Consider the following 72,089-nt stretch of genomic DNA (forward strand, 5'->3'; position numbering starts at 1 on the left):
TTTGCACAATACTCGTTGAGTTGTGCTACATCCCAATTGTAAGTGCATTTTGATCTTTTAAGATCAGTTTATTGAGGATACTGCACCATCCTGGTTTATGCTTGTTTTTACAGAATACTACATACAGTTTTAGAAGCTTGACATTTGATGAGCCTGCTTTGTCCAGTCCTTTTGTTAGTGGAACTTACACATTATAAATATACACCTCTTTAACAATATTACACTATTGTATTTGTTTTTGTTTTCTTCCCCTATGTATATGCGCTCCATCATTCCTGGTTTGCACCAAGACAGAGAGAATGAATGCTGCAGTATAAACATTTTCAACAGTTTTCACAAAAATGGGTAATATTCAATAAGAGGTCCTGTAACCCTGTCGTACCTGCTGCAAAGACCATAGGGGTGTTGCGCGATTTGAGGCAAAGTTATGTGCTGCCAGCTAATGTCGTATCTCCATACTTGGCAACAACCATGAAGGAGGAATTGCCATACTTGGGAACTCTCCGGGTTTGACCCGGAGATTGCTCGGTGAGGGTTGCTCCTCGGATTCTCCAGGTCAAGACCCGAATCCTCTGGGTCGCGGGGTCTTGACATACCCCACTCCCTGCCCATTATTTCCTGACATCAGCAGGAATGCCCACCGACGTCAGTGGGACCGCCCACCAACGTCAGCGGGACCACACGCCCCGCTCCTCGCCATTTTTTCCTTCAAATAGGGATGTTTCCCGTTGCCGTCACCAAGAACTCCCCCGACGCCAGGGGGACCGCCCACCGACATCAGCTGGAACTCCCCCGACGTCAGCGGGACCGCCCACCTTCAGTGACACCATGCGTTATTGCACCGGGTGACACCAACCCTAGTGACGCCACTGCATACCTGCCAACTGCCCTAATTCACAGTCTCCCTTTTTTCATGGGATGCTCTTGCTTTGGGTTGGTTGGGGAGATCCATTGATTCTGATGAGGTCTGTACTGTCGGGAAGTAATCACCATAGCAACCACTTGCTTCTAAGCAGACCATTCCAAGACTAATTGTCAAATTTGTACCATAGGGATCTTTTACATATAACCTTCATTGTTTGTCTAACCTTATTCATCGCAATATATTAGCTTATCTACATCAATATATCTAAATCTATATATATATATATATATATATATATATATATATAACTATATCTGTCTATCCATGTTTCTATCTTTCTATCTATTCATATCACTCATTTCAGACATATGCAGCTCTTCTAACAATATCATTGTGTTATTTGGGAAATATTCACCTACAATTATCAAACCTATATATATGTGACCTATACACACTTATGTATATATGAATATATGAATTATTATTTTTTTTTTATCAATCTCAGATTTGTACTCCTTAGTAGTTATTAAAATAAAGAAAATATGTTTAAATCTTAGTTAAATTAATACGTGTGTTATCCATATTTAAAAGACATAAGCAGCCTCTCTTGTTGTGTGCAGGCTGCTCATATCGCACTTTGATTCCAGGTTTCCCTTGGAAGAGTACATTAACAATTAGTTCCATCATTTCCCACGATCTATGAGAGGTGAGCTGTACAAGCTGCAGGAATATTGGTCCTCTGAGGACACCGTAAAGTCACAAGCAGTAGGAGGAACAGACGCTGCATCCCAGACAACAGATCATGTGACCTACAGGAAGCATGGAGAGTGGAGTCATGTGACAGAAAGAGCTCTGTTATTGTACTGATGCTGTAAGTCTCCTCTGCTTGTGATTGTAGTGTATTTATTGCAGCCATGTCTCCATCTGAAGGCTGCTTTAACCAACGAGCTGGTTAACCGTGTAGCTGCAGGAAGAACAGTATTTTTTTTTAACAAAGAACTGCACACCAGCAAGCATTTCAAATAGGAGATACCTTTGTTTCAAGGGGTGTGGTTAGAAGTTTGGTAAAGGCTTTATTGAGACTTTGTAACTTTGTAAATGCCTTGTATATAATAGATGAAGAATGTGCTTTATTTAAACAAATCAATTTCTAAATGCATTGTGTTGTTTCTATATACGTTATTGTGACATCAGGATCTGTAGAAAACGGTGCAAGACCAACATTGCTCATAGTGTACATTTACTTGTGCTCTTGAGGGACAACAAGGCTAGAACGAGGAACAAATGGGTTATGGTCCCAAAGAGCGACTGCCCCTCCTAAACAGGGACACTTGGGAGTTAAGGAAACATTTGTATTTTACAGTTATCGAAAGCAATTATGTCACTTGGTATTCGTATGAGTGATTATGCTTATTTTGTATTGTCTAAAGGTAAATACGTTTCCCACTGTTTGTTCTAGTGGTCTCGGTGTAGCAGGAAGGTCGACCTTGGTTAGTGTAACTCGCAATGGCCACTGGAAAAACAAAGTCTATGGAACCTGATGTTACCTTCTGCAAAACATCTGGCGAGCGAGCCATCCACTCTCCTGGACTTTTCAGTCTCGCTGTATTCACGTGTGTTTCTGCAGTATATCTTAAAACATTGCATCCATCCGTACCTGGTGGGGACTCAGGTAAATGAACAAGTAGCATGGCTTTATTGAAAGGTTTTATTGCATAGTTAAAGATGTTGGTGGGAATGGGGTTCTGTCTGGGGGGAAGGAGGGGCATGCCTTATTTCAGTAAGCTCAACGTGAATCCTTTATAACACAAGTTCATACAGCATAAAGAAGAATTGAAATGTCTCTTCAATAAAAATAAGAGTTTTCTCCTGGTGCCCAAACCAAGGAAATTCTTCCAAAATTAAATAAAAAAACTAAAAAATTAAGCACTTACCTCACACGGAAGTTGTAGCCATGCTGCAAAAGCTGTCCTCTGCTTCCATGATATGACATTTGTTGTTGCTGCTTGAAACTGCCAATCAGTGGCAGGAAAGTATTCCCATTGTAATGAGTAGAAGCACTTTCCTGCCACTGATTGACAGCTTCAAGCTGCTAATCAGTGACAGGACGTTCTCCCATTCCAATCAATGGGAGGACTTTACACCTGCTCACTGAACAGACTCCAGTATGCAGCCTTCATTAGAGCCCGTGCTGGAGTTGACTAGAGGTGAGTTCATCACATGCGGGGACTTGTTTGTTGGCCGAACACATCTTCTGCAGGACATTTTGCTGGGGTGGTTCTCTGTGGCCAACAGAGCCACAAACTCTACAGCATGCGGCCAACGGCTGGTTATGCACAGCTGCACGTTTTTTATGGTCACCTAGCATACAGTCAGGCCTATCCAGCCACTGGCCACTCAGAGTGGTTTTGTAAGCTGGCGCTCCTTTGCCATTTGCCCAGTGTGCCCGATGGCTAGTCAGGGCCTGCCATTACTCTTCTGTCAAGAACTTTCAACCTATCAAATGCTGGATGTGAACAATCAATATAAACCATTGTTTTTTCTGGAAATATCTTGTCCATCTTAATGGCATTTAATGGTTCAAAATATTAATGCATTTGCGTATGGAATATTGCAGTGGGGTATTCAGTGTTCCACTAAGCTTGGCTAATGAATATGAACTCAACGCTGAGATGTTGCAAATCTATGGATCTTGTACATTGAAAAATAGCCTCTACACGATAATAATAAGCTAATAAATATTTATAGATCTATCATTAGATTCTTTTCTATTTAATCACATAAAAACCACACAAGCTTTTTTAGTTTCTACAGCAACAACCTATGAGTGCATGCTTCTGTGTCACAGGCCTGGATCCTCCTCTCTGGCAGCCGGTGAATGGCTGCGCGATGTGCAGACAACCTCCACTTCTGCCCGGCACTTCCACTGGGGCTTCTATGACCGAGCGCCGGCGTGACATGACCTTATGGTGCTCTGTCATAGAAGCCCCAGCGGAAGCGTCTGGCAGCAGCAGAGGTTGTCTACACGCATCGCGCAGGCGTTCACCGGCTGCCAGAGAGGAGGACCCAGGTCCCCTGCAGCGCTGCGGAGAATCATCCTCTCTGGCATTTTAGGTATTCGTCTTATATTTGAGCAAAATACGGTATATATGTTAAAGGGACACTTTACTGTGGCAGCAAAGCGATCCCATTGAATGCAATGGCAGGGCTTTCCACACTTGCACAGGGGCGTCTGAACAGTATGCTGAAAAATGAATTTTTCTCAATCATAGTTTTATTAAAAAATAATAACAGTTAACATGTGAATTAATATTTACTAGTAAAACTTTCTTCCTATAGGGTAATCTTATATTCAGGCTTTTTCTTTTTTCCTAAATATTCAAATTGGGGGGGGGGTTCTTCTTATAACCGAGCAAATACAGTATATGTTATACGTATGCGTAACGTGTGTGTGTATGTATAAAAAATATATAAAAAAAACATAGTTTTCAATGCTAAAGGGAGCTTGTAATTAAAAAAAATGTAATTACAATATTTAATTATATATGTTTATTTATATATATATCATGTATTAGATTTTTTTTTTTTATAAATCCACTCTTAAAAGTAAAAAAGTGAAATTTCTCTTATGCTTTGTGTGTTATAATAATTGCCTATTAAACTGTGACTGTTAAGTACCAGCGGAGACATTTTAAAAGAACACGTTCCCTGACCAGTGGGACAATTCAAAGAACGTTGAGTCTCCTCACAGACTGTAATAAGATTTAAATACCAAATGTTACTTTTATCTCAAAAGCAATATCCAGTGACTTCACATGGAGTTTATGAACTTCCCGTTCACTTTCCTCTTCTTCGGACGGAGCTTTGTTGTATACAGCGTGACTGATTTGCAGCAAATGACAGTGAATATAACAGCTTTAATATTGTAAAAAAATATTACTGTATGTCAATATTCACCGAGTATAAAAGGCTGAGACACCTTTGTGTTTTCAGTGGTAATGATTAACATTACATTTATTTCAATAATTCATAATTACCATTGCCTGGAAATACGTTACCTGGAAAGAGCCCTCAGAGAAAATTGTTGCCGGTGCATTGTTTGCTTACATTAAGAGTCTGGTGTTGCTGCAGTTACCTCCCAGGCTTATGGGTAATTAGTGCCTGCGCTACTGTTCTGTCTGTACAACAGGTTCAAATCACGATGTTCTCAGCAATCACTCCATGAGCTGTAATTTGCTTTGTAATGCTCCAATATCACAACTAAATGTAAGCTCATAAGGTTTGGACCGCCTTAAAAAAAAAAGTATATATTTACGCAGAGCACCTTGTTTTCTTGTTGTTCCTCTTGCACACAATGTTTTGTCACATTGTAATTAGTTGATTGCCCTTTATCCCTTCCATCATTAAAGCTTTATAAAATATATATATAAATATACACGAGTATGTATGTGTTTAAGCTGGCGAGGACCCTCTCTACCTAATGTATCGGCTTGTCTTAGTCTGTCGATTTTAGTTTCATCATACCCTTTAAATATATGTAGTGTAAGAAGTGCTGCGTAAATTGTTGGCGCTGTATTAATAAAATATAATATAAGTGTGTGTATATTTGGAGAAGTAGCTGCGTACATTTTGGGGCATTTGTATCTGATTAGAAATTAGGGGGGAAAAACAGGCATATTAAACATTTGCCAAAAATAGCTGAAATAACAATAGCCATGTGAGATATTCCTGTATTCGGGGCAAGTAAACAAGTAGCAGCTACAATTATTGTATACAAAAACAAACATTGGCATTCAATTTTTATTATTATTATTTTTTACATACAGAATTGTGGGTTGTATACATGAATATTACAATTAAAAGAAAGCTGCATAGAATACAAAAAGATGTATAATTTGGGTGAGCACAATTGAAGGATTACATGGTTATAAATTACCTTAATATGTAAACTGCTTTATTTTTTTGTTTTTTTTTGTGTCTGAGTTAAAAATAGCTAAATATCCAAGTGAAATAAAATAAGTTTAATATTTAAATTATGTATTTATTAAAATTAACAGCATTAGGAATCATGCACAAGATTATTCTACATTTATATAAATGTACAGTATTTTTCTATAAAATAGAATGTGATGAATATACTATTTTATTTTTTTTCCTGGAAAAAAGGATATATCAATATATATAAATATAAGTATAAATAACCAATCTATACTTTATCTCGCAGGTATTATTTGTGTGTTTGTTAGTGTATATGTATAAACCGAGAATCTTGGCTTTTTCTTGCCGTTTTACATTTTCTTCAGTGGAAATGTAAATAAAATACACCTTATTTTTAATAATTACTTTGCTAAATGAAATCTGAAGTGGGCGGACTTTCTTTGAGAATTTCATGCTGCTAAATCTCAGTAGATTTATTTTTATCGAGTGAAATTAATGCAAAATCCCAGTGCAAGCCTTTTGAATTTGGAAAACTTTGGAGGAGGGTCATTCCCTAATGGTAATTATTGGTTTTACATTATTTTTTCACAGGGGAGCTGATCACAGCCGCCTATGAGCTTGGAGTAAGTATTCATTTTATTGTTTAATCAATGCTCTCATTAACAGTTTTAGGAATTAGGCAAGTTTAATTAAGCATGGAGCAAAGTAGATTAATTTATTTTCAAACCTCAGTTTTACTAACTTATAAGTACAGTATGTGACAATTTACTTTAAATTTTAAATCCAATTAAACCAAATTATAAAGCAGAGCATTTACTGTACATAAAGTGGAATGTCTTATTATGAACCTTTTTTTTTTTTTAGTCTAAGCTTGGGAGAATGAAATAAATCGTGTTAACAGTTTTTAACAAGTTTTATTTAATAAACTTTATTATGGTGGCATGATCCGTTTAGCTAAATCGACAAGGCTGCTTGCGCAGCGCTAATCTGAAGGCAGTGTGGTCTTCACATTACTCAATATTGGTTTGTAGACAATGGGCCTTTTCAGTAAACTAGATTTTTACAAACTTTTATAAAGATGGAACGAGGACTCTAGTTTTTAAAGTCTCCAAAGTTCAAAAATTCAGAAGCTCTTCACGCCAACATAGGCTGTTCAGCTATTTTTAAAAAAACAACCCGTAAATGTAAGCAAATTACATGTTGTTTATAAGAATTACTTTTCTGTATGATATACCACAATGCTTTGAATATATATCTTGATGTTTGATCATTAATCACCTGAAGTCCATCTAAAGCCCACCTTTCATCCCACGTTCTAGTAGGAGGCTGATACCGTAGCCTCCTCTTCCTCCTGTGATGCCGTCAACACAGACAATATATATCGGGAGATTATTTTTATCTAATAGAGCTGTAAAGGTGTTGACAATTAATGCCAGTGTTTACTAGCTAATACAGGAGACTCCTAGACAGCTAGACAAGATGAAACATTGACCAGCCCACCCAATGTTGAATGTATGAACTATCCAACTTTTTATTGTATTACAAAATATTGCATCATCGCCCTTGTTGTAACTTGATGGTTCTTTTTATCCTTTTTTGCTAGGTTGCCCACCCTCCTGGTTACCCTCTGTTTACCTTGCTGGCCAAATTGGTCATGATATTTGTACCATGGGGTAGTATCGCCTACCGTGTGAATCTTCTGTGTGGTCTTTTTGGAGCAATTGCATCATCTCTCTTGTTTCACACAACATCCAGGTAGCTTTCTTTTACTTCATCTTGTATTGTTTGCGGTTGATTTCCATGTATGGTTTTATGATGCGTTTAGTTCATGATAAGGAAATCTCACACGCACTACAGCGGTAACGGGCTGCCCGAGCATCCATGCATACTGGTCGATGCAGTTACAGCCAAGTACTACAAAAGTTACACGCCAGGAGCAATGTATTGAGAGCCATAGCTCTTTGGCAATAGGGTTTGTCCAGCACTCCAGATGCAAGCATATAATACAAGTATGTGTGTTTGCATCTGTGATTGCCGGAAAAATCCTAGTTGCCAGAACAAAATGAAAAAGTTTTGTTTCTCATTGTGGCTGCTAAAAACCAACTCAATGTAAGCCCTGAAATGACTAAATGACAAAAACATTGTAAAATGTAAGTTATAGGAACAGTCATATATATTTGTTTCTAGCTCTGACTGTTCCTTTGGATTCATTCTATCCATCGTCTTCCTCTGTATATTATTTTTGGGTGAAACTCTATCAAGCTACTCTGCTCCTGGCTTGGTGGCACGTTAGCAATATTTGCCTCACTGACGATGCCTGCAAAAAAATGTAATTACTTTTCCTTAAAACCTATATTTTCTTCACATGGTTTTGTGGCCCAAACATACGTTCTTTTTCGAGTAAATACCTTCATAAAGTATAATTATGTTTAATTGTTGATGTTTTCGCCCCTGCAAACCGAGTACATAATGAGGTTTAATAAATTAGTCTCATTTCAAAGACTAATATTCTGCTATATGACTCAGTTGTATTTATATTGTTGTACGAAGACAGATTAGACTTCTGCATGCTGCTATGTATGCATAATTTGACTCCCACACATTTCCATATACTGCAGAACCGAACAAAAAAAATACAATTGCCACATCTAGTTAAAAAAATTATGAAATGAAGATGAAGATGCTCTTTCGGCTACATCAGCCAAGCTTTATAATTGAGATTTTGGCTTTGATGGTATCAACTTTTTTGCAGAGCAGACCTGTGAGCTAAGGTGACTGCTTTTTCATGGTCTTTTTGATGTGTACCGTTTCTGACCCATGAAAGTAGATCTCTGTGAACTTTTGTTTTAAACTTCATCTGAACCTGACCACCCAGTAAAATAAGAATGCCTTCTACTGATGGATAACTAAAAAGCGCACCAGAAATTTTCATCAACCGAAATGCGTACTTCTCCAAATAAATATTTTGTAAATTTGGCTGCTATTGAACCATAAAAGTCATTTTATTAGATGTTATTTAGAGAGTTCATCTCTGTTAACCATGTAAATATAAATAAAATGTTAAAAAGGTGTCTAGCCTAACACTAGAAGGCTGGTAGAGGTTTACAGTGTTGCAGATTAGAATTTGTGCAGACAACTGTGTTCTTCATGTACACAGTTTTGGGGTTTGTCCTTTGGCATTAAACATTACTCATCTGTATAACACTATATTGGCCCAATAGAATTTTAGTACATTCAGTATAGACGACATCCTATCACTGGTCCTTAAATTGAAAATACACCCAGTTTTTACTTAGCCATTTTCTGTTGGTCATATCAAACTGTCTCAGAAGAGTTCTGTTGACTGATGATGCTCCTTGCTACCATCACAAGCTTCACATGCGTAATAGAAACCCATTTGTCTTTAGCGTCTATATTCCATCAGTGCTATATGTATGTTGGGCATCGTAAAAGCAATAGCTGTTGGGTGGGCTTGGGGAGCCATGGAAGACGTGCAAGTTCCTTTAAAAAAAGAAGGCATGAAAGTGAAAAAATATAGAGAAATTGAAAAAGAGGAAAGGAAATGTGGGCTGTGGGATTGGAAAAGGAGTATAGAAAATGAGGAGAGGCAAGAGGTGATAAAATAGTAGCTGAATACTCGGAATGGGTAACTTAATATGGAAAGAGCGGGATGACTTTTTTTTTATTGAAAAAACCCAAATTTATATGTGCTTCCTGTATTTCCTGTGATCTGTGATTCCTTAGCTATATAAAAATGTAAGGTACGCCAGCTTTAATTTACTGTTTTTAGCTAGACAGGGGAAGGATTTTTTGGTCTGAACCTGTTCACCTGGGCTCTTCCTGAGCAGAGGGGCCACAGCTGGTAGTAATGAGTGCAATAAACTGACCCACCCCACAGTCCTGTAGATTAAAAAAAAAACATGACACAAGGGGTCATAGTGATAAGATTTGGGAATTATCAATATGTGTCTATACACATCATCCCATTACATGTAAAACTTTGTAGGTAAACAATTATAATGTTAATAGGGTGGATTTAATTGAATCCAACGTTCAGTGTCGGAGAGCTGTAGGGTTTTCATTATGTTCAGGGAGTGACGGATTTATGGATTTATGAAGGCAATGATAAAATATTTTTCTGTTTTTGTGTTTGTATTTTGTTTGTGTACTGGTATATCTCAAGCTATGTTTGTGCAATGTCCTTCGAGAAAGTTGTGTGTCACAGGAATGTCAGTCGAGGTGTAGGCCATCATCGACTTCCGTCAAACAGGGCTGGTGCACTTTCTACAAGCAAAAGTACATATTTTATCCCCCCCCTTTTTTTTCTTGATCGCTAACCATCACAAAAAGAAAACAACTTGAATCACATGTTCCTGGGATTTTGTTAACCTTGCTTTGCTTTGATGTGAACATTTTTTCAGACTCCTAACCTTCGTCTGACCCGTATTTGAGAGGATTATTGTGCAAGATACAAACAATTTCTAATTCCTTCACGCTGCACAAAGTAGGGCATAGCTTATATCAAAATGTGTACCGCATAAGTGCTATATCAGATGTATTCATTTCAGAATAATATATTGGGGTGATCCTCCTGATATACATACTGGTGTTATGCGTTTATATGTAAACGCTGTGTACAATATAAATACTTTTTTTGTGTATAATAAACGCTATTGAAATTATACAGAAAAACACATTTCTGAATATACCATCATGTCTCGGTAAAGAAAAAATCACAAGCTTTATATTTTCTTGCAACCATAGAAATATTTGTGTGAAACTGAAATTGCTCTTAAGCGTTCTGTTCAAATCTGCGGTAATTTGCCAAATCTGAAAGCCCTTCTTTTGTCTAATCTACCAACAATTGAGCACGCTATGTAGCCCGCAGATTTAAATATGAAAATGTTTTAATATGCAGAATACAAATAATTGATGAAGTACATGTCCTTAGGGAACATCACAGTTCAAGTGGCAAATCAGTCTTGTCAAACAAAACACAGCCCTCGGTAAAGAACAAGCCATCTCTATGGTAATAGTGCTAACGGTGCCCTATTGATTGAGTGGAAGAAGACATTATACAATGTCAGCTGAGTTGTTACAATTTAATTTGTCTTGTGACCTGAACTTAACCCCTGGAACCTTTTTTACTGTGAACATAAATGCACCAGTGGGCACGTTTGCTTTAGACCTTACAGTGAAGGATTATAAAAAAATTGTTTTATCATATGGTACGGCAACCGGCTTCTAACAGATGTTTGTTGCTTCACCGTAGCAAAATAGGTATCTATCCTACAGTTTTGTAGCCTTTAAAGGGTTGTTTGCATCAAACAGATAATCCTTCTGTATATATATATTATAAGCAACAGTTTTTTATTGTTAATTTTATATATTTGATACTGTCTATATTAGGTTAATCCTTAATGTTACAATCAGTGGCAAAGGTTTAATATTTCAAAGTGTTACATTTAAATGCATTAATATACAAGGCAATATATTTCACCTAGAAACATATTATCAAGTATCACTATTTTTTAATCTAGTTGATTGGCATTTCTTGATTTGATCTTTATTTTTTACTGTTTACATATAGCATAATATTTTTTCTTGATTGGAAAACAAACCAAAAAAAAAAATGTGTTCTATGGAGCAGTCCTAATAAATATTGTATAATAATGTTGATTTTTTTTAAAATTAAACACATTTTTACTATTTTCTACGTGTTTCTCTCGTAATCCTATATAATAGTATTTGTAGGGGATAAACAGAAAAACTTACATTCATTTTATCAACAATAAACTTAAAGTAATGAACTCCAGTAAAAGCAATGTGAAAAAGAGTGGTTTTTCTTTTGAGAATATGTAGTTGCTAACATCAACCTGTGTTTCTCTTAAATAACAATGTTATTGGTGGTTTTATTGGCGCGTATGAATATTAATTGGATTTATAATATAGGTCTTAATTAAGGGTGCTGTTCCATTTACACAAAACATTAATTGCACTCTGTAGTATGTATGTAGGCAAATAAACGTTAGCATATCTGTCATTCTGTTCTTTCTATGAGCCTTCAATTACAAAAATAGCATATAAATCAAGGTTTTTCACATGGCATCAAGATAAATTATAAATCAATAACAAAATTGACTTAATTAAGGAATCATTTCTAGTGAAGGATTTGGGCATTCGACAATACTAAGAATGATGTTTCAAATGCTACATTTAGTTATAAAATTATTAAATTCAGCAGATTAGGGACAATTGCACCTTTAGTTTGGCATACGACATAAAATAAGTTAATGTTTTGTTTTTTTTAATAAAACACCTCTTAATAATAACAGGTTAATAGCAGTAACATATTTGCAGAAATTATGCTTATAAATAATAACTTGTTAAGAAGAATATCTTCAGTTTCAATGTGACTAATCATTTTTATCCTGTCTGTATTAAGTTTGCAATTATTCTTTTGAATGCATTAAAAGCTTGGTTCATTTGCATAATATTTTAAATTCAACTCTGCATGCTGATAGCAAGACTTCACTTTGACAAATGAAAAAAAAAATAGTATACAAACTCTTTAGAAATAGGAAGTCTTTTTTGACAGCTAGCTGGAGTTAAAATTAGTTCAAGAAAATGTTAATAAAGCAGTGCCTAGCCTAATCCCTTTGATATCACCAGGTATCCTCCTGCTCATGGGTTAATTGCTTTAAAAGGAAAGGCAATATTCCGAGCGGTGGGCCGCTTCACCTTTTCACAGCTGTTACCATTGAGTGACAACTAAATCCCATGTGTAAGATGAGGAAGAGCTCAGTCTCCAATTGGGAGAAAATTTATGTAAACCGCAATCCCTTCAGAATGTGCGGAAGTCATAGACTTTCTTGATTTACTCTGCTTTTCCCGAAAAGCTCCATTGTTCGGTTTCCTAAGTCCCATCAACCCTTTGTAGCAGAATATCACAGTGGATGCAGATAGCTGAAATGTATAAATGCTATCATGGCCGTGATTAATAGCAGTGCTTATGAGTCAAGTCTGATAACGGCACAGCTCTCCACTCAATTTCAGATACTGCTAATGGAATCTGTCTTCTCCAATTGTAATATGAGAGGGCCTAATTTGCTATGGAGCTTGGAGCTGTCATCAGTAGGGGATTGTAGGGTCAGATGGGAGCTGCCAGGTTTTTGCCCTGAAGCTTGTATCTTTCAGTCTGAATAGCACAGCCCCCTGCCTGCCAGTTAGCTGATAGTCCGCCATGGGGTTTATGCCAGTTCATACAATAGAACAGGGCTACACAGCCTGACTTTATAATTGTGAAGTGAGCTCATATTTCCACAGCCACTGTGCTGCATAATTTCTAATAAGTGGTTTTAAGAAATGTCAGATTATCAAAAGTTTCCTCAATTACAAAAACTTATAAAACATTTAAATTGCTAAATCCGTTCCCTGCAGAGTTTTTTGCTGCTGGAACTGCACATTATTTATCGTGGTAATGGATGTAAATGCACACATTTCTGAAAAGATTTTTTTTTAATTACTACTATATAAATAACATTATTTCTCTAGGCTAATTCAGAATTTGCTATGCTGTTTGTGGTTGTAAATCTGACCCAAAGGGTAAAAATGACAGTTTTCTATATATTTTTTTCAGCCATGGTTTTCAACCTATTTTGTTACTGTTTAAAAGGAATGTTGTAATTGAAATAATATTATGGCTTAAGGGGAGTAGGCAATATTCCGATATTATAAAGCATTGAGGCTGATTTTATTTTCTAGAAAAGATAATATTCAATCCACCCATTGTGTGAGCATGGATGGAGCATATACTGTATGTACTGAGTAACCAATTGTTCAGATGACGTTGAATAGTGTAGACGGTTGCTCCTTGTTTATTTGGATAGAAGCCAGTATTAACACTTAAAACCAAAAACATATTTTGGGCTATATTTCCTTGCCCAGTGCCATACTCATTTTTGTGGTGTGAGCTTATATTGGATGTCTTTATCAGTTTGTGTTTGCATTCCTTTTAGGAACTCGGTATGGCTTTTATCCAAGTACCCATGGGCCATAAGGAAACCTATGATGTCCTGAATGTACAATGTAAAAAATTCTGCCTTTTGCCTTTTTTAATTTTATTTTTATAACATGCAAAAGAACAAGTTTAAATGTCATAGAAACATAGGATTTGATGGCAGACAATAACCATCTATTCTGGCAATTTCCCCTGCTGTAAAGATCTCAGACCTTGGTATGGCCTTAGATTCAGGAGCCAAATGCCCCATGCATGTTTAAATGGCCCGACCGTATTATATTTCTGTGTATTATTGTTAATGCGTAATCTTCATCAATAAATACAAGTCAACCCTCCCCACTCGGTTGTCCACACTGTTGTATGCATATGTTATTTCTCCAAGTTGGATCTATAACATAATGGTAGTTTATGTATGGTAACTAGCTAAAAGGGATAGATAAGATGTGTTTAACATAGTTGATTAAATATCTGACAAGTTTCTTCAGTAGCTCCTGGGATCAGCTAAGAAAATAAATGAACTGGATAAAGAATTTTAGTAATGGCTAACTTTTATTTGTTCGGTGAATGGATATCACTTCTTGAACATTGAGTTCTTTCTTGGGTAGAACTAAAAAAGGTAAAGGAATCATAACACAATTATTAGGTGTTAGCCAGCCATGCAAATATATGATTTCCTTATAAACTGATGGTGGGTAGCAGTTCTCAAGGCTTTAAGAACCCTGTGCATTTTAACACAATCTGTGATGGGTGTGCTGTCCCTTACTATGAAGGAACTTTCAATAGTAGTGAGTGTTAGGTGGTTCCTTTCTGAGTCGGAGACACCTTATTGTTGTTGTTCACACTTTAACCTTCTTCTTAGTTGATATTAAGTGAAAAGTAACAGACAGTTGATTATCGTTGGCTGCATTATCAGTGTCAACAGAGATTACTTGCAGATTACTGGTACTGGAAGAGCACAAACATAACCCCTCCATAATAGACAACTGGGTGCACTTCATAGCTATGATCCAAAAATTCTATTACAGTTTCTCCGAAACGCAACAGTTGGCTGTTCCCAAACCACTATTATATTTACTTGGTATCTCAAACATTTTGTTGTAGGGTGAGAAAAGTGGTTGAAGAGTTCATAGTTTCACCGGGACCGTTTCTGTCTACTAAGGATTACCTGCTTGAACCTGAGCATTATAATGCCATTCTTATTGGTGCTGATACCTATAATTTAGAGTACCGGTGTATATATATATATTTTTTTTTTTTTGTACTTTTTCAGAAATATATTTGTACTGTTGGGAGAACTTGTTAGAAAATGTTTACAATGAATGCATTTCAATAAACTTTTGTCAACATACAACATATACAAATCTTTAGCGTGGACTATGCCCTACTTGACAATGAGTTTCACTGTGACAGGTAGGATCCAACTATTCATACTGGCAGATATCAGTCCAGCCTGTATGTTCACATTCTTTTCTAATCATGTTATCACTGATATCACCTGTTATTTTTAGTAGTCCTCCATTTAATAAAAAAGTTGGGTATGACAACAACAAAGTGTTTAGCGCAGATGAGGAATGGGTTTACAAACCTGAAAGTAGCACAGATGCATTTGTGGTTATTTTTTAGGTGCTTCTTATTGGTTGATTAAATTTGTAATTTATTTACTTTATTATTATTATTAATTATATTGTTATTAGTTATTGTTATTACCATTAACAACATGTCTCTCCTACTAACTAGGCCTTGGGGGTCATCCTTGACTCTAACCTCTCCTTCATCCCTCATATTGAGTCCCTCGCCAGATCCTGCCGGTTGCACCTAAAAAACATCTCTCGTATCCGCCCATTCCTCAACCAAGAATCCACAAAAACTAGTTAATTCCCTTATTTCCCGTCTTGACTACTGCAACACTCTTCTGGTTGGCATTCACTGTCTCAACTCTCTCCACTGCAGTGTGTCTTAAATGCTGCTGCTAGGCTTATCTTCCTTACATTTTAAATTATTTGTAACATATTAGGCCCTCCATAACATTGCTCCTCCATAGATATAAAAAAATTACATCCCTACTCGATCTTTGTTTTTCCCACGGGCTAAGGATCTCCTCCTCACTTATCGCAGCTTCCTTTTCCCATCTACAAGACTTCACTCTGGCTGCCCCATATCTCTGGAACTGAACCTTCAGCTTTCACCCTCCCAACAGTCAAGAAAAATCTCAAAAGCCACTTCTTCAGAGAAGCCGTACCAGCTTAGTTGCTAGAACCTCCCTATCACCAGTACAACCCCCCACACTACCTCTCACCTTTCTCTATTGCTTATGTTTGTCCTCACCTCATTCCCTCAAGATTGTAAGCTTTTGAGCCGAGTCCCCTCTACCTAATGTATTGGTTTGTCTTAGTCTGTCAATTCTCGTCTTGTCATATGCCTTAAATATATGTAAGAAGTAATAATACTTTGACATACATTAGCACTTTACTTTTACTGTACACGTATGTCTAATTTGTAATGGGTGTATTTACTAGCTCTTTTACAAAGTTCATAAACTGTATTGTTTAACAGCCACTCAGGAGAATTACTATTCCATTTCGAAAGGGGGCTGGTGTTTGCTAGCTAAATCAAACATTTTCATGTATTTATTAAAGATTTTTTTTAAAAAAATTCAGCAATAGCGCGTTTATGCATTATGTATTGTTATGTTTTCATTAGCAGATATGACACTTCCCAATCTGAGCTCCTATAAAGGTTAATGCCATCCATGATTTTAGTGATTTGGATGAGAACTCAAGTAGGAGCGACTCGTGTCAGAATATAATTATGCATTATAAACATAACTAGAAACATCCCAAGACTGGTCCATTGGCGGTCTCCCCTCCTGGTCCTTATGGGAGGGATGATGTATGGATTGAGTTTGGCACTGCTACTTGTGCGCAGAATGGGTCCAACCTCCAGTTTACCGTTAATGGGAATGGGAGTAGGTGGACACAAATGCTAAATTACAAATACTGATTTGAGTAATTAATTACAGAAATTAAGTAGAATACTTTAAGAATATACGGTGCTTTTCCAGATTATCGCAAAGCTTTTCGGAAAGAGGGAGTTGGATTTTTCCTAAGCGGTATACACAAACACGTTGCCTTAATTGTAACAGCATGAGCTTTCAGATGTAATAAACAATAGCGGTGTGATTTATGACCTCTTATCTTAATTTTCCTTTTTGAGAAACGGCATACATTTAATACCCCACTGGATGCCTATATTCTGTTAGATACATGCAGTAGAAGGAAATTAAATCCCCGGTCTTGTTTATTGTTTAATTATTCTTAGACCCATTCCTTCTTTAATGTAAAAATAAGTACCAACAGACCCATGTATTTCTGTTTTTTAATTCAATATTTAGAATGTTAAAATGAAATTGTAGTTAGAAAAGCAAGTAGCACACATGTTTTGTAGCATGGAGAGTGAGTCAAATTTGTACCTACATTTTAGTGGAATCCCAAATTTATCTGGGTTAAAATGTGTTCTACATGAGTGTAAATTATTGTCCATTTATTGTACTGAACAATAGTGGAGTCAGAAGTCTATCTCTTAATCGTGCAGAGCCGGGTGCTGTGTGGCTGGAGCAATTTGTATGAATGAATACTTTAATTAGGGTATTTAAAGGGACATTAAAAGCTATAGGAAATTGGCCACAAAACAATTATTTTAGTGTAATAAGTAAAGTGTGTGTATATATATATATATATATATATATATATATATATATATATATATATATATATATATATATATATATATATATATATATATATAAATAATCATCTGTCTATATTGTTCTGCTCTGTACTGGTACCATATATGTATGACACTATTAAGCCAAAACAGGCTACTTTCCAAAATATTGTGATTTTAATATATTTCCAAGAAATTCATATAATTCATATAATATAAATATATACAAATAAATACATAAATAATAATACATAAATATAAAATAAATAATGTTGTGCAAAATGTATTATGTTTACAGTATATACCGTATATAATGAACTATCAGTGTTTGATGCCTCGATGCAGGTATAAATAAATAAAACAACTCTTCATTGACAGTAATTCTAACCTTGTCTTGGTTTAGATATATTTTTGTTTACAAAGCGAAGGCCAGACCCTTAACATTGAAGGGGTTAAAAGTACAAATCACCATTTTCTTTTTTAACTATAGATTCTCTCTAATGATTTTTTTTTTTTTTCCGGGATATTTATGAACAGTTTCTTTGTCTCCCTGTATATATTTTTTTTCACTCCAAAGAAAGCCTGCTTGAATGCTTCCTTTGACTGGTAATCATATTGTATGCAGTAGCTAATAGACATTGCTTTGTTTTGTTCCCCTTTTGTATGTTGAATCCGCCTTGTACATAGGTAACCAAAGAAAGTGAACGCTGGCAGGGAACCAGTCCTGAGATGTACCAGTGTTAATAGCTGCACCCTCGAGAGGAGTCATAGTGCCACATTAAGCATCAAGTGGAGTACTATGGAAGAAATTAAGCACACTCACCACATGGCTTTTAGGCACACATAATAGGTCTACAAATAATAGTAATATGTGTAGCGCTCTGGACATTTTTATTTTAGGTAAATCTTAGCTAAATGTAATATATGCTTTATCACGTTTATTCTTAATGTTACATGATATCCATTTTCTCAGGGTTAAATGAGCAGAGGCAATTGAGTTTTTTATTTGATTATTTTTAAAATAAATACAACCAAGCTTTATTTCGTAGGGCAGCACCTATTATCATCGGAAAGCGCTAGAGTTCCCCTCTCTTACATTTCTTTTTTGTTCTTTGTATACTGTGAGAATTTGTCAACTGTATGATAACCCCCAACTGATATGATTCCCATCGGGTCCCACACTACAACTCTTCATGATTGGGATGGTTATGTTATGTGCAAGGAAGCCAACGTTATGTGATGCCGTCTTAATCTAAAGCAGTCTCCGGGTCCGGTTAATTTTATTCTTATTTTTTTATCCCTTCTTAGGATTTGCTGTTTCCTTGTCCTCCGGTTTTTGAACAACACCTGAATTTCATTGTGATTTCACGTTTTTTAAGCTTAAAATGTTAATTTGTACCTCTTTTAGTGGCATGCCATAGGTAAAGGGGTATTCCATATTCTGTCGTACTTTACTATTATTTTACACATTCCTTATTAATATTGTCACGGTAAGCTTTGCGGAACTACTACATTCCAAGCTGCTATATGGATCTCAGTAGCTTGTGATATTCGCTGCTATCATATAAAATGCATAACAAATACACCATTTTGTTGCTAAAGGAGATTTTATGTTATCTGTGTTTGCAGGCTTTCTGGCTCATATGCGGCAGGAATCCTTGCTTCAGGGTTGTTTTCATTTTCCCGTCTAACATGGCAGTGGTCCATTGCAGCTGAGGTTTTTAGTCTCAACAATATGTTTGTGGCGCTTCTCATGGCTCTCACCGTGGAGTTTGGAAAAGGGAAAAATGCTAGGGAAAGATCAAAGGTAACAATATATTTTTTTATTTATATGCTGACAATATTAAGTGGACAAAAGTAACGGTGGACCATAAGAACTAAATTAGCAAGATAATGTTACCAGTTTCTATTAGGCCAGCAACCCTTGAAGCTGGCTCATGTGTTACTGGAAAATTGTAGCATTTGTTTATGATGTCATAACTCTTCCTTTTAAATTACCCAGTAGACGTAGGCGTATCTCCCAGCTCACGTCTCCAACTACCTGGAATAGCAATCCCTGACCCATTACATGTATGCACATAGGGTAGCGTAGGGGGGAATGATTGGTGGCTGCGCAAACCAAGATACTATCTATATGGTGAGACAGCATAGAATAATATACAAAAAAATGTTAAAAGGTAGTTATGTACATGTTGCTGAACTGAAGTGTATGTTTTTTTTGCTGGACTGTATTAAGAGAAAAAAATGAATATGCATTGTGTACCCAGGTAATGGTCGAATCCACTCTTTTTCAGATTTCGCAAATTGGGGCCTTTGTGTCGGGACTCAGTCTGTGCAATCAGCACACCGTTGTCCTATATGTTATCTGCATTGTTTTCTGGGTCCTTTTTCATCAGTTCAAACGAAAGGTTTGTATTTTATATAAATCCCTAAACCTTTTCAGCATGTGCGGATGGAATTATTCGGTTGCTTTCTGTACAATAATGCTGCTTCTGGGAATAATCTTTGCTGTTCCCTTTGGACAACCAGATAGGGTCATAACTAGAAAATGCAGGGCCTCAAAAAAACTTTGTCCCTCCTGGCTTTCCATATATTTCTTGGCTCACTCATACTTTGATCTTTGTTATGTTCACTGTGGATGATTTTGGGGACAGTTGTCCTCACCTTTAGAGAAGAAAACGTTGGGATTAGGCTGTCCAATAGCTTTCTAATTATTCCAAACCAGCTACCGAGTAGACCAGTAAGTCATATGTATCACCACCATTTCTAAATCACAGTTATATTGCCTATGATTTTACAGAGAAACACGCATTTGCATGATCTCATACGTAATATCACAGCATTGCTTTTCTAAATATACTTCCCTTTAAATTCAAAAAGCTATTGCTGCTAATCTGTATCTTAGTCATGTATTATCCACGAAAACAACTGTTTAAATGACATTGACGTTATACCGAGGATTATTATATTGAAAATTATAAAGTGCTTCCTGCCTTAGTTTTGTATTCTATTTGTCGGGCTTAAGACACACAAACACGGAATCTTATCCTAATTTTGTTGATAAGAGACTACCGGATATTTTAGAAAGTGCGACATCAGCCAAGTTTTTAATAATTTACGTGGGGGTTTATCTCAGCCTCGCAGGCCTTCTACCTAGCCGTATCATGAAGTAATTTCAACGGAAGAGATGCATGGAATACGATACTCTGGAGTACATACTAATATTATTTGCTTCACTCATATTTCTACTCTGCCATGCAAAAGAGATCAATTTGAAGCAATTTCTTACTAATCCCCAAAGATTTGAGTGTATTTGTAGGAACTTCTTATAAACTGTAAATGTGTGTCAAACTCAAAAGTGATATTTTTAGTCTATTGAAGCTTGCTGGGTCATTGGTAACACGCTCTATGTTCTTGTGCAGGAGTTGTCTTTGAGCTATGTTTTGAAGTCGGGAACATTCTTTCTCATGGGCTTAGTACCGTATTTTTACCTAATTGTCTCGTCAAGGATCAATCAGGCTCGATGGACTTGGGGAGACCAGACGACGATTCAAGGATTCTTTACTCATTTACTTCGAGAGGAATATGGAACGTTCAGTCTGGTAAACAGCTTTTCTAGTTTTTGTTACTTTTGAAGTTCAGTGGAACTTTGAAAGAAATACGGTCAGAAATTCCATCTGTTGTTTTCTCTTCAAGCGGGTAATCTGTTAATTACCTACATATAGTGAGTGGACAGAAACCCCTACGTATGCCAAATATTCCGCTCTGATGGACAGGTCTAGCACTAGGAGTAATTTTGAATTAAATATAATTTTGACAAATGCCTTGCTTGTGTTTTTTGTTTGCTAGTCACTATTTTTGTTTTGGGGGTTTTAATTAGATAATCAATTTCCTGCCCTGAACCTCCTTCCTTTCTCCCCCTCCACCTTTAGAAAAACTGAACCAATCAACAACGATCAGCAACTTAAGAACAAAGAAGGGATAACTTAATGGGTCAAAATGTAGGATTTGGCAAAAGTGACAGATCTGATTTAATAGATCTTAAGTTCTACCTATATGTATGCATTAACAGCTTCTAATAGTGATAATTATGAGTTATAATTATGAGTTGCATTTGTTGAGCAGGTTTATCTTTACACCTCTCTTGTTTTCTGCCAAGATTTCCCTATACTAACTGGACTCAAGTCTTTTTTGTGACCAGCACAGTTCATAATTAAGTTTGTAAGTTGAAATGTCAACCCTCCTGCAGAGCCCCACCATGTGAATTCACCCATATTTGCCAGAATTACAGGTCTGCAGTTCTTCTGGTTTCTTATTTCTGGGTCATCAGTTGCAAATATCAGAATTTGTTGGTATTATATACAAACTTAGTTGTTTTGCCTTAGGGATATGGTTTTCACTGTGACATTTTTCTGTTCTTTTTCTACTAGGCAAAATCCGAAACAGGACCCAATATGGCTGAAATGTTAATGTAAGTGTACTGTTGTTTAATACATAAATGCAATGTAACATCCAGGGCTGCATCACCTGTAATAATAATAATAATAATAATAATAGCAAACCGACGCACCTTAAAGATGTAAGATACTATAGAGAAGCAATGCATGCCACTCTAATATGGTTTTCCAAAGCTGATTTTGAGGTTACAGGAGTGGGCAGTATGCAAACTTTCACTTAATTTGTTAAACATACAGTATGTATGTAATTTTTTCATGATATTAGTGATGTGGTAAATTATATAATACATTTTAAAGCATTAATATGTTGTTGCATTATGTTGTATCCCCCCCCCCACAGTTTTCAAATAAATCATATGGCTACAGAAATTTCTCTGCTGGCGCAGGGTCTTGCCATCCTTGCCCTGTTGCTTTGCTTTGTATCAAGGTATGTATCTCATGTCATATGACTGCACGTATAAACATTTTAGTCAGGTGTGAAATAATAAAAAGTCAATTAAGAAAATGCAAAGTGAGTGAACAGAAAAAAATCCAGATCAATATTTGGTGTGTCCACTCTTTCCCTTCAAAACAGCGTTAATTCTTCTAGGTATACTTGCACACAGTTTTTTTTTGTTTAATGAGCTTGGCAAACATCTTGAAGAACTAACCCCAGTTCATGTGTGGATTTAGGCAGCCTCAGTTGTTTCTCTCTCCTTATGAAATCCCAGACAGACTCAATGATGTTGACATCTGGGCTCTATAGGGGCCATACCATCACTTCCAGGACTCCTTGTTCTTCTGTACACGGAAGATAGTTCTTGATGACTTTGGCTGTATGTTTGGGGTCGTTGTAATGCTGAAAAATAATTTGGGACCGATCAGATGCTTCCCTGATGGTATTGCATGAGGGATAAGTAGCTGCATGTACTGCAAAGAATTGGAGAGACCATTTATTCTCAACTCCATTTGCAGAAATACAGCCCCACACTTGGAAGGAACCTCCACTATGCTTCACTGTTGCCTGCAAATGCTCATTCTTGCCAAATATTTCAAATTTTGATTAGTCCAGAGCACCTGCTGCCATTTTTTCCTCTCTTCACCCCGGTTCCAAGCTTGGCCTTGTTTCCACATCAGAATTATGGCCTTTTGGCCGCAAGTCTTCCATGAAGACCACTTCTGAAAACACTTCTCCAGACAGTACGAATGTCCCACTGTTTTTTGCCAACGCTGAGCAGATGGCTCTGTTGGACGTCTTCCGATTGCAAAGGGAAGTAAGCGTGATGTGTGAGGTTTACTTGGCTGACCACTACATCTGTGGTCCTCAACATTACCCGTTTCTTTGTGCTTCTTCAAAACAACTCGGACATCTGGAAAGCTCTGTCTGGCTTTAAATTTCTGCCCAGAGGAGACCTAGCCAATGCAGTATAACTACCTTGTGTCTTGTTGCTGTGCTCAGTCTTGCCATCGTGTATCACTTTTGACAATAAACTGTTTTCAATAATCTCACTTTGTTGGGCTGTTCCTCACCCAATCTTATCCCTCATACACTGCTGTTTCAGTTTGTTTTTCAACCTACATAATAAATTGAGTATTATTAGCATCTGTGTGATATAGTTGTTTTTTCTTCTGTCCACTCGCTTTGCATTTTGTTGAATGATAAAAGTAAACTATTACATACATGTCTATGTTTCTCTTCGCTATCTACCAGCCTAAAGTTTTTAAAAAATTGGAGCTGGACGAAAGGTTCTGAAGTACATTAAACTTTACAGTTTATCTTATTGTATACAAAAGTGTACAGCAATTGTGACTATAAAGAGAATGGAAAAGGGTAATCAAGTACATTTCCCTATTTGTTTATTAATCAATGTGTGAAAAGTTTATATTGAATTTGGAATTTTTAGTTGGCAAAAATTGAGGTATTTCTTTCATCGGGTAGACAGAAAGCACAGGCTACGTTATACCATCAGCCAGCTCTTGAGTTAGAAAGTACACCTTGAGTTCTGTCTAAACAGACAATATGGCTTTTATTAATACTTCAAATCCATTCAGTCTAGATTAGTACAAGTTCCAGAATTCCGAATTATGAGCTTTACTGCAAACATCTGTGTATGAAATATGCATTATGTTATATTTGCTTCTCCTTTTTCCTTTCCTTCAGCGACTCCAGTGTTTCCGTGGTTTGCTTATTCACCAAAATGTTACTTTGTTATTCATTATTCTTTGCCTGGAGGGCAAATTTGGATATCACCAAACCACTTTTCCTGGGTGTGGTAAGGACATTACAATAATTTAAGAATTAGAATATACCGTATTTGCTCGATTATAAGACGACCCTGATTATAAGACGACCCCCCAAAATCTGAATATTAATTTAAGAAAAAAAGAAAATGCCTGATTATAAGACGACCCTATAGGAAAAAAAGTTTTACTAGTAAATATTAATTCATGTAAACTATTTTTTCATATTTAATAAAAGCTATGATTGAGAAAAATATTTTTTTGTTTCATGTCCTTTAATTTGCCAATCTGCCCCCCAGTTATGCACATCTGCCCCCCAGTTATGCACATCTGCCCCCAGAAATGCCTTATACCCCCTATATGCCACTCTGCCTCCCTGATATGCTTTTTACCCTCCTATATGCCACTCTGCCCATGATATGCCTTTTAACCCCCTATATGCCACTCTGGGGGGTTAAAAGGCATATCATGGGACAGATTGGCATATAGGGGGTATAAGGCATTTCTAGAGGCAGAGTGGCATATAGGGGGACACTTACACACCCAGACACTAATTTACCCACTTACATACCAAGACACTTACATACCCACTGTGACACACATACCCAGACACTGATATACCCACTCAGACACAATTCCAAACCAAGACACGCACTCAAGCAACTAAAGCACTTCACTCACCGCGATGGCTCAGCAGGCGCTTAGTAAACTGCGGCTCCCACGGCATTACAGCATGATGCGCTGTGACCCCGCCTCCTCCAGAGAATTAAAGCGGTAAATCTACCGGATCCGCCTTTGACTTTGTGATGGCACAGTGCCGTCCGGGTCCAATGGGGTCTTGCTTCTGGAGTGCCGTGCCAAGATCAATGATTTCCCTCAACCGGCTCTGCTCCCCGGCAGTGGGTCGGCTATCGCGGCGCGGAGGAGGCGCCCCCCCGTGCTGAGAGCACGCTATGCAGATAAAGGTACGCTGCTGCCCAGCGCTTTCACGCTTGCTGATAGACGCCTGGTAGCAGCTGAGGTTACCAGATTGGAGGATGCAGATTCCCTGCAGCGCTGCAGGGAATCTGGATCTTAGTCTCATAGTCAGACCTCTGTTTGAGGTCTGATTAGAAGACGACCCCGATTACAAGACGAGGGGTATTTTTCAGAAAAAAACCTCGTCTTATAATCGAGCAAATACGGTAATTGTTTTAAACTTACAATATTTTACATGTTTTTGTAGCATATTCATCAGCGTTCAGCACCTAGCTCTTAGGACATGTTGCTTGTATGGGTACACAAATATTTCAGTGGTCAGTTCCACCCTAAACATGCTTTCATGTATCTACCCTTTTACATCATAACATTGACCCCGACATGCCTACTATAGAAGGCTATATTAGCGATTCTACAAAGAAACAATTTCCTCCATGCGCTGAAATGTCTTTCCACTGATTGGCTGCTTAAGCAGTTGCTGTACGGTACTTCCAATGCAGAATCCCCCCATGTATTAGCAAAACAGACCACAGAAAATGTAAATGCATTCAACTGCTTATAATGGCTTGAATGCCCCTTTAATGGAAATATTTTTATCGTGTATTGATTTCCGCATCATATCAGGTCCCAGCACAATGGAGACAGTGAAGCGTGCCGATGTACAAATTATATATCAGAAAAATGTGTGTCGTAATGCTTTATATCATCAATGTTTATACCGTAGGTGGAGAGATTTTGGATGCAAAGCAACATTGTCGTTTGTGTTTTGGCTGGCCTTGGGCTTTCCTTGTTGACTGGCTCTTTGAAAACCAAAACCAACTACAGTCAACTGGTCCATTACTTAGAATGGATTTTTACTATTGCAGTCACTGCTTTGCACATTAGTGCTAATTACAGGTAACGTCCAACTCTATGTACACCGTCCTTGGTATTATTCTGTGATGCATATCCTTACACAAGCTCTCGTTAAAAGAAGGTCTTATTTTTTGTGATGGCTCTATTTGTCTCTAGATATTGTGATCAAAGCAACAATTATGTGGTTGATAACTTTGCAAGGAATATTTTGTCTTCGTTGCCAAATAACACACTGCTTTTGCTGAGGGGCGATCTGCCGGGCAATTCATTGCGATATCTTCACTATTGCGAAGGACTCCGTCCTGACATAGCCCTAGTGGACCAAGAGGTAAGATGTGTTAATATAATACAAATAACATGTGGAACTGTATATCTGTATGCGTGTCTATGCATACTGTTTGAATGCATAACATATATGTTAAAGTATAACCTGGAAAATATCTATAGGAATTGACCCTGAGTCCCTTCAAAACATTGCTTATAGCCTGTCAGGTGTACTCTATATCTACTTCTCAACTCTATTATTTCTAATAAAAGATAGTAGTAATTGGGTCACATTCATTTAAGCAGGTATTCCAGCTACAGTATGACATACTATTAAAAATAACAACTTATTGGGCCTGAGTGTAAGTGCATCAGTGAAACATAAAGGGAATTGGACCATGAACTCTAGTTGATTGCAGAAACCTTAGCATCACCAAGTATGCCCATTAAATGACTTAGATGTGTCACACAAGCGAGCCTGTAACTGCAAATGCATAGATAACGATCTTATTGAAATAATGCTCCATTCCATGTTGTGTTTTTTTAGGCTAGGTTTAGTCTGCCAAATAAACTAAAAAGGTACACGGAGTAAATGTAAAGTACTGGTCACAAAGTAATGTTTTTTTTTTTTTGCTCAAGAATCTCCATGTAGCAAAAATGACCTAGGTCTGCCCACATATGGTGTCCCATCCTGATTGATTACGTGACCTTGTTACATGGGTTATTAGAACTAAAAAAGGTTACCAATAATTCCCTAAACGTTTTTTTTTTGTTTTTTTTACAGATTTTTCAAATTATCTATTTTAAGCAAGGTGTAATTTGCAACACACATGTATTGGTCCTTCTTAAGTCGCTATGTCCTGGCAGTGACCCAGGGGCATGTTCTTGTTCTCCCTGCTGTGCCGCGATGCACGGCAGGGTTGCCTCTTACCTTGTCTGCCGTGCTGTTGGCACACGTTGGGAATCATCCTCTCCACCGACAGTGTGCAGTTCTGTGTATCATGTGCTACATATCAGCATTTAAAGGGCAACACATACCCAATCCTAATTGATGGGTCTGCGCTTCCCTCCCCTTAAATACCCTCACTGTCCTTATAGCCCTTGCCCATGCAAGAACTGTTTTTAGTCTCTGTGTGTTATTCCTTGGTATTGCCTTGTCCAGAGCCCTGCGCCGGTTTCCAGTTTATAGGCTTGACCACAAGTTTGTCTTATCCTATTGTACTGCTGCCTTTAGTTCCTGAACTATGTACCTGATCTCTGCTTGAACTTTATTCAAGCTTTATTCTTGTATCTTGACCTTGGCTTGGCTTGATTATTCCTGATTCTCCTGCACTTCTGTTTTTCCTGTGCCATATTAGGTGGGACCAACTCGGCACTGTGGATCCCTATCCTGACATCTATACCTGGCACTATCTATGGTGCTCATTTAGATTCAGTGTCACTAATAAATTATCTTGCATGTTAACAACATTTACTATACAGTTACTATGTATATTTTTTCTGTTGTGCAGATGATGACATATGATTGGTATTTACCAAAGATTGCAAAGCATATACCAAATGTCTATTTCCCTGGGAACCGATGGAATCCAGTAGAAACAAAACTTCCAGGTGGAACAGTCACATTTAACCTTCAGCACTTTCTCAAAGTAAATGAACAGTAAGCATTCTTACTTCTATGGATGAGACATATGATACCTGATGTATTTATTGAGATGTGATACATGGTCACAATTGCTGCATTTGTGACCTGTCTAGTCTCTTCTGTATAGCGGAAGCACAATAGAGTTGATTTCAAGTAAATCTTGAAACGGGTACAGCAAATATACAGCTGTCCAACTGTTTTTAATAACAAGTTTTGTGGTTCTGATGATGTCTAAGGTTGGCGCAAAATCAAGCTTGGTGTAATTCAGAAAGCCATTAAAGTACCTGTTAGCTAACCTTGATCATTCATGTTTGATGGACATTAATATCCAGCAATTTAGTTTGTTCTCTTTACCATCCGCCATGTACCAGCTCTCTACATTTGTAACGTGTTTTATTCCTCCAGTAGGGAGACGTTTGTTTGCATAGGATTACATGAAGGAGATCAAACCTGGAAAAGGAGCCATACGCTGTGGCCTTGGGGATCTTGTGAGAAACTTGTCCCCAAAAACATTGTTTTCGATGCTGAAGAATGGATCCGCCTTACTGGAAATTTGTATAACTGGACAGAGAAACATGGCAGGTATATGAGATGTCAAATGTGCACAAAGATTTTGTCCTGAAAGTTTTAGGACAAAAGGCCTATGGCCCCCAAGCTGAGTAGTGTGAGTAAAATCATTCTGATTTGGTAGAATGTACAGTTTCTTTTCCTACTGGCCATCCTTTTCCTCTATCGCTGCAATATCCCTCCGCTTTTCTTTCGTTTTTAATTACTGTTTCGTATCTTTTGACTAAATACAGTATGTTTTTTTCATAGTTTTGACCCTTCAACCTGGGAAGCTGTGGCAAATGATGAGATGTGGGAAGCAAGGTACAATTCTTTCTAGAATAATATACCTCTTTTACCTACTTTTATTTCCATGTATTCATTATTCTACAAATGTACTTAATTCTCAATTCCCATTCTTAATTGAATTGGCATAGTACTCTGTGAAACTGAATCCTGGTCTCATGCCTCTGTTCACTTTCCTCAACGTTTCTACTGTTTTTATTGTTTTAAGATAAATTCTCCCACTGTTGTCATGTCTCTCTTGACAATTATTTTTCCATTTTAGAACTAAAACAGCGTTCTTTATCTTTGAACTTGCCGAAACAGTCCAAGTGTCTCCACCTGTCAGAGATCAGCTGTATTTCTATGCTTATAAGGTATATTGGTTTCATTTTATGTATTTTCTAGGTGATAAATTAATCTATAATATTTAGAATATAGAATGTTTAATCAACCAATCCCTTCTATAGCTCATGTTTATGAATGTAATGTTATTTACTTTTTTATGACGAATACAATTTTTTTTTCTCTTCAGTTATACAAAGATGTTATAAATACTTATGATAATCATCCAGTAAACTGGCACAAAAACTATGCCATTGCTTGTGAACGAATGTTACGCCAACAAAGAACAGACATTGATATTGAAATTCTTCTAATTGAGACAATCAAACACTTTGGCAAATACAGTAGAAAAGCGAAGGAAGACAATCAGAGGGAGGCGATAATTCAGGCAGTGAAATACCTGAAAGATGAATTACTCCGACTAAGAGAAATTAAAAGAAGTGCAAAAGACAACAATGCTTAATGGTATATATTTTTTTCTTCTTTTGAAGCACAAGGTCCATATCTGTGAAGCTATGAATTGTCCAAAATCCTTAAAGCCAATTATTGGCTCAGGTGTTTTGCCAAAATATCGCATGAAAGACATTCTTGTCTTTTAAAAGACATTCCTGTTCTCGGAAATGTTTACATGAAAAAGATAGGTGTCAGCAGTACAGTCTTAGAAGCCGCTGATACCAAGCTTCGGGGATTTAACCAGCTCTGTCCAGAGCCCACAATGAAAAAGCACAACCCCCTTGCCCAGATTTCTGCACAAATTATAAAACCAGCTACAGAATACTTAAGAATATAGAAAATAACAAAAAAATGTTTATGCGAAGGAGGTCAGTTGAATGCTGAAATATATGTAAACCACATAATGTAACCATTGCTACAAAGCTGTTCTTGAACCACTGGACCATGTTAAAAAATGTTTACAGACCGTGTCATAGGCTTTTTTTTTTTGCGGTCGTAACGTGTAAGGTATTTATAGCTCGCCCTTTAACAATAAAAAAATTTTTATGTTTAAAGAATTTGTGTATTATGAGATTCATGCAAGGGGTCTCGAGGGACATGTCAAAATTATGAAAAACATTATTACTACAAAATGCAGTAAACATTTTTGCGAAATGCATCAGGTATCACATGATATCATAACTCATTTTCCAGAAGTTAGTTCTTTTAAAGCTACTTATAGCAGCTTATCTTAGCCATGTCTTTTTGATTGTGGCTTGGCATCAAATGATCCTAATTGAGTAAAATTTTCTTGTATTCCAACTAAAGTATAGTTCTTGTGCTCTTCTTGAAAAGTTGGTTTGTATGAAGCTGAAAACACACAAGTTATTCCTGGCAGATCCTTAAGAAAGCGTTTGGGGGACCTTTGCAATCAATCCTGCCTGAACCACCCTATACACTCCACTGGCTCCCAATTACCTTTAGAATTAAATTTAAAATCCTGGTACTGCCCCCCATAATACTGTTCCTTCATACATTTCTGACCTCATTAGCAAATACTCTCCTACTCAATCCCTACGTTCTTCCCGTGGGCTAAGGATCTCCTCCTCACTTATCACCTCTTCCTTTTCCCGTCTACAAAATTTCACTCGAGCTGCCCCATATCTCTGGAATCTACTTCCACCGAACCATCAGCATTCACCCTCCCTCCCGACATTCAAGAAACATCTAAAAACCCACTTCTTCAGAGAAGCCGCACCATCTTAGCTGCTAGAACCTCGTTGTCACTGATACAACCACCACACTACCTCTCACCCTTTCTCTGTGTCTTATGTTTGTCATCCCATTCCCTCAAGATTGTAAGCTTGTGAGCCGAGCTCTATCCACCTAATGTGTCAGTCTGTCAATTCTGGTCTTGTCATATCCCTTGAATTTATGTATTGTATTAAGCGCTGTGTGAACGTTGTTGGCGTTATATAAATAAAAGATAATAATAATTTACCTTTGGCGCTGTATAGACCTGCGCCAGGGCTCACTCAGCAGCCGCAAAATTCACTACAAGGCACCGAGATATGATGTCATATCCTAGCATTTTGTCTTAAAGGCGCACAGTGCCTTATAGTGCAGTCTATGAAGGTTGAGCTGAGCCAGCACAGCCTCCATGGTGTAAATGTGCGGGTTGGGGAGATCAGAGACCCATTGGGGGGCAGGACACTGGGGGGTTTTCAGCAGGGGTGCTGTTGCTCCCCAGGACCTGTCACTTTAGGCCTAGTTGGCCTAGGCCAGGATAACTTACTGCCAGTGTGTAGTGATATTTTGGTGGGAGAGATGCACGAAGATCACTGTATACGGTAATATACATCCGGCATAGTCTGATCTCTCCAAGAAAGCATGCTGTGTGCACTTAGGGTATGTGCTGGTCGGCATTCACTGAGATCCCCGATTATGGTATTATTAGTCCGTGTGAGGGGGTCGGATGTTGAACAGACTGCTCCTGGGATCTGTCACTGGGTTTGTTGATGACCAACAGTTAAGGGACTGGTTACACTGGGAGAGGTTTAAAGTCCAATTGGACTGCAGCACAGCACTTTGATTTTACCCTAATCCCTGCCCTGCATTACTGACAGGTCCCACGGCGACAACCCTTTTAATGTCTGTGCATGTATATGCGCATATATATATATATATATATATATATATATATACCCCGTATTTGCTCGATTATAAGACGAGGTTTTTTCCAGAGCAAATGCTCTGAAAAATACCCCTCGTCTTATAATCGAGGTGGTCTTCTAATCAGACCTCAAAAAAAATTCTGCTGAGGCCATGCTGCTTAGCGGTGCTTTGGTCGTGAGCAGCGTCTCTGCTATTAGCAGAAGGAGAACAGGAAGCTAGCAAAGTCCTCACATAACTCTACCTCCCCCCTCCTTCCTCTGGGGGCGGGGCCAGAGAAGTTGCTCGCACAGCCGGGCCTCTGCAGAAGTCTTCGAGTGAGAGATCTGCAGTTCAGTTAAGGGGGAGGGTTTTTGTGATTAATGTGTGAAGTATGTGTGATTAACCCCTTAACGACCTTTGCCGTCCTGAACCGTCAAAAAATTAAATAAGCTTAGAAAGTGATCAACAATCACTTTCTTCGCTTAAACGGCGTTGCTGTAATGCCTCGATGTCGAGGCATTACATAAAGGCCGAGATCGGCATCGGGGGCCATGTCTGGCCCCTCCCCGGGGCGTCAACAGCCGCCATACATTGTACGATCGCCTCCTAAACTTAAATGGTGTCGCTGGAATGCCTCGATCAGGAGGCATCCAGCGACACCAAACACTCACCTGAGGATGGACTGTGACCGCTCCGGAGAGCGGTCACAGCCGCAGCTGCCGGCGATCTTCGCCATTAGCAAGATGGCGGCGGCTCGGGGAAAAAAAACAATAAAGATGAAAGAGTTCGCTAGATGGTCTCCAGACCCTCTAGAGAACTCTGGCTCCACTTGCAGGTTGAATACAGGTACTGCATTCAACCATGCAAGTCAATGGAGCCCAGCCTTCTAATCACAATGTGCTAACATTTAAAAATAATTATGCAGTGATGTCACTAGATGAACCATCCAGTACCAGCAAAATGTGTAAAAAAATATAAAAAAAGTATTAAAAAAATAAAATAAAAAAATAAAGTTTATTATTTTGAGCAAGTGCTAAAATTTCTCAAAAATCTCAACAAAGAGTTAAAATAAAAGCACTTCAAATACCCAAGGGGTGTCTAATATAAAAAAAATGGCTGATGGGGTAAATTGGAGTGGCCGAGCTCAAAGATAGGGAATAGGTACAGAATGACCAAAATGGAGAAAAAAAGCGCACTTCCCAAATGTGGCATTTTAAATCTCAAACAACACGGCAAACCCATGCATGTCGGGTATCACTGCACTCAGGAGATGTTCCTGAAAACACATTGGGGTGTTGTTTGACAGTGACATATACCAGAACCTGTATATCTATAACTAAAGTACAATTTGTGTGAAAAAAAAAAATAAAAAAAATTACTATTACAAAGTTTGACAAAGTGTAGTTGTATAATTGGTGCATGGAAAGGGTTAAAATAACAGCATTTGGAATACCCTGGGGTGTCTATTTTTCAAAAATATATGGTTTGACGGGGTTAAATTGAGTTAACTGGCTTCAAAGATATTCCAAAGAGGAGATGGAGGCAGAATGACCAAATGACCACCTGAATTACGCATGCCCCAAAAGTAGCCTTTTACCAGCCAAACAATCTGACAAACCCATGCATGTGGGGTATCGCTGTACTCAGGAGATGTTCCTGAACACACATTGGGGTGTTGTTTGACAGTGACATATACCAGAACCTGTATATCTATAACTAAAGTACAATTTGTGTGGAAAAAAAAATAAAAAAAATTACTATTACAAAGTTTGACAAAGTGTGGTTGTATAACTGTTGCATGGAAAGGGTTAAAATAACAGCATTTGAAATACTCTGGGGTGTCTAGTTTTCAAAAATATATGGTTTGAATGGGTTAAATTGAGTTAACCGGCTTCAAAGATGTTCCAAAGAGGAGATGGAGGCAGACTGACCAGATTTGTTAAAAAAGGTTTGGAAAACATAAAACGCTGCTTGTACTTATTGCCCTATAACTTACAAAAAACAGCAAAAAAACATAAAAACATTGGGTATTTCTAAACTCAGGATAAGTAGTAGAATCTATTTAGCTAGTTTTTTTACTTGCTTTTTTAGGTGAGTAAAAGATTTTTCAAATAAAAGTCATAAAATGTGTTTTTTTTCAATTTTTCACCATGTTTTTTTTATTTTTTTTATAGTAAATAAGATGATACGATCAAAATAATGGTATCTGAAGAAAGCCCATCTTGTCCTGAAAAAAAAACAATATATAACTTATGTGGGTACACTAAATAGGTGAGGAGAAAATTACAGCTGAACACAAGCACCACAAAAGTATTAAAACAGCCTCGGTCCCACAGGGTACAAAAAGAAAAAAGAGCCCGGTCCTTAAGGGGTTAATGGAATGAATGAGTATTTAAATGTTTGTGAATGAGTGTGTGTGTGATAGCATGGATGTGTAAGGGGGGTGGTGGTGGTAGCATGGCATAGGGAGGCTGTAATCCCACTACTATCATCCCCAGGTTCCAGCATGTACTGGCTGCCTTGGCTTGATAGGAGTGTGATTGCTGTTAGCAGTTATATATATATATTTATATATATACCTCCAGAAATGCATTTTAACCCCCTATATGCCACTCAGCCCCATGTTATGCCTTTTAACCCCCTATATGCCACTATAAGGCATATGGGGCAGAGGGGCATATAGGGGGTTAAAAGGCATTTCATGGGACAGAGTGGCAAATAGGGGGGTATAAGGCATTTCTGGGGGCAGAGTGGCAAGCCTGGGGGCAGATGTTCATACCTGGGGGGGGCAGGTTGGCAAATAAAAGGAAATAAAAAAATATATATTTTTCTCAATCATAGCTTTTAAATATGAAAAAATAGTTTACAGGAATTAATATTTACTACTTTTCCTATGGGGTAGTCTTATATTCAGGCTTTTTGTTTTTTTCCTAAATTAATATTTTGATTTTGGGGGGTCGTCTTATAATCGAGCAAATACGGTGTATGTGTATATATATATATATATATATATAAAATATAACATCTCTATAATATCCGTGTGTGCTTTAGTACTACATACTATTTGCCTATCATCTGCCTATCTGCCTCCTCCCTCCTCCCATACACCACTCTGCCTCCTTCCTCCTCCCATACACCACTCTGCCTCCTCCCGCCTCCCATACACCACTCTGCCTCCTCCCCCTCCCATACACCACTCTGCCTCCTCCCCCCTCCCATACACCATTCTGCCTCCTCCCCCTCCCATACACCACTCTGCCTCCTCCCCCCTCCCATACACCATTCTGCCTCCTCCCCCTCCCATACACCACTCTGCCTCCTCTCCCTCCCATACACCACTCTGCCTCCTCCCCCTCCCATACACTATATATATATATATATATATATATATATATATATATATATATATATATATATATATATATATACACTGTTGTTCAAAAGTTTGGGGTCATTTGTCATTGTTTTCCATGAAAACAGCTATTTCTAGCTGTAAAGTTTTCTAATGATTAATTAGCCTTTTAAGCTTAAACTTGGATTAGCGAGCACAACGTGCCATTGGAACATAGTGATGGGATTGATAAAGGGCCTCTGTACACCTATGAAGATATACCATTAAAAATCAGCCATTTCCCGCTACAATAGTCGTTTAAAACACTAAATTTATTTCCATTTGATGGACAAAAGTTTGTTTTCTATTAAAAACAAGGAAATTTCTATGTGATCCCAAACTTTTGAACAGCAGTATGCATGTGTAAATATATATATATATATATACACATATAAATATATATATATACATAAATTCATACATGTTTTTTGTTTTTACTGTCTGTGTAAGTATATATTTTTTTAAGAATTAAAGTGTGATTCATGGCCAATCAGGTTTGTGTACACCTTATCTACTCTGGCAGGACATTTTGGATAATCTAAGAGTAATTATCATTGTTACCGCTTTGGTGCCATTTTACATTGAATACAAAGGACGTTTAGCATTTGTTCATCCTGCTTCTATTAATTTGTTGCCAAGCATACAGGATTTTTTTTCCAATTTGTTAATTACTTTCATATTTTTGCCTTACCCCATTTGTTCTCTTGTTGATCTAGACCTAATAATTAGTCCACTCCTGCTGCCTCTGTGTACAAGGAGACTTCCGAGGTTCCTTTAAATTAATTTCTGTTCCAGGCATCTTTTATACGTCTTACTAAAGGAACCGTACAACAGAAATGCAAATAATAGTTCTTTATTTTATTATGACAGTTAATTAATAGCAACCTGTTTTAATGAATAAAGTCACCCTGAGTCCTTCAGCATTTCCTAAGTAGATGGCAGAATCTGTAGGGATTCTTTTTCTCCCAATTGTATAGCTCCTAGACTCCGAGCACTGTATAGGCCCTGTATAGAAATGCTCACTAATGAAGAGGGAGGGCTAGAAGCTTGTCTGCATTCAAAGATCACTGGTGAGTCATTCAACAAGAAAGGGCCCCCTTGCCAGGAATAGTCACAGTTCCGTGGCATTGTTCTAGCAAAAAGGCCTGATCAAAGGTCTCCTGTGGAGCTTGCATGGTTCCCTTTCAAACTACGACCATAATTAAAACCACTAATTCTCTTTTAAAATGCTGCAGGATGCCATGTAGGCATCTGTCTGGAGTGTCCTTTGTGATGTCATAAGCTGTTAAGGACCAGTGCCGAGAGCTTTTGAGTGAAATGCCAGTCATGAAGGTGCTTCAAGACAAGGGTGCCTCTAAAGGGTTGACAAGGCTTTGACTGCACAATTCGATCTGAATTTGCCCCTTGTCAGCTGCCAGTAAATAAATCTCAAAGTGGAAAAAGCTGAAGTTTCATTACCTGATCCACAGCCCTTTGTCGAATCTGGCATCACACAGGGGAAACTCTTGCCCTGCCTTTCTCTAAATTTGAAGATGTCCATTGGAGCCTGCAGTGCCTGGACAAGGTTCAGAGCCGAACCTTTTGATGAGTGTCAATAGTTGTAACAGTTCAGCTGTTGGGAAGACAAATAAATGGAGGACCTCATTAATCCCTTTTTGGCTCTTGGTGCCTTTTGCCCTTTTATCAACGCCTTATTAGGCTCTAGCTCATCTTAAGGCAAGAAAAAAAATGCATAGAAATTGTTGAGTACTAATTGGGAGACTGTTATTGAAGGCGAGGGACTTTCGCTGACTTAAAAGTAACTTCACCACAGGAGAGAGAAAAAAATACGGTTTCTGCTAAAACAAAAGAACATATATAGTCAGCCTGGGTGCATGTATTTTTTTTCCTTTTAAGAATAGCCTCAACCCTCCAGGCGTGCTTTAAGTCTGAATCCCCTCTGGCACATAAAATGTTAAATATAACAAGGGAAATGGATGTAAAGAAAACTCTTAGTTGGGAAACGGAGCTTCATGCTGACAGGTTGTTGTGTTTTAGATCAGGGCAACTGAGAAGCAGCTGCTAGTTACCAGAGAGAACATTGTAAATGTAATTATTTCCTGCCCTCTTCTTGGGGTGGGGGTTTAAAGGGAGCGCATGACCAATAGATAATATAAATAAAACACCTCTATCAGTGGTTATCTTGAACTGGAAAGGAGACATTAAAAATGTATGACAAATATTTTTTATTTAAAACAAATTTCAACTTTAACTTTTGTTGATGGACAGCCAAGCAGAAAGTGTTAATGAATGGGTTTTCTCACCGGAATATAGATGTATAAATCCTGACAATATTATGTTAATTAACACAGCAGTTGAAAATTAAGATATTTTATCTTGGGCGGACCTGGAGCGCGTTACAGAAATAGACATTAAAGGTAGCCCTGACAGTTAAAATTTCATTTTTTTCAGGCTTTACTGCACATATTCAATTAACGTTCTGCATAATTCTGCAACTAGAGATTTAGAAGTGGTAGCGATTAGCAAGACCGGTTTGGGGTATAAACAATGTGCTGGTATTAACAGTATTAATAGTGAATAGACATGGATATATCTTTATTACATCCACATGATGGACACTAGTATCGCTGTATCTGGTGAATGGATGTCTTCGTTCTCATAATGCATTAGGGGAAAAGGAAGCCATTCAACATCGTTTTCCAGCTATAGAGCTGTGATTTCTAGATAAAAATGAATTGGGTTGATGGTAGAGATAGCACAGGAGCATTGGGAAAAGAATTAATAGCCATTAGTAAAAATCTTCTACGAAGCATGAAATGACTGTAATTCATGGTGAAATGCAAATATACCTGGTTTTTGAGCATAGCATCCCTTTAAATATACATTGTTATTGAAGCGTTAAAAATAAACATTGCTGAAAAAATATATGTGGATAAATTAGGGATTTTTAGGTAACAATGCCTGTGAACTTGCGTTTACTTTACCGGGTAGATTTCTCACTATGGCCGCTATGAACGCTTGTTGGTCTTTAGATGTTCAACAAATTATTTTTTTTTTCCAACAAAGCAATAGTAATAGCAGCTCCATTTTGTAGGGTTGGCATCTCATCTGATTTAATGACCGATTGATAATCCCTCTTGGTATAAATAAAAATTAAAATAAAACAACCGTTAACGCAATGAGGGACAGAACGATTCAGAGAAAAATATCTGCTGTTCCGTTCGATAAAATTGCGGAGAGAGCTCAAGTTTGTTGTTTTAACATTGCTTGTTTGGCCGCTTACATGATTTTTGACTTTGATTTGACTTTGACATCTGCTTTAGAGATAGTATTTTAAGATGATGAATAAGTGCATATAAGGAAACCCACCGATCTATCGATTTTATCGATAAATATACCCTTGCATAAATTATGGTTTCCTAATGAGACGTCAGCAGAAAAAAAAACATAAATCCCTTCTTGCTTAACTAACCTCAGAAGTAACAAAATGTGTGACCTGATGTGTACACTGACAATCTTAATACAGTAAAACATCTCCCCTGGTATTGACTCGTGCGGTGAGCAATAATCATGCTAAGTAGATCTTAATGAAATCCCCAGACAGTTTGTACCTTGTAGAAAGTACATGTTGCTTTTACCAGCACCTGGGACCTGAAAATGAACAGGTCTTGTTTCAGTTATATTTCACTGCGTATTTCCGTACCCATTAGAAATGCACGTAATCGGGAAGGATACAATGGATGATCTATTGCCAAGACAACAATTTGCTCTAGAAACTGAGTAGCTACTAGTTCTTCTTTAGAACCCAGTCTATGACCAAAGTCCATGCATAACCATGTATTATTCAAGTAGGCTCAGCTTGGTCTAAGAAAGGCTCTGGGGTGATCATTTTAATGGTCTGCAGGGCAATGTGGCCCATCCAGTAGACACTTGGCAGATTTATTTGCATCTTAGATGGCGTAAATATCCATTTCAAACTGCTTCTGTCAGTTGCTCTGCTCACTGGAAACTTGTAGCAACTTGGGCTGTTGGAGTTTCCCAAATGTTGTACCACAAGTTAAATTAATAGGACTGAGAAGATGCACTATTTAGAGAAGCTGTGAGTTTTCATGAATGCCTTTCAAGTTATCAGTAACTATAGTATGTAATATCCCAGACGTTAGTGAATGGACCTCCTTGGCTGTGGTTCTTATCATTTAGTGAACTCGTTTTTCACCTTGAATAGGTAGTTTACTGATGTGGAAGCAAGCTTAGAAACGTATTCCCCAAAGGGTATGGTCCTATTTTTAACGTGGTCCTCACATGTTGTGAAGATGTAAGCAATGTATATCTGTGGGGATTGCAATGCCAGATAGGAGGACTGCAACAGGAAGGTAATATCAGTGCAGGATACAAGAGAGAAAAGGGTAAGCGCTCTCCTAGAGTTAAAATTCTGTTTAATTACTGACTCTGTATAATTAAAGGGCTGTGTCAGACAAACTAAAGGTCAGGGGTGGCCAAAAGAGTAAAGCCAAAAGAAGACAACAAGCTTGATTTCTATATACGAGTAATGATGTGCCCAACATGTCTGCCTCATAATAAGAGGACCTATGTATGTATATATAAGTTAAAGAGGAAAATATAGAATATAACATATTTTGCAATGCTCTTTTCACTTTTCAAGAATTTGCAGGTAAATTATGGGTACACAGATATCCAGTCCAAAAAAGTATCTTTCTGTTCCACCCATTCTTCGCATAATATATGTATATATATATAATATATGTAATTAGCTGCAATAACGTACCAGTGTCATAAAAACTACACTTTATATAATTATTAAAATTTGCCCTGATTCTTCTACAATCATTTTATTTATTTATTTTTATTTCTGTGTGTTGGCAAAAAGTGTGTTTGTCCAGCGACAGAGGAATTAAAACTTAATTAGAATCTCTACTCTGAAATACATTTAAAATGATGTTATGCTAAGTAATTATTAACTCCTACAGGATGATAAATGAAACATTCTTGCACAGCGTGGAATTTTTCTTGGCACGTTTGAGGTTTGGTAGCAGATTTTCAGTCTGACCACTTAACAAGTATGCATGACAAGGAAGCCATTACCAAAAGCAAATCCTTCAAGCGATATATATTTTTGGCTGAATGAAATATTAAACCTGCTACAACAATTTTCACGCTCTGCATTCCTAAAGCAGATGTAGAGTGAAGATGCCAACATTTAATTGTAAATAATCTACCCAGCAGAGGGCATAACAAATATCAGCTGTGAGTATTGATGCCGTACTGAGGACAGATAAGGTTTGTTTGTAAAGAATAGTGGCGTTTTCATGTTACAATCATGTCATATCACAGGGTAATTTTAAAGAACCCCTTGGAACGAAAAGGTTCAACAACAATCAGCACACACCCAGCTAATAGTATTTAAAAACCCCTATTTGAAGCATAAAAATTAGGAATTCCATCACACTATATGGCCATATGTTGCTTAGCCCACCACTATACCAAAATAGCCCAATTTCAGCGAGTCCTATTTAATCCTAACGGGGTTGTTTTGCTCACCACGGAGTTGAATCAGAGGGACTGCTTTTCAACTCGCTAAGACTCTCCTTCAATTTAAAGCCCTTTTTGGACGCCATTAATGAGGCACTTGTGTGGTAGTTTAGGCTGCTTAACTCTAAAGGGTCTGGTCAGGACCTTCCAAAATCCAAAAAGGAAAGCACACCCTAAAAACTGTATCAATTTAGATTTAGGGATGCTACTGAAATGCCCAATATGTATATAAATCAAAGCAAGAAATCCACACACCAAACAAATGCTAATCAAAATCAACTATACTGAGCTACAAGGTCTAAGTAGTGTGGAATATTTCTTCTAATTGTCATCATTCTTCCAAAATTAAAATGATGTCCTGCAATGCAACCAGATTTCCAACAGCGGGCAAGCATCAAGCAGAGTTCCAAAGGGTAGAAGAGAACAATGCCAATGGCGATCGAAGATGTCATTGAAAATGATATGAAATGCCATACCATTTGGCCATCGCTTTAAAAGTGCAGTGCTTTACATTTTCAGATTTTCATTATTTTACTATAAAGCAGTTTACATATTTTTTATTTTGTAGTACTGTAGTACTTGCTGTGTTCTATGGATCCATAGAAAGACCTCATGGAAAAGGGCTGGTAATTTTGCATTCCATCTTCGTACATCTCAATAAAGCTTACCGATAGCCAGTGGGTTATCACTCACAGCCATAATTATGATATTTATAAATATACTTTTATATAATTGATTGGCATTGCACAATACAGAGGCTGCCACATTTGCTATATTAGCTTTAAAGTTCACTGCCGTTTGTCTGAATGAATTTGGAATTTTGGAAACCCTAATATCATAGAGTCCCAGTATGTTCCTCACTGTTTTAAATATCTAACATGTGGAATTGGTACTGACTCTGTAGTTGTATTACTATACGCGTTGGCGAATGCTATGGAATATTTGGGGTTTATTCACTAAAGCAGGAGTTGGCAATATAGTTTGTGGTTTTAACTCCCTATCTTTACCATACATTGTGAAAGGCAAACTGCGCTGAGCTTCTGCTGCAGGAAGAGCTTGAGTGACCATGAATGATGCACAAATCAGTGACTCTTCCATCACTTGCGCACCATCTCAGCCCTTCTTGCAGAAGAAACTTGACAAAGATTGCTTTTCGTAATGCATTATTTGGGCAGTTGTTTCCAACTATCCTGCGAACTCTCGGTTTAGTGAATAAGCCTGTGTCTGGTAATGCCCAGCACGTAATGCCCAGATGGAACGTCCTCTTCTTTTTGCCGTACTTGCTCTAACACAAGTAAGGTGGAGGAATCCATTTCTGAATTTAGTGTTCCAGATGAAAACGCCATTTGATAAGAATCATAGTGGACCAGTTGAAGAGCTAGGATTTAAAAAGCTAAATGTTCAATTGTGTTAAACCAATGTAGAGAACATAGACATCCAACGAAAGAGGAGCCATCTGCACATGGTGCTCATACAGCCTCTTTCCTGAAAATGTCCTATGCTGTACTGTATTACAATATGAATTTAATGATATCTGGCCACCTGTCTATGCTGTTGAGTGGTGTAGAGCCTTCCACGTTAAAAGCTGGACAACACTAGCATAAAGATTAAACAAAAGAAAAGTATTTTTATAGTAAATGTAAGGAGCCAAACAGATGCATAGCCGGGAGCAAAAATGAAAGCAAAATATAATCTGCATGATGTTGGGAATGGAAATTAATGAAAAATGAATTGCTGGTGTTGTATAGCCACATGGTACAAAATGCGGACATGAAAGAGGTTTTACCTTGCTAAAAAATAATCTGCAATTTCAGGAACAGAATGATGCACCAGTTTACATGCAAAGTTATTTTCAGATTAGAAAAAAATGAGTAGGGTTGCCATGTAAAATGTTGGAACAAAAGTACAACAATGGACTGAAATAAATAGTAAATACACTACTAACCCTGCTAGTAAAGTGGATCTGTCACTATTTCCAAATCTTAGGTTTTACACTTCTATACATTAAATAAACCCATGTGATGATGTTTACAAATAAGTAATAATATAATTTAGGGCTGCAACAACTAATCGATAAAATCGATAATAATCGATAATGAAATTCGTTGGCAACGAATTTCATTATCGATTAGTTGAATCGATTATTATCGATTATAAAATGAGGGTTTTTTCAGAGCAAACGCTCTGAAAAATCCCCCTCATTATATAATCCGTTTAGTCTGACTCACCGTCTCACAGCAGCAGCTCCTACTTACTCCCCCTTCCTGTAATCACTGTGACAACTGGCCCCGCCCCTTCCTTCTCCAGGCCAGAACCACATGGCTGTGACACTCATCTAACTGTAAGTATATGTGTATATATATATATATATATATATATATATATATGTATGTATGTGTGTGTATATATATATATATATATATATATATATATATATATATATATATATATATATATATATATATGTGTATGTAATATATATATATATATTTGGGCTACTGAAAGTTAGGGGAGGTGGGGGTTAATTTAGGGGCAGTTATGGTTAGTGGGGTGTTTAGGGTTAATTTAGGGGCAGTTATGTTAATAGGGTGTTTAGGGTTAATTTAGGAGCAGCTGTGGTTAATGGGGTGTTTGGGGTTAATTTGAGGCAGTTGTGGTTAATGGTGTGTTTAGGGTTAATTTAGGGGATGCTGTGGTTGATGGGGTCTTTAGGGTTAATTTAGGGGATGCTGTGGTTGATGGGGTCTTTAGGGTTAATTTAGGGGATGCTGTGGTTAAGAGGGTGTTAAGGGTTAATTTAGGGGCAGTTATGGTTAATGGGGAGTTTAGGGTTAATTTAGGGGAATCTAAATCCTGGGGGCAGTGAAGTGACATATCTGGGGGTATAAGGCATATACAGTATATAAGGCATATGTGGGGAGGGCAGTGTGGCATGTCTGGGGAGGACGGAGTGGTGTATCAGGGTGTATAAGGCATATCTGGGGGTAGAGTGGCATATCTGGGGGTAGAGAAGTGGCATGTCTGGGAGGCAGGGTGGCATGTCTGGGGAGGATGGAGTGGGGTATCAGGGGATATAAGGCGTATCAGGCACAGTGGCAGATGTGGGAGGCAGCGTGGAGTGGCAGATGTGGGAGGCAGCATGGAGTGGCAGATGTGGGAGGCATTGTGGAGTGGCAGATGTGGGAGGCAGCATGGTGTAGCATATGTGGGGAGGGCAGGGTGGCATGTCTGGGGAGGATGGAGTGGTGTTTCAGGGGGTATAAGGCGTATCAGGCACAGTGGCATGTGGGGGGTAGAGTGGAGTGGCAGATGTGGGAGGCAGCGTGGAGTGGCAGATGTGGGAGGCAGTGTGGAGTGCTGTGGTAGGCAGCGTGGCATATGTGGGGGGGCAGCATGGCATGTCTGGGAGGCAGCGTAGCAAGCCTGGGCTCAAATGTGCATATATTGGGGGGCTGGTTGGGAAATAAAGACAAGAAATGTATTATCAAAGTTTTTTTATTCTGCTGTTTGTATTTAACATCATTTGTTTAGTAAATTATTTTAAATAAATGAAAAATTTACATTCATTTTTTTTATCCGATTAATCGATTAATCGAAAAAATAATCGGCCAACTAATCGATTATTAAAATAATCGTTAGTTGCAGCCCTAATATAATTATTATATTATTATATTAGAAGTCCACCTTATGTGTATACCATGGGAACAGCAGCCCCCTGTTCTTAGGCTCTATATGATTATTACTCCCAGGTTAGTTAATTGGACCCATTTGATAGGTTTTTGCCCCTCTTTGGTGCTCGACAACCTTTGATAACAGGGTGGGAAATGAAACGCTATGCTAGGTCTGCCACCTTCTGCCGCAACTCTCAGCTTCCTTAAGATAAATGTCCCTTATCTTGAAGATAAATATATCCAAAGCAATTACAATAACTGATAAAAAAGTAGTTTTAATAAATTAAGTAATGCTGCAATGCCCAATAATGCTGCATATTTCATATAATCTACATAAATGCAACCATCCCGCGCTGCAACAATAAGTGATTAAAAATGTGACTTAACTATTGTATGATCGTAGTCACTTCAGTGCATATGGTAGCTGAGACGTTCCTTTAGATTTAGTGGGTGCAAACGCATTGGGGGATTCTGCAGAATGGCTCATATGCATTTGTCCCTTTCCCACCCCCAGTTATTTCCCATGCAGGAGATGAGTTTGGTGTAACGCAGATCCTGACCTGATATATGTAACCGCCAATCAGCTTCAGTGCCAGCTCGGCTAACAACATGGGGTGTTCTAAAAAGACCTTCTGTGCGTCTTTGCAAAAGTACTTAAAGCAGATAATCAGTATCGAGAATTGTTGGGTCAAGGAGCAGGAGGAGAACTTTGACTTATTTGCTTTCATTTATTTATTTTGAAACCAAAAAAGTATGCAAATTAAAGCACTCATAAAGTACTTTATTATGCATTTTGCTATGGTTGTCAAGGACATTAACCTGTCCCTTTTAACAGGGTCCTTTACATTATCGGATACTTAGTTCACTTAAGAATATTCATGGAACTATCCATGATAATATAAACATAGCACTCCACGATGAATTAAATAATATAAACCCACCAGGCACCACAGATAAAGATAATTCTCAAGAAGCAGTAGGATTTTCCTCAATAAAAAGGACCAGGTAACTTTGTTCTTGGCCATCAAATAATACCATAGAAGCCTCTGTTCACCACTTGTGTTCTTCACCAAGATGTGTTACACTTTTAATTTACCTGGCATTCAGATATGTGATACCCAACTGTAACTTGGGTAGGCTGTTGACAGAAAAAGACAATAGTTGAAAACAATCGTGTTGTTGCAATACATTCAAGAAAATCTCCAGCATCTAGAACAAACAATCTAAGAATAATTCACTTAACCTACATGCAATAATTCTGGTGATTTGGCAGCAAACTTAGCACTGCTACCAAAAAAAGACTGAGAAAGACCACTTAGAAGAAGGGCGGCTCAGCTGATTATTGAGCTACAATAATCTCATCAAGTGGTTCTTCATCCCAGACACTTCTGTGCATGTATGTGCTGAACACCGGGGGCATTTATAGTGATACAGCCTAACCTCTGGGTTGTGTGTGTGTGGGGGGGTAATACCTAGTAGGGAATGGATGTTTGTTAAGGTGTGTGTTGACAGCTCTGTAAAATAGCCTCCTGATGCAAATTTATAGTTATTAATAATTCTAATAATACATTTTGGCTTGATATCCTTATGTTTTGATCGCAGGAAAATAGGGGCAGACTAGATATGGCCAAATGGTTCCTTAGTGCTATCAAAATTATTTTTTTATGCACCACCCCTGGTAGGTTATATCACCTCTGGATTTTGACTGATACTAATACACACACTCACAACCTAAATGCCCCCATAGACACTATCTTGGCTAGAGGGTGAAAGTTGATAGATCTAAATGAACATGGCTGAGGTCCATCAAATACAATTTGCAAACAGATATGCATAGAATACTTTCTGCATCCATGTAGAAATATGATACTGGTACTTATATCTTTTCAGTCTGAACTGCTGTCCATAACCCTGACTTTGGCAAGAATGGCTGTCTTCTTTTCTTGCCAGCTCAGAATTTCAGCCAATTGGCACTGTATTCTCAAGCATATTTGACTTGCGCATCTTAATAAATTGGTGTTGCCACCATAGCAAAAGCTGTTTTGATCCCATTCCTTTACATCTGAGTAATAACGAGACAGCGAATACACATTTATACACATTCTTGTTTAAATGTTAAACATTGTGCCGTGACATACATTTAAAAAGCTCTGCTGGAATTGTAGTAGGACGTTGCCAAGTTAATTGGAAATTTAGTAAATCTGCTAAAACATTTAGTGGATTCAATTTTTCTCTTGTTCTGCAAAGAACAAAAGTGCAGGGTTATCACTCGTCTTTCAACAAGTTTAATTTCATTTGTAGATTAGAAATGGAAGTAGCATTTCCACTCTGTTGCATACTGGGCATTAAGAAAACAAAGCCTTCATTGTTTGAGACCCTCGTGATATTCTTGCAGGCATTCAGCTGTAGGTAGCATTCCTTCTATCTGACATCATGGCACTTGAGTTTGTAATTTAGTAGACAGGATTCATTCTAGGTGTTCAAGTGAATGTTCGAGCAGGTGGGTCTAGCACTCAGCCTCTAGAAGGGAGATGCTCTGATTAAGGGGTCTGGTCTTTGCAGTCCAGTTGTTCTAAGCTCTTAATTTTTTGTGTGTGATTCAGTCTGCGTCTTGTACTGATGCTTCTGAACATAATAAAATATATTGTGTGTTCTTTATATTCTCACTTCTTACTGCTTCCGTTTTTGTAATGCTTCATAACACCTACCAAGGATATCCAACTTTGTCCTAAACCATCTACTTGCTGTAGACACAAATGTACACGAAACTTGGCCCTGCCCTCTCTTCTGTTCATAAAATAATGGAAGGTAAGTAGGTGCCCTCTTCTCTATTCACGACCTGAGATGAACTGTCATGAGCCTTCATGAAGGTAGTAGATTTGTCATGTTTTTATATATATATCTTAGATATATAAGGTCAATGCATACAAGATGGAACATGGTGGGGTATTTGTTTGTTTTCTGGAGGCCTCATTGACTCCAACTCTTTTTATTTTACAATCTGTGATTACCTTTATCGCTTATCATCATCTTAATATTGTTTATTAGAAATCTACACAGAGTGTTCATTGCTTATTTTCTGGCACAGGTGTTTGATGTTTTTTTTTATATAATGGTTATGGCCACTTTAAAGTTGAATGTAAATATTTTTCCAAAGTGTTATGCATGGATTGATTTCTCCACCAAGGATATAAATGATTATTTTGGCTTTAAAACAAAATTCTTGTTTCACTTCAGTTAATGAAATAAAAAGATATTACGTGACATGGGAATTAATTGCTCAGATACATTTACAGAACTTTGATATATTTGTTTTTAATTATGTAAGACACGTTTTCTGTTCCTTTTTGGAAACGGACCATTCAATGAAATGTAAGATGGAGATCTCTATTTGTGCACACAAGAGAAGATGATCACATTGGTTAGGGCAAAGCGAGGTCTACAGTATACAGGTGGGAAGAATGCATGGGAGGGTTTCAATTTCAGCTCAACGCAAGAACAAAATGAAAAATGTTATTGCATAAGATCTGAAAGCAGATTATCACAAATGAAACACTTTGTGTAATGGGTGCTAGTGCTGGAACTGGCTGGTTTCCAGATGCAGTGTGTGTGTCTGTATGCATGTCTTGCACTATTTTGTGTGATGTTGCGCAGCGAAATGAGCGTGTTATGTAGTATGTCCTTTACAAAAAATATACAACCTGTGCATGTGGAGTATTTCTGTAATATACATTTTGATTGGTTTCTCTGCAGTTGCATGTAATCATTGCAAACAATCCTAAAGAACATTGAAAGTTTGGTTAAAAAAAAGAAAGAAAAATTATCATTATGGCTCCCTTTGCCAGGGATTCGTGACCAACTGGTTGCATGATAAGTATCCTAATGCTTCTAGTGAAATACCCTGGCATGCCTTCTCTCCAATACATATATATATATATATATATATATATATATATATATATATATGTATTTGTGGGGGTATTTTGAGCTAGGGCGTGTCCTGTAACTCTCAAAAAACATATTAAAAAAAACCTATGCATGTTGGATTTTTTTTTTAATTAAAGACTCTTACATTAATATATTTTGTGGTATTTTGGATTTTGGTCAACTGAACCCATTTGGGGACCATTTTTATAGGAAAATATTAGATCCCCCCCTCTTAAAAAATGTTCTTTATTGTAATGCATTATTCATACTTAATGTTGTACTATACATCAAAAAATGGTATGAAAAGTGCAACCATCTCTATATATGCTGTTCACAAGATTCAAATGATTATTCATATTTTGCACTTATTGATAAATTACTTTGTGTACTTGCTCTGACATCTTTGGCCAATGCACACACCTATATATATATATATATATATATATATATATATATATATATATATATATATGTGTGTGTGTGTATGTGTGTATGTATATATATATATATATATATATATATATATACCGTATTTGCTCGATTATAAGACGAGGTTTTTTCCAGAGCAAATGCTCTGAAAAATACCCCTCGTCTTATAATCGGGGTCGTCTTCTCAGACCCCCCAAAAAATGTCTGCTGCGGCCATGCTGCTTACCGGTCGCGAGCAGCGTCTCTTCTGTTAGAAGCAGGAGGACAGGAAGCTTGCAGCGTCCTCACAGAGCTCTATCTCCCCCTCCCTCCTCTGGGGGCGGGGCCAGAGAAGTTGCTCTACAGCCGGTCCCCTGCAGAAGTCTTCGAGTGAGAGATCTGCAGTTCAGGTAAGGGGGTGGGGGAGGGTTTTTGGGTAAGTATGTGTGATTAATGTGTGTTTAATGTGTGAAGTATGTGTGATTAATGGAATGAATGAGTATTTAAATGTGTTTGTGTGTGATAGCATGGATGTGTAAGGGGGGTGGGGGTTGTAGCATGGCATAGGGAGGCTGTAATCCCACTACTATCATCCCCAGGTTCCAGCATGTACTGGCTGCCTTGGCTTGATAGGAGTGTGATTGCTGTTAGCAGTTTGATATATATATATATATATATATCAAACTGCTAACAGCAATCACACTCCTATCAAGCCAAGGCAGCCAGTACATGCTGGGTTAAAAGGCATATCATGGGGCTGAGTGGCATATAGGGGGTTAAAATGCATTTCTGGACCTCCAGAAATGCATTTTAACCCCCTATATGCCACTCAGCCCCATGATATGCCTATATACCTCCAGAAATGCATTTTAACCCCCTATATGCCACTCAGCCCCATGATATGCCTTTTAACCCCCTATATGCCAGAGTGGCATATAGGGGTATAAGGCATATCATGGGGCAGAGTGGCAAATAGGGGGGTATAAAGCATTTCTGGGGGCAGAGTGGCATAACTGGGGGGGGGCAGGTTGGCAAATAAAAGGAAATTTAAAAAATATATTTTTCTCAATCATAGCTTTTATTAAACATGAAAAAATAATTTACATGAATTAATATTTACTGGTAAAACTTTTTTCCTATAGGGTCGTCTTATATTCAGGCTTTTTGTTTTTTTCCTAAATTAATATTTTGATTTTGGGGGGTCGTCTTATAATCGGGGTCGTCTTATAATCGAGCAAATACGGTATATCCGATCAGCCATAACATTGTCCTTAAAGTTGATTGTGTTAGAAGCAGAAAAAATGGGCAAGCGTAAGCATCTCCAAAACTGCACCTCTTGTGGGGTATTCCCAGTCTGCAGTGGTCAGTATCAAAAGTGGTCCAAGGGGGGGGCGTGGCTGGCCGCGGGACAAGATGGTCGTGTAGTTCCTCTGCTCTCCCTCCCAGCCCTCAATAAGCTGCTGTTTAAGCGTCTTCACCCACTCTCACCTTCTCCAAAATTCGTCCCACCGCTGCAGTATGCCCGGGGGCACTCGGAAATCTTCAAAGAAGACTTCGGTACCAGACATTTTTCAGAGGAAGCCCTCTCCTGCGGTGCTTCCCGCGCTACCATCATCTGCGCCACTGGGCCTACTAGACGACATGGCCGCTGAGGCAGCCTGCTCCAAGCAAGATATTGCGGACCTTAAGAACTTAGTTCTCTCGGTTAAGCAGGATATCATTGCCCAACTTCGAGGAGAGCTGCAGGACCTGCGACGGGACATCGCGGAGATCGGACACCGAACAGACACACTTGAAAATACACAGTCTTCGATGCAACAGGTACAGCGCACGTTGCAGTCTGACATCGCCACATTGCGACAAACACTGCAATCACTACATGATGATCAGGAGGACCTTGAGAACAGGTCCAGGCGTGATAATATTCGCATCCGTGGGGTGCCGGAGACTTACCTGGTCGTCGCGGAGGTGCTGGCGGACCTGTTTCGGCAACTTCTTCCCGACACCCCTCCGGAACAGATTGTGGTAGAACGCGCTCATCGGGCCCTGCGCTCCAAGCCCTCTAGCCGAGAAAGACCGAGGGATATCATTGTTAAGTTTCGGGACTTTCCCATCAAGGATGCGTTAATGAAGGAGGCCAGGTCGAAACCACCTACCATTGGCAATGTGGAAATCCAGTTTTTCTCGGACCTCTCTCCCAAGACCCTACAGCGCCGCAGAGACTTTAAACCGCTTACCGATCACCTCAGAGCCTGTGCTATTTCCTATAGATGGCGGTTCCCCTTTGCCCTACAGGCCACTAACGACGGTAGGAGCATCGCCATTAAAACCATGGAGGACGCTGACACGCTACTGCGAGAACTGGATTTGCCGCCTTTACTCCTGGGCCGCAAGAGACGCCGTCAGGAAGCATCCCCTGCAGCCACAGACACCTGGTCCGTGACCCCTGCACCTCACTCCACACGCGACTCGTCCAACACTGCCACTGCGGCTGGAGACATCGTGCCCTGAGGGCACCGGCGCCGCCTACACCGGGTTGCTATCAGGCCCACGCTCGTATACTTAGGTGGCGACTCAGGACCGGACGCTTTACGAGACTCACCTTGCGGTTGCCGATGTCTGCCTCACCGGACAGATAAGTTTTCGTTTGAACTCTGTTCAGTGTTCCCTCATGTTGCTTTATTTTGTTTTTGTTTTGCTAGTTATGCCGCGATATATATATATGGGGACCTTTCAGTGTGGAGGTCTGTTTGTTTGAACCCCGGTATCACAGTCTGGCAATACGTTTATCCGCTGTGGGAAGCCTCTGGTTATTACTAGGGTGAAGTTTTACCTCATCACGGGGCTGGGGGGAGGCCGTCGAGTTCCGTGGACGGTTGATACCCCCTATTGACCCTTGCGGTCGTTCTATTACTTGACGGTCGCCGTGCCCGACCTCGGCTCGAGAGTGGACGGCGTACCGCTGTCAAGTGATAGCCAAGAGTTATATATGACTCTGTTTTTTTTTGCATTCTGTTTTTTGTTCTCTTCTCTTTCTTTTCTGTCTTTCTTTCCCTTGACCCTGTCCTCCTCCTTTCCTTACCACTTTTCATGGGAGATGTCGCAAGTTTCTACTGATGATGCCGCATTCGCTGTGATTGACGCCTGCTTTCCAGCGCTGTCCCTCCTGACGTGATGTCTGCGCGGATTAAGATCATTTCCCACAACGTTAGGGGTCTCAACACCCCACATAAACGGAATATGGCTTTACGCTACTATCAACGTCACCATTGTGATATTGTCATGCTCCAAGAAACGCATCTGCGCAAATCCTATATACCGTCTTACTGGCACAGATCCTTCGGGATGCACTTCCATGCTCCGCACCCGAGACAGAAAAAGAATGGGGTTAGTATTTTCCTGCGAACGTCTCTCGGATTCCAGCTCACGGAGGCCCGCCCGGACAAATGGGGTCGTTATCTATTATTGATAGGATCTTTACACAACCAACCCACAGTAATCTTGAACGTATATGCCCCCTCCTCTAGTGATGTCTCTTTCTACAACCGTTTATCAGATATTTTGTTGCCGTTTCGCTCCCACCGTGTTATCGTCGGCGGCGATTTCAACTCTATTTGGGACCCGTTCCTTGACAGGAGAGGACCACACACAACATCGAATACGTCGCCGAATACGAAACACCTTAAAGATTTTATACGGACATCGGCTTTGGTGGACATCTGGAGACTACTTCATCCTAAAATGCTTGATTTTTCTTTTTATTCTCACCCCCATAATTCCTATTCGCGCATTGACTTTATTTTTTTGAGCCAAAATATGATTTCGTCTGACATGTCTTCTGCAATTCACCCCATCATTTGGTCGGATCACGGCGCGGTGGAATGCTCGATAGTGCTACCGGACACCCCTCCCTCTCGTCCCACATGGCGGCTGGATGAATTCTTGCTGACCGATCCCTCGGTGCTGGAGGTCGTTTGCAGAGATCTTGAGGAATATTTTCGTTTCAACGAGACTCCTGACATGGATCCGGCCCTAATCTGGTCGGCCCATAAGGCTTTTATCCGGGGGACTTTTCTTAAAATTGCAGCGCGACGAAATCGAGTGCATCGTATGGAGGTGAAGTTGCTTACCGACAAGCTTGCTCAACTCGAGACTCTCCATAAGAATTCCCTCTGTGACTCGACCCTTCGGGAGATTGTCTGGACACGGGGTGAGTTGAATTTACTCTTAAGTAAAGCGGTTCTCTCCTCCCTCAACTTTACGAAACAAAAATTTTTTGAGCATGCCAACAAGCCAAGCGCGATGTTGGCGAGGCGCCTACGCTCTAGGAGGAAATCTCAAACCATTTCGAAAATAGTAGACAGCCACAAACAAGCTTGGGTGAATCCCGTTGACATCGCGGAACAATTTGCTGCTTATTACAGGGCGCTTTATGATGGCAACAAGGCTCCCATTAATAAAGCTGGGAATGAACATATTTCGGACTTCCTGAACTCCCTGTCACTTCCACGGTTATCCACGGATCACATGGATTTTTTGAATAGCCCCTTTTCGGAAGACGACCTCAAACGCGCACTCTCCTCCGTCAAATCCTCTAAGGCTCCTGGTCCGGATGGCCTCCCGAGCTTGTACTATAAAAAATTATCTTCGATATTGAGCCCCAAATTGCTTGCCCTTTTTAACTGCTTTTTGGATGGGCACCCGATCCCGCAGGAAATGCTTACAGCTAGGATTATAGTTATCCATAAAGAGGGGAAGGATCCAGCCAGCTGTGGGAGTTATCGGCCCATATCCCTTATCAATGCAGATACTAAACTTTATGCGAAACTTTTGGCGACGCGTCTGAGTTCCATCATTTCGGCATTAATTCATCCGGACCAGGTGGGATTCATACCCCACCGGGAAGCCCCAGACAACATCAGGCGAACATTAGATCTGATTGACATTGCGATTTCTACGGATCAACCGCTCATGCTTCTCGCGTTGGACGCCGAAAAGGCGTTCGACCGCATAGACTGGCACTATATGTGGGAGGTCCTGCAGTCGTTTGGCTTCGACGGTCGTTTCCTCAGGGGCGTTCGTGCATTATATGAGTCTCCAAAGGCGACAATTGCTCTTATGGGTCATGAATCCTTGCCCTTCCAAGTATTCAACGGCACCAGGCAGGGATGCCCGCTCTCACCTCTTCTGTTCGCCTTATGCCTGGAACCGCTGGCGATCGCTATACGGTCTAATCCAGATGTGCGGGGAGTGGAGATCCTTGGACGCCAATATAAACTCAGTCTGTTCGCGGACGATATCTTACTTACCGTGTCGGATCCTCTCATATCTCTCCCCAACTTGTATTCCACTCTCCAGGCTTTCTCTAATATCTCGGGATATAAAATTAATGACTCTAAATGTGAGGCCCTGAACATCACCCTGGAAACATCGGTGGTCAATTCACTTTCCGCTGCTTTTAAGTTTACCTGGAAGTCTACGTCTCTCACTTACCTGGGTATACATATTACTAAATCACACAAAACAATGTACCAAGCTAATTATGCTCCGCTATTGTCCACGCTTCGCTCAGAAATCACGAGCTGGTCCAACTACTCCATCTCATGGCTTGGGCGCATCCATGCACTCAAGATGAACATTTTGCCTAAACTTCTTTATTTGTTCAGAGCTTTGCCTACCCCGATTCGCCGACCTGATTTAGATGCATTTCAGTCATTTCTGTTTCGTTTTCTCTGGAATTCTAAAAGAGCCAGGATCAATAGGCACACGTTGTATTTACCCAAAGGCAAAGGGGGCCTCGCTGCTCCGAATCTGTACCTTTATTATTTGGCAGCAAGAATTGCTCAATTGGAGTCCTGGTCCCTCTCGGAGGGCACGCTCCCGTGGGTGGACATCGAACGTGCGTTTGCACCGCACCAACAACTCCACCTCCTGCTCTGGACGGACGCCTCGGTTCTATCTGCTGCTTCTCCTCCGTCATCGATGTTGGCTTCTCTCTCTATTTGGAAGTCCTGTCGCTATACCCTGAACCTTACAGGCGATGTCTCTCCCATGACTCCCGTGTTCTTTAACCCGGCGTTTCCAGCGGGGCTAGAGCCGAAGATTTTCCAGTGGTGGCTGGAGAGGGGACTTGTGCGAGTGAGCCAGTTGATCCATCAGAATGCGGTTGTTCCATTCCACACGCTGCGTGAGTCGCTAGAAATCCCATCAAGGGAATTGTTTCGGTATCTCCAGATTAGGCATTTTATCCACTCCCTGCTGTCGAGACGTCCGGTGGCCGTTCCTACGGTGTTTGAGAAACGTTTCCTCGCGGGTAAGCGCCGCACACAAGCAATCTCTACATACTACGGTCGCTTCCTGGAGCTTAAGTACGCAGATCCACCTTCTTACAGGCACAGCTGGCACACGGCCCTCAACTGTGTATTCCCACCTGAGGCATGGGAGAGGGCGGCATCCACCGCGCATAAACTTACTGTGTGCACGGTGGTACAGGAAAGACTATTTAAAGTAGTAGCGCACTGGTACCTCTCTCCGATACGTTTGTCTCACATATTCCAGTCGGCTCTTGCAACATGCTTCAGGGGCTGTGGACAACCCGGCACTTACCTGCATGCGTGGTGGAGCTGTGCATCGGTTCGGCCTATCTGGCGGGACACCTTCCGCAAGCTATCCCAGGCGTTGGATCTAGAGATTCAGGATACCCCGGAGGTGGCCCTGCTTGTGATGGACGCCGTACAGCCTGCGCTCTCATCCCACAACCACAAGCTTATACACCGCATCTGTGCAGCAGTTAAGCTGGCAATCGCAAGGAGATGGAAGGGGTCGCCGCCGACTGATGCCGAGATACAAACAGCTATCTGGAATATCATAATCATGGAACATCTAACGGCCAAATTGAAGGATGAGTTATCCAAGTTTGCTGCCATTTGGTCGCCCTGGCTCTCTGCACATACAGATTTTGCCAACAGGTTGGATCTATTCCATCTCTAATTAGTTGTGCTCCTGAGGCGAGCGTCATCTCCCATTCCTTCTTCCTTCCCCACCTTTTTTCCCCACTCTCGGACTATTTCTTCTACTCCTCTAACTATGATTTTTCTTGTTTACATATTACAAAACCACTTCTGTGCAGGTGTTTGTGCTACATTGTCTGAATAGATTCCTTTGTTATAACCAACGGTCAGGTCACTTGGTGTCAATATATTTGTAACATAGAACTGTATTTTGCTGTACATGACTGTGTATTTACGCAATGTGCTGTTTGGCTTCCATGTATACATTGTTGGTATTTCTGTTCATGACCTGCTTTGTGTCACAGAGGTTAATAAAATTTGAATTTACAAAAAAAAAGTGGTCCAAGGAAGAAAAAGTGGTGAACCGGCAACAGGGTCATGGACGGCCAAGGCTCATTGATGCACCTGGAGGGGGCAAGGACTGGTCCGTGTTGTCAAATCCAAAAGACAAGCTACTGTAGCTCAAATTGCTGAAAAAGTTAATGCTGGTTCTGATAGAAAGGTGTCAGACCACACAGTGCATTGCAATTTGTTGCGTATGGGGCTGTGTAGCCGCAGACTAGTCAGGGTGCCCATGCTGATCCCTGTCCACTGCCGAAAGCGTCTACAGTAGACATGTGATCATAAGAATTAGACCATGGAGCAATGGAAGAAGGTGGCCTGGCCTGATGAATCACATTTTCTTTTACATCAGGCAGATGGTTGGGTCCATCGCTTACCTGGAGAACACATGGCACCACGATGCACTGTGGGAAGAAGGCAAGCCGACAGAGGTAGCTTTGGGTAATGTTCTGCTATTTATATGGATGTTACTTTGACACGAACCACCTCACTAAGTGTTGTTGCAGATCATGTAACCCCCTCATGGAGATGATATTCCCTGATGACATTGGCCTCTTTCAGCAGGATAATGGGATGTGCTGTACAAACAAGTTCAATCCATGGAGGGCCCACCTCACAACAGGACTAAAAGGATCAGCTGATAATGTCTTGGTACTAGATACCACAGCACACCTTCAGAGGTCTAATGGAGTCCATACCTCAACAAGTCAGGGCTTTTTTGGCAGCAGAAGGGGGATGTACACAATATTAGGCATGTGGTCATAATGGTATAGCTAATTTTGTGGGTACTGTGTAACACTTCTGATCTTGAATCTTCTTGTTCTTCTTTCTTCTGTCTTTTTCCGCTTCTCGCAATGTCTTATTTCTTGGTCTGTGTGTCATTGAATCAGGCCTCCTGGCGCACTTTTGCAAAAGGGCAGAGCTTCTGTGGACGTCTTTTCCCCCAATTGAAGAAACGGAGGAGAGGATGTTCCCGGAAACCTTGCCCTTTTGGGGAAGTGCACCATGAGGCCTAATTCAAGAAATGCTTCTCTTTCTCCGCAAGTCCGTCTTGAATCTGAAGCGGAGAAAGAAAGAAGACAGAAGAACAAAAAGAAGCGAATCTGCAGAAAAGGAGACAGGGACACGTAAGCAGTCGGCGGAGAAGGCAGGGAGACATTGAAACAGAGCGTGAATGAGACTGCCAACTGATGTTGTTTTGAAACGTAAAAAGCCTGAATTTTCTCTGAACACAAAGGGCAGCAAACAAAATTCATTGCCCGAAAACAAATCATCCAAATTCGAAACCAAAAAATTGTCAGAATAATTTTTGGTTCATAGCAATACCAATACCAAGTTAGTTATACTGGGACATGCCATAGTTGCTTGGTCATGCTGATAAACAAATAAAACCTCAAGCTTGTAAAAGTACATGTTTAGGGTAGCATCCAGCTTCCAGACAACAGTAAGCCTAAGGTAAACTTGGAACCTGAGAGATCTTGTCTGTAGTTAATTCACCACCTACTTATGAAATTGCTTTATACAAATCGTGCTTTTTTCATATAATACTTTCAAATGTTTATCGTTGAATTTGTAATTAGGTGTTTTTAGACTTTTTCGAAAAACTATTAAAATAAACTAGATATGTTCAGTTTTATTACTCTTGAAATTTAACACAAATGCTGTTATTATAATTTTATGTATTCGTTTGCAGAAATACTTTGCTTTTGGCACTTGCATTATTGGAAGTCTTTCATCTGTTAGGACTGATATTTTTAGATGTCAGACTTCGTGTTGACAGAAAATTGCCCTTGAGAAATAATTAGTTACACAAGGACATATACACCACTGTGATGGTGATAAACAAACATTTAACTTCGCCAGGAACTTTTCAATTAGGCAATAACAGATGAAAGACTTATCCATAGTAGTAACAACATAATGAAGTTATAGATTTATCACATTGAATATTTTGATTTAATATATTACAGTTTCATTAAATAGCGTCTATTAAGCAGGAGTTCATATCTATATAAACAATTAGCCTATTTACTGGAAAATGTGAAACCGTGGTCTCATTTTTTATATACAGAGCCACATATTACGTTAATATTTAATAAAGAGATTGTGCTGACAAAAATAGAATACAGGGTATTTTATAAAATATGTTCTTTAAATTAACCCAAATATTTCTCATTGCTTCTTTCACTTGTAACATATATTACATTCATATATATAAGTTGCAAGTGTGTCCAAAGCAGGAGAAGGCTGGCCCAGGGGATGTTACAGCTGACTGGCCCTCTGCCCCAGTAGCTCACTAGCACACACAAACACGCACACATACACAATCACTCTAACACACACTTATATACAAGCAAACATACAGTTGTTTGAAGAAAAAAAAGTACACGCTCTTTGAATTCTGTGGTTGTACATATCAGGACATAATAACAATTATCTGTTCCTTAGAAGGTCTAAAAAAATGGTAAATACAACCTCAGATAAACAATAACACATAGCATATTACACTGTGACATGATTTATTTAACAAAATAAAGCCCAAAGTCCCTGTTGGTGTAATGGTCAGGTGTCCCAATACTTTTGACCATATAGTGTACGCAGTACCCTCCACTAATATTGGCATCCTTGGTAAATATGAGCAAGAAGCCTGTCAAAAATCTTTGTTAACCTTTTGGTCTTTTCTTCAACATTTTTTTCTTCAATAAATACACAAATAGATGGTCTCATTGATATTAACAATTGCAAACACAACACATGTTTAGCCAAAAACATAAAATTTTTTAAATATGTGTGAAGCACATTTATTGGCACCCCTATGAATCTATATGAGAAAAATATATTTGAAGTATATTCCTAGTGATATTTTACATTGTTTAGTACACCTTGGTGACTAGGAACAGGAAATTGTTCAACCATGACTTCCTGTTTCACAGAGGTATAAATATTAAAACATAGGCCAAATGCACGATGGGTAAGACCAAGGAATATAGCTGTGATGTGTGCCAAAAGGTTGTTGAGCTTCACAAAATGGGAAGTGGCTATAAGAAAATAGCAAAAGCATTGAAAATACCCATTTCCACCATCAGGGCAATAATTAAGAAGTACCAGTCAACTGGAAATGTTGTGACTCAACCTAGCAGAGGATGTGTGTCTCTATTGTCTTAACACACTGTAAAGAGGATGGCTCGAGTGGCCAAAAAATATCCAAGGTTCACAGCTGTAGAATCCTACATCACCACATGTTGTTTGGAAGTGTTTCAAGAACAAAAGCCTCTACGCTCATCCAAAAACAAATTCAACAGTCTTTAGTTTGCCAGATACTACTGCAACTTCAAATGGGATTGGGTTCTATGGTCAGATTAAACCAAGATAGAGCTTTTGGCAATAAACACCAAAGGTGAGTTTGGCGTACAAAGATAGGTAGCTATATGGAAAAGTACCTCATGCCCATGGTTAAATATGGTGGTGGCTCTTTGGGACTGTTTTTCTGCCAGAGGACCTGGACATTTTGCTAGGATACATGGCATCACATACTGTATCAAATATCAACAGATATTAAATGAGCACCTGAATGCCTCTGCCGGAAAGCTTAAAATGGCTATGTTTGGATTCTCCAGCAGGACAATCATCCAAAACATACATCAAAAACAACTCAAAAATGGTTTACTGGTGACAAAATCAAGGTCCCACCATAGCTTCCCAGTCCCCTGACTTGAACCCATAGAAAATTGTGGGATGAACTGAGGAGAGGAGAGTCCACCAGTGTCAACCTCAAAATTTGAAGAATCTAGAGGGATTATGTATGGCGGAATGGTCTCGGATCCCTTGTCATGTATTCTCCAACCTCATCAGACATTATAGGAAAAGATTCAGAGCTCAGAGTTATCTTGGTAAAGAGAAGTAGTGACTAAAAGGGTGGCAATAACTAATATTTTTTTTGGATAAACCTGTGTTGTGTTTACAGTTGTTTGAGATTTTTGTGAGCAGAGTATTTTTGTTTATTTTTTTGAAACAATACAGACATTTTGTCACAGCCAGTGAGTATGCTGGGGGACAAGAGGCTGATGGGGCCACTTGGCTTTAATTGCTCGGGCCAGAAGGTGCCAAAGCATAGATAGAAAGGCGAGAGAAAAAAAGAAGACAGAGATAATGAGAAGGGGGATCAAAGAGAAAGGAGAAATGCAGAAAGAGATAATGAGAAATGGGGCAGATAAAGAGGAAAAAAAAGAGAATATCGATATTGAGAAAGGGGGATCAAAGAGAATAGGGGAGATAAAAGGGGGCAGAGGTAATGAGAAAGAGGAAGGATAATGAGAGAAAATTATGAGAAAGGAGAGAGAATGCATATTTGTTAGGACAAGTATGTCTAAGTGCAATCAAGTATGTGAATGCAATCTGGGTCCTGGGGTTAGTCCTATGAGTGCAATCTGGGTCCTGGGGTAAGTCATATGAGTGCAATCTGGGTCCTGGGGTTAGTCCTATGAGTGCAATCTGGGTCCTGGGGTAAGTCATATGAGTGCAATCTGGGTGCTATGCAAATCCTATGTGTGCAATATGGGTGCTGGATAGGTTTGTAATTTGGATGCCAGACCTCTTCCCTCATATGTAAAACAAAATATCCTTTCTAGAAGGGTTTCTTCTTCACTTTATGTTGCAAAAGCGATACCCACCTTGAAAATCAGAATATCTGCACTCAGGGCAGAGGGCGTATAGTCATATTGACTTTACTGAGGCATCCCTGGTGTCTCACACATAGCCTTGCATCCATTTGACACAAAACCACAGTGGTCAGAATGGTTCCCAAAGCAGTTCCCCACAAATAGTGCTGATGCTATAGATGTTCATGCTGGCAATCCCTAAATTATAGACTGTTTGCTTCTTGTGGACTGGTAAGTAACTGAAGTGTGTTCAGGCAATGAAGTACTGATTTTTTTATTTTTTTTTTAATATGGCAATGAAGTAGTTTCTAGACTGGCTTGTACCCTTATACTTCCAGAAGTGCTGTATGTATATTGGAGCAGGGCTAATACGGTGCCATTTTTATACTTGGTGACACTTAGGATGGAACAGGTATGAAAATTGTGTATCATGGGGCTGTAATAAAACAATGCAACTCTGGTACATTGTAGTACCGCGTTCTTCATGAAAGGAAAATGAGGTTTCATGGTCTCCTCAACTTTAACTCTTCTGGGTGTTGGGGCAACGCTCTATACTTTGGTGCTTATAGAGGTTAAAATGCTTGTACGGCTGGCATTCCAAATAAACATTTGTCAAATTCATTTCAAAAGATGTTAACACTGTCAAAACCCATGTGGCCCAAAGGGATTATATAAATTTCCATGTCAAATATTTGAAGCAAAGTACTTATGGGAAAACTGTGTTTTTGTGTTTTGATGCCTTTGATTTCCATAAACTAGATTACTTTCTGAAATTACTTTCACACAGAGAAGAGTTCCTTTTGCATTCAAGTCAGTGAGCTTCTCTGAGTGTGATGTGAATATTATGAGACTACACTAGAGCATTGTCTGTTTCACATGTGCTTTTATATTGCATAAGAAGGGCAAGTCAAGTTTACAAGGGAGAAACTGTCTGTATGCTGTGCTTTTGAGTCTTACAATTTGTCTGAATGTCACATTTGTTGACGTGCTAATGAGAAAGCTTGTTTCCCCTTCGCACATTTTTCATAATTATTTGATCTGTTGCCCTTTGAAGAGATCTTGTCACCGTGGAGCTTCTTTCTTTAATATAAATGATTCTTATAAATACAGGTCAAATATTGGCACAAAAAAAAAACCCCTCAACATTTGATCCAATAAAACATTTGGCAAATTACTTCCAGCACCTTAAACTCAAGCACACCCAGTTCATTCATAATAGCACTTTTTGTGCATGTTGGAAAGTCCACAATCTTAACTGTTTGAGTCCCAGAAGGAACTATACACATTTGCCAAGCAGTGCATTAAGCTGCTCTCCAGCTTTTGAAGAATTAACACATGGTCCCTGTGTTTAATAAAGAAAAGGAAAAGTAGGGGCAACCAGCACCTGGACCATCGTTAACACCAACACATGTTTCTACCCTGTTTTGAGAAGGTTCTGCAAACCTCCAATTATACTGGTATATTGTCCCTATGGGAGAATATGTCTTATCCTTCCGAGTCTCCATTAGGAAATCCCAATAGACACTAATAACACAAAAATTAAGGGAAGAAAAAAATTAAAGGTGAGAAAAGGTTCTTGCAATTATTTAGATTATTTTCTTTCTGAACTTTTTTAAATATATATTATTATCTCCAGCACTAGTTGGCTGTATATATGCAGAAAATTGTGTTTAATAGGAGAGAATCAAGTAGATAATTTGTTTTATTGTCAGGTTTTACAATGACATGCCTACCAGCAATGCAGATTTACTGTATCTCTACAGAAGATCACAGGTGGCTCAATCATCCTCTTAGTCATTATAACCGATCCACCTGTGCTAAATCCACCTGTCAGCCATCAAAACAAAGCCTCATGAGCTGTTGCAGGATATCGTAAAAACCTGCAATGTGACAAAGGATTCAGAGAGGCTCTGTTACAAATTAGAGGATGGTGAAGGATGGTAAATGGTATACCAGGGGCACAAGAAAAGTACATCTCGTATAACATGGGGCCCACAGCAGGCTTCTCCTTACGTCCCCTTCCAATAAGTGAATGCGAAGTGGAGGTCTGGGCAGCCGCCAAATATCTCTCTATAATGTTCTCTGTGACACCTGCTGGGCTCTGCAGCATTAGGCGATGCAGCCAAAGGGGAGAAAGGTCTTTTGGAGGGGTACCAGCGGTTGTACATACCTCTAGGCTACGGGGCTGTTTAAGGAACCAAGAGACAGCAACAGCCACATGCCGCTAAGGTAAGCCTGTTCCCAGACATCTAGCCCTTTTGCCTCATGTTAAATTAGGGCCCTGAGTAGAGCCCTAATTCAGGGGTAAACAAAGCTGGATTCTTAGCTGTAACGGAACCACCATAACATTTCCACAGAATGCTTATATAGAGCAATAAAAGCTGGGACCTTAAAGTAGTCCTGTGAATGTGGTGCAGGTACAACAGGGCCTATGGTCCCATTTGTTTCCTGGTACTGAAGTACGGAACAGTTTGACTCCCAGTCCCTTCTAACTCTTCACACTGCTCTATATTATTATTGTTGTTATTTTTTTTATATAGCGCCATCATATTCCATAGCACTGTACAATGGTTAGACAGGACATAACAAGTAGTATAGAACATAATAATTTGACTTACAGAAACAATAGGTGATGAGGGCCCTGCTCAAACGAGTTTACAATCTAGAGGGAGTTAGGGTGTATTACACAATAGGTAAAGGAGCCGCTGTTAGGGATGGAGTAGACACACTAGTATAAGTATTGCAGGAGAGGGTCTAGGAAAGAGGAGCTAAAGGAATAATGGCGGAAGGGTCCTTAAAGAAGTGGGTCTTGAAGGATGTGTTGAAGGAATAAAGGCAGGGGGAGAGACGGATAGGAGGGCATTCCTGAGGATAGGGGCAGCATTTAAGAAATCTTGTAAGCGGGCATGAGAGCTACAAATCAGAGAAGAGGCAGAAGGAGATCATCGGATGAGCGGAGAGACCGGTTAGGAGTGTGTTTAGAGATAAGTAGGAGAAGCGCTTTGAAGAGCTTTGAAAGTAAGATTGGGGTTGAACTAAAGTTCAAAGTCGAGGGTGACACCAAGGCAGCGTCAGGAGACAAGGAGATATGTGATATAACAGTCTTAATTTAGGCCATTATTGTGATTCTAGATTCCCAGAGCCAGACTATCTAGAAGGCTTGATAACTTATGTGCTGCAACTTTCCAGTTACAGGCCTTATAGTTAATCGTGTATGCGCACAGTTCTAGATATATTTCTGGTGATGACACAAATGACACCTACCTGTTTTAACCAGGGGCGTAACTAGAAACCTCAGGGCCCCGGTGCGAGAATCTGTTAAGGGTCCCCCCCACCCCCCCAACCCATCTATCCCTTTCTCACTATCTACCCTCTCCCTCCCTAACCCCCCTTCTCACAATCTCCCCTCTCCCTCCCTAACCCCCTTCTCACAATCTCCCCTCTCCCTCCCTAACCCCCCTCTCGCGATCTACCCTCTCCCTCCCTACCCCTTCTCACAATCTCCCCTCTCCCTCCCTACCCCCCTTCTCACAATCTACCCTCTCCCTCCCTACCCCCTTCTCACAATCTCCCCTCTTCCTCCCTACCCCCCTTCTCACAATCTACCCTCTCCCTCCCTACCCCTCCTTCTCACAATCTACCCTCTCCCTCCTCCCCCCCTTCTCGCGATCTATCCTCTCCCCCCGTTCTCCCGATCTATCCTCTCCCCCCGTTCTCCCGATCTATCCTCTCCCTCCCTCCTCCTTTGTAGGTCCCTTACCATCAACTCCTGTGTTGGGAGCGTGAGGCGTTTGTCTCGGGTGCCGTCATATGCCGGCGCTCTGCGTGAAGCGCCGGCACCCGAGACAAACGCCTCACGCTCCCAACAATGCACTCTGGGTGGCAGCGGGGAGCAGAGGCATCCTGGATTTCTGTCAGTCAGGGGGGCCCAAGAGTTGCCGAGCGGTCGTTTTCAGCAACCGCTCGGCGCCCCTGCGACCCCGGTAGTTCCGCCACTGGTTTTAACCTAGAATTGTTCAGCAGACTGTCATTATTTTTCTGCCAAGTCGAAATAATTTGCTAGCCTTGAATCCACCTGCATTCACCTTTCATTTTGGGTTTGCCAAACCATGTCTTGAAGTAATTGTGCCTATTCTATAATTCTTATGTCTAACCGCTTCTGATCCTTACATCTCAAAATGAAATTGCATGGGGTATCTCCTGCAATTGTACTGGGTCAATCGCTAAACACTATAATATGGAAAACTTTGATTAACACTAAATATAAGTAATTGTAAAAAGTGTCAAGGTGGGTTTTGGTAGGATTCCTAAAATAAGTAAATTCTAACAAAAATACAGTAAATATCCTGTTTCAAACTCTGGCTATCTTAAATAGCAAAAAAAATACTCAAAAAAAATGGTAAAACTTTTAGAATAACTTGCACAATTTCTTTAGACGCTGACAAAGTAATTGTAGTTCTTGCTAAGTGTACTTTGCCGCGCTCTTACTCGTATCTAATGAGGAGTGTAACAGCAGGGTACCAATGTACCAAATTCATAATTATAGGACTAGTAAAAAAACTAAATTAAAAAATATGTATGTTCTGCATATTATTAGAGAGCTATTTCATTTTTTTAGTTTCAACTAGACGATAATTAAGAGGTGTTTTATATTAGAAGAGCGCTTCCCATAATTATCTAATGAGAAAAGAATAGAAAAGAGTTTTTTTAATATAATAATATATGTGTTATGTGCCTTGCAGTTCTTCTTGGGTTTCTTATTCATCCAGCATGAAAGTATATTTCAGCTTTCACTTCTAAGCTATGAAGTACTTGTATTTTAATACAGTAGGTGGAGTTACCACAAATTTAGGTAATGAAAAGGCAGCTGTGACAGCGTTAGAACCATTTAACTACCCTTTTCAAAAGGTCCATAAATGTAGGTGGTTAAAACCAGTGATTGACTAAGGTCTAATTTAGGATGAAACATCGACATGAAAATGAAATGTTTTAAAAAGTACCCCTGTGCTCAATAATTAATAAGTATATTACTATATTCAGAGAGTAGCTGCACAATACAAAATTTTAATATACAGTTACTTGAAAGAATTACATGTTAGACGTGTTTAAATTGGAAATAAATGCATTAAGATCACCGCGTATGTTTCTATATGCGTTATTCATGTGCACTCTCGTTTCTAATCCGCTGTATAATTTCCTTGCAAATGGCCAAATGTGTGCAGGTCTTCAATTGAAAATTAAATGGAAATGAACATTGAAAACAGTATGGAACATATGCTTTTAGACACATAGCATTCAAAACATCTGTAAATGTTCTTTTTATTGGTGAAGAACACATGTAATCAGGTTAGAAGCTCTGTGTTTCCTACATGAATGTGTAGGCAACTGGTAGGTTCAGCTTTTTATCCACGGTACATAACACATCTCATTTTAAGGAAACAAACCCACTGTATGTGGTAGAAATCTTAATCCACCTGAACGGGGATCAAAAGAAATTTGTTTTGTTTAAGATATGGGTTGTTATCGCATCAAGCAGAGTTTACTCAAAGTCAAGATCAATGGCAGAGATCAAGGTTGCAGAGTGTAATCAAAACTTGGAAGATGTTAAGGCATACAGGCTCTTGTATTGACCTTCCAATGGTCTCTATTTAAGGTTAGGAAGAATATATTTGAATTCTATTATGTTTACTTTGGCAACCTTGGATCTGGTCATATAGGTTTAAGTGTAGTATACCAGAGGGCCTCTTGGGAGTTGTAATATCCCCTAAACCAGAAAATAAGGAGCTCCTACAGATACCTACTAGCATGCTATCTGCTAACCTGCTATCTGCTTGCCTCTGAGGCAAGCAGAAACCTGATCATCACCTCTGCATCCATAAAGCATCATTCTAATTGCCGAAATCTATAAATGATTTCCAGTAGCATCTAGACTCAAGTGTCGTTAAATACCAGAGTCTATCAAGCAGAACCTTGCAAGGGCTTTCTGGACACAAGGTGCACATCAATGATACACATAAATTAATACATCACAAAACAGAAGACCTTTTAAAAAAACATGTTTATATTGGTATATTATTTATTTAGCTGAGAAGGGGTTAAAGAAATTCATTAGTATGCATTTATAAATAATTACAGAGATGGATACAGTTTAATGAAAATATAATTCCTTAATTACCTTGTAACTGACCGTGCAATTATGTGATTAGTACAATATAAGAGGCAAACAAGTACATGCTGACTCCTGTCCTTTAAATTCATGTTACCTCCCCGCACACACATACACACACACATACACCTTCAGAAGCTTATCGACAAGTGCCCCTAAGATTCCATTGCTGTTACTCAATGAAGAAAGGGAATGTAATTAGTCGCTCTTCCCAAGTCATGTATATGTATGAAAATCATGAAAAAAGGACATTTCATGTTCACATTGCTTACATTCGTAGTGTTTAAAGTAACTATTCATTAATCCAGTTGTATATATTTAATACACCTAGTTCAGCCTCTGGAAAATTGGAGGTTTAAACTTATATTACTCTTACGATGTAAACCAGGATGCAATTTGATTTCCACTTTGTTGCTGGCTGACCATTTATCAGCTGTTTAACTTTTTGGTATCATATATAAGTGCTGCAGCATGCAGGACATGGAGGAAGGTTTATCTGAGTGCCCATAACAGGTAGATGGAAATATTTTCTTACATCTGTCTTAAAAAATGCTGAGTGAGGTTTTATAAAATGTTAGCCTGAAATGCAGTTTGTTTTTCATGATCTGTTGATTAATGTCTAACATTTCTTTAGATGACAGTGGAAGCACTATGGACCACAATCCATCTCCGCTAATCTTAATAAATTACCTTTTCTGGTGTAACCCCTAGAGAGAATAATATCCAAAATTCTCAGGGACTAGTGGGAAGATTTACTATGCTTCATGGGAGAAGCCAACTGGAGGAGAAGGGAGGGACTGGGAGGGAGAGCAAGGAGATCCCCTGCTGTTAAAACCAGCCTTTATCCCCTTCTTTTCCGGAGGTACTTTGTACCCCAAAAGCTTTTTTTGTGTTTTTATGGTATGATTGTTTACCTATGATTTCCTTTTCTCGTTTTTATTGCTCCCATACAAATTCTACATTGTTTTGTCAAGGATAGATCGGGCTTTATTTTGATACAACTTTTAGATGTATAGTCCAACATTTAGTATGAATAATATATAAAAAAATGAAAACCGTGCAAGATCTGTATGATAATCGTCACTTAAGTGGCTAAATTGACCAAAATACCCCAAAATACATTAAGTGTCTCTAGTTTGGAAATACATTGCTGTATCATATCATTTTTTCCATTATTTTCACATTCAGTATAAGGGCTTATAATGGTAATCACAAACAAATAAAACAATAAATAATCCACAAAGTGCATAGTTCTGGAAAGTAGACAACCTGGGGTATTTCACTGAGACTTTTAGGCTCCTGTTATACAGCCATTTGTCCACTAGTCTTTCCCAAAGTTAGCCGTTAGTTTTTTTATTTTTTATTTTATTTTACTTTTCAAAAACACTTTCACATTGGTTATTAGTTTTGCCCATATCTTTTGTACCATGCCAGATTGGTAATCCCTTGAAGACAAACTAGAGATATTTGGTGAGATGCATCACTTTTTTTGGCTTCAACAATATGGATGGCAACCACAATGTTGGGGAATAATCCCACAAAACAGCAAGCACAGTGTACATAACTCTATCTTCTGGAAGCAGGAATAGATTATATTACACAGTTATGGGGTTCACTTATTATATAACACCAAGGCTCTGTAAAATCACGATAACAAGAAGATTATTTTTATTGGTGTATATAGGGACAAATCACGATGCTCTATACACGCCCAAGCTTTGATCTTCCACAGTCGGATAAATCCTGACCATTCTGGCAGCTACATTATTCCCTCCAGCATACTACCTCCACTACACGGATAAAAGGTTAGGAACTACAGTCTAACTTTGGCAAAGTTCTTTTTATTTTGTTTTGCTTTACGGCCTTCAGCATATCTATCACAGATCTGTGGATGTTACTTGTTCAAAGTCACAAAATTCTCAAGCATAATGTCCCACCAACCCCCTGTAGAGCCTGATTTAGGATTATACCAAACATGTATTTAATAATTCTCATAATGAAAGTACAAAAAAACCCCAAACTATTAAATAGATTAATATTTGTATGCAGGTAAAAGTAAACTATTTATGGCATTCAGCTGGAAGGGGGAGTCTGTAGGAAAGCCGCAAAGTTTGACGCTCACCATTATTTGCAAAGGATGAAATGGTAAATGTGTTCCACATTCAGTAATTTGAGGTTTACAGGTTTTTAATCTTTCTGAAAGATTTGCTATGGCAGATAAGCCCCACAGAGAGACATTTCAGAACTCCCCTGAACAAGGATGACCACTTCTACCGACAAGGGGGCCAACAACCCATTATATGCTGAATGAGTTTTTATGGTTTACATAAGTAAATTAGAATGCAGCAATTTTTCCCCCTGGCATCTGCCTACAGGTAAAAAAAAAGTATTGTCAACCATCCTTTACAGGTGTATACTTACTTATTTTTTGTAAAACAAGGAAACATATCAAGGTTATCTTTGATTCTACAATTTGTGCAAATGTTTTCAAAAGTAATTTATTTACCACACTAAGACGATTTTTGGAAAATATCAAAATCAATAACCATAATGACCCTCTTCAAAAGAAGTGGTTAAAAAAATTACTGTACACATCAAAAGAATGATCTTGGAAGAAAAAATATGATGTTGTAGCCCTGCATGTGCTTTAGGGTGAAGCTGCATTTTCCTTGAATGGAATGGGTTATTAAATTGGAGGTGTAAGCCGTATGCCCTTTAGAAGATCATCTAGAATACCCAAGCCAAAGAAGATGGGGCCCTTAGTCAACACCTAGAGGGGGCAAAGGGCTTTATTTTGATTAAATCAAACAAGTTTACAATAATGTAGAGACCGGTAAAACAGAATGGCATATACGAGCAAGGGCTATTCCAGCCATGAATTACCCCAAAATATTAATTGTTTTTTTTTTTTTAACTAGTGTTAGTTATTTTGTGTGGTCTACATATATGAAGTTAAAATCAATACCACAGTACCGGAGGAGGGCAACATTTCTTTTTACCTTATGTCGATTTGTGTATTACAACTGGTTGTACAGTTGGGACTGTTAAGTGCACTGTATAACTTGTACTTTTTTTATGTAAGCTTTATATCTAGGAATGGTATGAAAAATAGAAAAGTATAAACAAATCTATACCACAAGGGCAGCAATTTTAATATCATATTCTCAAACTCTGCATTATTAGCACCGAATGCTAATTGATATACTCCTTTTGACACCGTTCTTCTAAAAGCTGGTGATATGATTTGGCTGGTTGCTGCCCTAGGCCTGGCTCAGGTCAGTGCCCCAGCCATTCCCCATTACTTAGCTCTGTGGCTTTCCTCTGTGCTGAGATTTGATGTCATATCAATGCATTTTAAGGACACAGAGCGGAGTATGTTTGCTATGGAACCAGTCCTCCACATTGTAAATGTGCCACGTTACAAGTGAGATCGCTGATCTCCCCAACTGGCCCATGAGGCACTGATTCTTTGGGGACTGATCGCCCCAATAAAGTGATCTGCCCTCAAGTTATGTGGCAGAAGAGCTGCTACTTCCTTGGAGCTGCCACTTTAGCCCTAGTTGACATATGCCACTGGCTGGCTTAATGTGTTAAGATTAACAGGATTTAAACCAAATATCTCCATAACAATTACATTGATAAACAAAAAAAGCACAGTCTATAAATAGTTTATATAAATTATTTTATTTTTGCCAAATGTTACAAAGAAATGTACCCCTTTAAGCGCTTCCTATTTTACTTTCCTGACTACATCGGCTCTGCCATGATGCCATATTATTTATTCAGATGAATTATAATGACACAAGAATGCATAACGTGATTTTACAGAGTTTGCCAAACAAATTGTACTATTAATATCTAATATTTTTGAAAGAGAATCTCAAATATATTTAAGAAAATATGAAGGGATCCAGGAATGTACAAACCATTCTGTTGGTTTGAGATTAAAGCAGCATTTAAATGCATTGTCACTTATTTAAACAACCTAATATAAAGCACATAAATGATTCCTACTGATTAAAACTTGATATTGGGTAGTTGGCCCATACCCAGTGATAGCTCTTAATAGAATCAGAACACTTGAATGCCCAAGTTTTAACAAAAGGTCTCCAAAAGCAATTGAGATTATGATTAAACCTGCAAATCCATAAATTACATTGTTTGATAAACAAGCACAATATAAATGCTCAAAATTACCATCGCTCAATCACATTCACTAAAGTCAAATGAATCTAAAGTGATTTTATATCCCCCCCCAGTAACATTTACCTTTTAAACTAGTGTTGTTCAGGGAGGTGTTTCATTCTGCCCGTATAGTCCATACCTTTTGAGTCCCTTTCATGGGCACACTACACTGAGTGATCTCATATGAGGTGCGCTCATATTAGGTGGGCAGTGTAATGATGTCATAGCACGCTCATGTGATATCATGAATTTTCTACTCATGCAACCCTTCTTTCCCATCCTTTTATTCATAGACAACGTGTCCCGTTTGGAGATAGGCATGATCAGTGGCCACCAACTACTATCACTAACATAAGTCTTGGCTTATTTGGGCAGTTATGAGATCAAATGCTGGTCCTGAACCTGGTCTGTATGGTGAGTTCATATGATACTGGAAGCAGTTGGTTCCCCATGTCTTCTCCTCTGTTAAGGTAAAGTGCAGTGAAAATTTGTACCTCCGTTGGCACTTATATTTATTGAGCACAGTCATAATTTTTGTGTGGGCACAAACAAATGGTGTTCGTGTTTTATTAATAATATTTAATGGAGGTTTTTATATAATAGTGATGATGTTCAGTTTATGAAGTTTTCTCTTTTAGGTGGTGCTATTACAATAGATTGAACATTAACATTAGCCTTAAAATTGTCAAGATACAATTTTACTATGAGATTAACATAAAATAAGACACACTGGTTCAGAAAGAGAAGAGGGCCCTGCTCTCGAAAGCTTACAATCTATCAGATGGATTCAGCATTTGTGCTAGGGTAATCTGAGATGTAAAGCCTACCCAAAGAATATGTTGAGAAGATACTCTCAGTCAATCATAATTCTAATTATGCAAACCCTTCCATTTGCTGTTACTTTGTTGTTAGTGAATTTTCCACCTATTTCAATGCTATATACATCCAAAACAATTTCTATTATAAATCATATTGCTATTTTTGTTGTTTTTATTGATTACTGACGTGTTAAATGCAGTGGTTAAGAATTTTAATGGCCCTGCAAAATATGATAGGT

At 38.9% G+C, this 72,089-nt stretch overlaps 1 protein-coding gene across 1 annotated transcript; it reads left to right on the forward strand.

Moving 5' to 3' along the window:
* Nucleotides 1-1,667: 1,667 nt before the first annotated feature.
* TMEM260 (transmembrane protein 260) lies at nt 1,668-29,723 on the forward strand. Its single transcript, XM_053475426.1, has 17 exons — nt 1,668-1,736; nt 2,325-2,537; nt 6,395-6,426; nt 7,407-7,558; nt 19,176-19,353; nt 19,841-19,954; nt 20,969-21,148; nt 21,977-22,017; nt 22,344-22,430; nt 24,144-24,255; nt 25,926-26,098; nt 26,213-26,384; nt 27,832-27,980; nt 28,371-28,547; nt 28,782-28,835; nt 29,080-29,170; nt 29,329-29,723. Exons 2-17 carry the CDS (start codon nt 2,372-2,374, stop codon nt 29,599-29,601), a joined length of 2,151 nt encoding a protein of 716 aa, XP_053331401.1. The 5' UTR covers nt 1,668-1,736; nt 2,325-2,371; the 3' UTR covers nt 29,602-29,723.
* Nucleotides 29,724-72,089: the final 42,366 nt, after the last annotated feature.

The sequence above is a fragment of the Spea bombifrons genome, chromosome 9 (genome assembly GCF_027358695.1).
Source record: "Spea bombifrons isolate aSpeBom1 chromosome 9, aSpeBom1.2.pri, whole genome shotgun sequence".
Lineage (NCBI taxonomy): Eukaryota > Metazoa > Chordata > Amphibia > Anura > Pelobatidae > Spea > Spea bombifrons.

Coding starts and splice junctions, on each gene's coding strand:
- TMEM260 (XM_053475426.1), top strand. CDS start 2,372: ATGGCCACTGGAAAAACAAAGTCTATGGAACCTGATGTTACCTTCTGC. Junction 7,559..19,175: donor TTGTTTCACACAACATCCAG/GTAGCTTTCTTT, acceptor CTGTGTTTGCAG/GCTTTCTGGCTCATATGCGG. Junction 29,171..29,328: donor TGTATTTCTATGCTTATAAG/GTATATTGGTTT, acceptor TTTTCTCTTCAG/TTATACAAAGATGTTATAAA.